The sequence below is a fragment of the Ochotona curzoniae genome, unplaced genomic scaffold, assembly GCF_017591425.1.
Source record: "Ochotona curzoniae isolate NIBS_2020 unplaced genomic scaffold, NIBS_Ocur_1.0 contig_2723, whole genome shotgun sequence".
NCBI lineage: Eukaryota > Metazoa > Chordata > Mammalia > Lagomorpha > Ochotonidae > Ochotona > Ochotona curzoniae.
Genome location: NW_024465573.1, coordinates 11,779,418 through 11,851,506, shown reverse-complemented (window position 1 = coordinate 11,851,506; position 72,089 = coordinate 11,779,418). Strand labels below are relative to the sequence as shown.

At 41.3% G+C, this 72,089-nt stretch overlaps 2 protein-coding genes and 1 pseudogene across 2 annotated transcripts; all 3 read left to right on the top strand.

Annotated features, from left to right (window-relative positions):
- The first annotated feature begins 29,758 nt into the window (after positions 1–29,758).
- Positions 29,759–44,634, top strand: MMP8 (matrix metallopeptidase 8). Its single transcript, XM_040976867.1, has 10 exons — positions 29,759–29,950; positions 33,658–33,902; positions 34,548–34,696; positions 34,771–34,896; positions 38,847–39,008; positions 41,164–41,281; positions 42,322–42,455; positions 42,968–43,121; positions 44,061–44,164; positions 44,313–44,634. Exons 1-10 carry the CDS (start codon positions 29,822–29,824, stop codon positions 44,414–44,416), a joined length of 1,425 nt encoding a protein of 474 aa, XP_040832801.1. The 5' UTR covers positions 29,759–29,821; the 3' UTR covers positions 44,417–44,634.
- Positions 44,635–46,380: 1,746 nt separating this feature from the next.
- Positions 46,381–46,792, top strand: LOC121153963 (annotated as a pseudogene).
- Positions 46,793–50,275: 3,483 nt separating this feature from the next.
- MMP27 (matrix metallopeptidase 27) lies at positions 50,276–63,429 on the top strand. The gene is made up of 10 exons (XM_040977225.1): positions 50,276–50,400; positions 51,239–51,477; positions 52,477–52,625; positions 52,719–52,847; positions 58,254–58,415; positions 59,016–59,136; positions 59,896–60,026; positions 61,159–61,318; positions 61,920–62,023; positions 63,146–63,429. Exons 1-10 carry the CDS (start codon positions 50,299–50,301, stop codon positions 63,388–63,390), a joined length of 1,542 nt encoding a protein of 513 aa, XP_040833159.1. The 5' UTR covers positions 50,276–50,298; the 3' UTR covers positions 63,391–63,429.
- The last annotated feature ends 8,660 nt before the right edge of the window (positions 63,430–72,089 follow it).

Below are 72,089 nucleotides of genomic sequence, written 5' to 3'. Positions count from 1 at the left end.
CCACTATGGGTCATGTGCTTGTCGCATCTCACGCTCACTCTTGCACAAACAAGGCAGTTATTTCCACCTTGCAGATGTTATGTTTCTCTCATACCTAATGAAAAAGGAGAGAGGTCAATAGTTTTCCTAAACAACATGTTCTGAACCAAATAGGGGAACAGGGCCCAGCGCGGTGGCCTAGCAGCTAAAGTCCTTGCCTTGCACGTGCGGGATCCCATATGGGTGCTGATTCTAGTCCCAGCAGCTCCTCTTCCCATCTAGCTCCCTGCTTGTGGCCTGGGAAAGCAGTCAATCACCCTGCACCCGTGTGGGAGACCTGGAGGAGGTTCCTGGCTCCTGGCTTCCGATTGGCTAAGCACCAGCCGTTGCAGTCACTTGGGGAGTGGATCATTGGATAGAAGATCTTCCTTTCTGTCTCTCCTCCTCTCTGTATATCTGCCTTTCCAATAGAAATAAATAAAGCTTTTTTAAAAAAAAAAATAGGGGAACAGATTTCTAGAATGTTAGAGCTCAGGAACCAGCATATCTGTTTTATAATTTTACAGATTGGGAAACAAAGCTAATTTGTAGTTCATTATCCTCTTGTTTTAGCTGAAATATTTCTTCAGTGGCACTTCTTATGTACTCTAGAGATCACATTTTTCCCATGATCCTCATTGTTTTGTAAATAACCTCTCATTGAATTTTGTATCTGCCAGGTTAAAAATGAAGCGAGTTTATTTACAGGTACCAATTGTGCAAGCATACTTCAAAAGTTCATAGAAAATGTAATTAAAGGATAAATTATTTTGTCACCAAAAAATTTTAATAATGCCTATAAATGGTCTTCAAAAACTTCATTAAAATGTGTATCATGAAAACATTATACATGAGTTTTGAGAACACAGCATCTTTCAATTCTAGTTTTCCATAAACACTTTCAAGTTCTTTCATTAAAGAAATTCTTCACCAGTAAGTTATCTGCCTTATGAAAAATGAAGTACATGATAGAAACTTGATCATTCTTTTATTGATACACTTAGACGTCAATCACTGTTGTAGATGCAAAGGAAACACATACACTCCAATGTCACTGAATTCTCTGGTGGGAGAAAGAAATCAGCAAAAGATCACAAATTTATATATAGTTAAAAACCGTGGAAATTAAAATTTACTAAAGAAATGGCAAAATGCTAAAAGATGATAATGTCGGCAGAGGAGCTACTTTGTAAAGTTTTATTGTTTGATAAGTTTTGTCTGGGATAATAATGGCAAAATTCAGTTCGCTGAATGGGTTAATAAAAAACACTCAATAAGCTGAAAAGGATAGGCATCTAATCACATTAGTAGATGGGAAGATACAAGATAAGATATTGGACAAGTAGAATCAGATCATTCAGGGTCTTTCAGGAATCTCAAGCAGAAAAATGACACAATTTTTAATGTTTTTTCAGTGATTATTCTAGTTCTGGAGAACTGAATAGGGGTATGGTGAATGTTGGAATAGATTCTGGTCAGAAGAGCTATCTAATCCTAAATTCTGACATTAGGCAGACCTGGCAGGTGGGTCTTGATGCCTCAAAGATCAGGAGGAGCAAAGAGATTTAAGCTGGCCCACTTAAGAAGCAAACTGTTAGTACTCTCTAAGCAGAGAAAGGTTTGCTCATATGTAACAGGTTCTTAAAGACTGAAGTCAGTTCCACATTATCTACTCCATCATTCACTGATGAAATCACTCAATTCACAGATATCCACTGAACATCTATGACCTATGGCTGCATGCATTACAGATCCAGCCCCACTCTCTGAGCACCTATAATCCCCAGAGTGAGATGGAAAATGAGCTGTCTCTCTGACTCAACATAGGATGCTGTGGCCATCATGGGAAAGCAGAGAGGACTATGGATGGCCCAGGCCGAGCTCCATCTCCAATATCATATTCCAGCAAGTCATAGAGGCTTGCAAGAGGAGGGCACATCTAAGCAGCAAACCAAAGAGCCCAAACTTAGAACACAAAGGGGAGGGAGAGAGGGGAGAGAGTGCAGTAGAGGATCATAACAATTGGAGATTCTGTCTTGTCTTCTAAGTCAGTTTCTCCAAAATCCTTTGTAGGGAAGGACCACTATGGTTTCTCAGATTTCCAGGAAATCATAGACTAATAATTTAGTAAAATATTGTACAAAGCAATTAGTAGAGAAGTAAAACAGCAAGGCCATTATGAACATTATTTTTTAATCACTAAATATAGTAGACAGAAATCATTGTCAAACTACACTCAGAGCTTCTAAGAACTCACTTTAATTTTGCAGTCATCTAGTTGTAGAACAATAACAACTAACATGGCAGTTAAAAAGTTCATGAGCCAGAGGCCCAGCGTGATAGCTTAGTGGCTAAAGTCCTCACCACACATTACCATGATCCATATGGGTGCCAGTTCTAATCCCAGCTCCCTGCTTGCCATCCAGCTCCCTGCTTGTGGCCTGGGAAAGCAGTCAAAGATGGCCCAAACACTTGCACCCACATGGGAGACCCGGAGGAGACTGCAGGCTCCTGGCTCTGGAAGGGCACAGTTCTAGCCGTTGTGGCCACTTGGGGAGTGATTCATGGATGGAAGATCTTCCTCTCTGTCTGTCTGTGAGTCAGAAACGTTTTGAACAACATTGATCCAGAGTGTACAGGTAAAATACACATGACAGAGAGGAAAACTGTAGACTATGCTGCCAGAAACTCATGAAAGCCAAGGCTAGAAATTAACCATGCATATGGCTGAATTGTAGCAGCAGAAAATCCTCACACTCCATATGTATCACCACCGTTAGTATTCTGATAGATGGTAGAATCCTGGCAACTACAACAAGGAGTAGCAGGAAACACTGAGAGACTAATGCAGAAAACATTCCCTTACCCCTCCTTCAAAGTACTTTACAACTGTAAATCTGATCACTTAAACACTCTTTAGTTCAGTTTGGCATTCCATCAAAGGTCTCTGGTTAAAATAATTATCAAGTAAAGAAACCGCAAAACTCTTGCTCACACCCTTTCTTCCTCATTTCTTGGCCACTTCTTTAGACTTCAGAACTCAGCTCAAAGATTGCTTTGTCTGAGCCTCCCACTATATTCACCCTGCTTTCCTATCATGCCCAAGTTCTCCCAGTGTACTTATCCCCCTCCATTGTAAACAACTTCTCAAACTTGTCTCACACCAAGTCACAACTTCCTGGAGTAATTTAGCACTTTCAGACAGGGGAGCAATGGTAGACACTGAGTGGGTGCTCTATGAATGACTGTTGTGCAAATAAATAAGTTAATCCTTAAGCCTGGGAAAAAAGAAATGTTTGACCTTAAAGTGGAGAATGAGTAGTTGTAGACCACAAATTAATAGACAAAGGATATTCTAAGTAACAGGAGCTTTGTGAGCTATGGCATGGAGGACCTGGAGGACAGTCTGATGTTCAGGAAATTCCAGGGAGATGTTTTGTACAGTCAGTAAAAGGATCTGCATTTCCATGAGTGTTTTGCAGAGAAAATTATGAAGTATATAATTTGCAAAGTAAAATAAAGGCAAGAAACTTTATTCAGTAGAGTTCAATGTCTTCACGAAACTTATGTCTGACCTTAAGTATTAAATATTCATTGACTTAGTCATTCATCTCCTAATCCTTTGATCACAAAATCAAATATTTTTAAAGGTTTCTTTATTTGAAAGGCATAACAAGAGAAACAGAAAGAGACAGTGTGTGGTATCAGCTGGGTGACTCCCAAAATGGTTGCAATAGCCAAGGCTGGACCTGGCCAGAAGTCATTAACTCCATCTGGGTCTCCCACAGGGTAGACAGAAGCTCTGATGTTTGAAATGCTTCTGTTGCTTTCCCAGGTACGTTAGCAGAGAGTTCTGGATGCAAAATGGGGTAATGGACTTAAGCTGCTGTTCTAATGTGGAATGCCATCATTATAAACAGAGGCTTAACTTGCTGCCCATTAATAGATCCCTCAAATCTGTTTTTGACGAAAAATATAAATTAACAATAGCGTTTTCAATCAGTCAATAAGCACACCAAAGTACACTCCACTACATATGAAGGTACTTCAAAAGTTTGAAAGTGAATTGAACAATACTTATTTTGAGGGGCCAACATCATGGTATATTAGGCAAAGTTTCCATCTGTTGAGCCAACGCCCCATTAGGGTGCCAGTTCAAGTCCCATCTGCTCTATTCCCCATCCAGCTCCCTACTTTTGGCCTGGAAAATAAGTAGAGGATGTTCCAAGGCCTTGGGCCCCTGCACCCAGGTGAGATACCTGGAAGAAACTCCTGGCTCCCTGGCTCTTGACTTCAAATCAGCCCAGTCCAGCTCTGGCCGTTTTGGCCAATTGAGGAGTGAACCAGCAGGTGAAAGACCTCTCTTTCTGTCTTCATCTTTCTCTCTCTCTAAAAAGCTGCCTTTGAAAATATAAAAAAAAAAAATTTAATATTTATTTCGATTTAAATTATTTTGAATGCCACAGTTTTTCCTACAATGCATTTTCCATGAACAATTTGAAGAATGCAAATCCATCCTATATTTCCTCAGAAACTCAGTAGATAAGCATTTCAGAGTGAAGTGTAAGGAGTGACTTTGCTTCCTGGAGACTTTAGTAAGGGAAGTTTTCTGGTTCTTTAGTGCTGCATGACAACAATAAAACCACTGCAGGATTTGGTGGCTTAGAGCAGTAATCCTTCATGGCCCTGGGGCTGACTGTTCACAGCTGGCCTTCCTGCCCAGACAATCTCCTGAGCTTGCAGTCACACGATTACTGGGACTAGAGTCATCCTAGGCCACCTCCCTCACATGTCCGGATTTGGACTTCCTCCTGGGCTCATCAAAGACACACTTCATCCATGGTGACTTAACATTTCAAAAACACTTGTTTTGGGGCTCCTTTGGCACAATTAAAAGGCCTCTCAGGATGCCTACACCCATGATGGAGTGACTGGGTTCAAGTCCTGGCTCTACTTTCGATAACTTCCTGCTAATCATCATCTTGGGAGACAGAAAGTGATTTGGGTTTCTGTCCCTCCCCACCCCACTCCACCTGGGAGACTAAGATTGCACTCCTGGCTTGAGGTTTTGATTTGGCTCAGGACTAGCTGTTGCCAGCATTTGGGGAATGATCCAGCAATGGGAGAGCTTTCCCTCTCCCTCTCCATGTCTCTTCTCCTCCTCACTCCGTTTCTCTCACCATCTCCCTATCCTTCTGCCTCCCTCTCTTTCTTTCTCTTACTCCTTCCCTTTCCTCCTCCCTCCTTTTCTCTTTCCTTTCCTCTTCTTCTGTCTCTTCCTCTTTTCTTCCCCTTTCCCATCCCTCCCCATTTCCCTTTCACTTTTGTCTTATTCTATTAGTTAAAGCAATCACAGAACCCATCACATTTAAGGGAAAGTTTGTGGAGATAATGTCTCAATGGAGGGGAAATAGAATGATAGAAATCTGAAGCCATTTTTAAAAAGTTTTTATTTGGAAAGTGTGGAGAACTGCTTTCTAGGGCCACAGGAAGGGAAGGTAGATTGGCCAGGACACCAGAAGGCATTCATGTGGGATCCTAATGCCTGCAAGTTGAGGATTAACCAGTTAAGCCATTGCATTGGGCCCTTAAATTATTTATAAAAATGGTTTCAAATCTAATATTCAGCTCAAACTTAGACTGAGTAGGCATGAATGACAATAAAGTGTAAAATAAACAAATAAATCAGAAAATAAGAAGGAAGAGACATGGAGGGAAGTATGTAAAGAAAACTGCCATCCTCTGGTTCACTCCCCAGATGCTCACAATGGCTAAGCACCTATGTGGATGGCAAGGAATCCAACCACTTCAGCCTTCACTGCTGCCTCTCCATGTCTTTGTCCACATTATCAGGAAGCTGGAATTAGGAACTGAAGCTACAAATGAACCTAAATACGCTGATGCAGAAAGCACAAATGTCCACATCAAGGAAATTTCTAAATTTCAGCTAAAGGTTTCAGGATTCATACAGACTTGCCCTATTCAGGACAGTAGCAAATATCCATCTTTGGAAAGTATCATTCCTGGACCATGGTCTTGGCAACAGTAGACCAGTTGACACTTACAAGCTAATTTGTAAAGGATTGTATTAGTAAAGCTAAGTAAGATTAACGGGTCAGTTCATAAATAGAACCAAACATCTGGTTGTGCATGGTATTTACTGTCAAGACACAACTGGTTTGTCTTGGAAACATGTCATTACACTAGTTATTATTAGAATCACTTTTAGCTCATGCCATGATGATGCTGCAGGAACACCTGGTCACATGGCCATTTCTTGTGCAAGATTTCCAAATTAATACAGGAGATGATTCAATTTGTAGTTTATATTGTGGCTTATAGCTATAAATGTAGTTTATAGTTATAAATGTATAATTCTACTATAAACAGCTTTTCTATGTTTGATGTCATCTCTCAGAAGTCATTTCCTCACAGTCACATTTCCACAGGTTGAAATCTACTTGGAATGATTAGGAGATTCTGTGCAGTACATTTTATTACTATGTGCCTGTCCTTTTTCTCATGGCTCCTGCCCATAATTCCTTATTGAAGAGGCGAACTTGACTGGCCACACATTCACAAGACCGTCTCTTCTACTCACCCACTTTGATCCTAGCTGAATGATTTGGAAATGGAAAACTGACCGATGGGAAAATCCAGACATAACTATGACTTGCTTTTAACTTAGAGGAATTCACTAAGGGGTTACAAATTAAAGTTGATTGACAATGGAAACTAAATCAGTAGGATGACATTTGTAAAAGGTATAAACCTCTACCTATGTTAAAGGTTTTTTTTTTTTTTTCATCCAGGACATCCTTGACCAAGAATTGACTGATTAAAGAAAAACATCAGAGATAATCCATTGGCAGCACAATAAATTAAAATTGAGTCAACCCTGTAACAAAATGTAAACGGAAATGAGCAGACATTTTTTCAAAAGAACAGATTCAAATGGCTAACAGACTTATGAAAAGATGCTCAGGCTCCCTAGCCATAAGAGAGATAACATAAGAAAACCACATTGAAGTACCACTTAATTCCAGTGAGACTGGACTACATTCAGAACTCAACTAATAACACCTGCTGGCGTGGATGTGGAGAGAAAGACACCCTTCTTCACTGCTGGTGGGAGTGTAGGCTAGTAGAACCACTGTGGAAATCAGCATGGAGAGTGCTTGGAAAATTGCAAATAAACCTGCCATATGACCCAGTTATCCCACTCCTAGCAATATACCCAAGAGAAGTGAAACCTGCATATGAGAAGGAGATCTGTAATCCTGTATTTGCAGCAGCACAATCTACAATAGCAAAGACTAAGAAAAAATCCAGATGTGTGTCCAAAGAAGAGTGGTTAAAGAAACTGTGGTACATTTACTCCATGGAATATTATTCAGCTATTAAGAAGAATGAAATTATTCTAATTACAACCAGGTGGCCCCAACTAGAGACCATTATGCTCAGTGGAATGAGTCAATCACAAAAGAACAAATACCATATGTTCTCTCTTATATAAGGAAATCAACATGGAGAGTGTAACTTCAACAATCCAATCCATACTGTTTTTCGTTTGCTTGCTTTTTTGGCTGTATCCCATGTATTTGGACGTTTTTTTATTTCAGTTTGGTTCATTTCAAATAATTTGTTTTCTCTTGTCAAATTCATCATGGACTCATGGATTATACAATGGCATCATTTTTCCCAAGAGGCTTTTGTGTTTCCTTTTTGTCACCCATGTGTTGGTTACTCAGCGGCACATTTTTTTTCATGGTGCTGTAATTTGTTGTTGATGTTGTTGTTGTTGTGGCTGTTCTAACTCATACCATTTGTTGACCTTGTTTCATGGCTTCTCACTTATGGAAATGTATAGTGATGGAGTACTGGGGTCTATCATATACAGACATGGGGGAATAATGGAATATCCATCCCTGGTTCCAGACGAAAGATGGATTCCCAATGAAATTATTGGACATGTGTAGACAATGGGATGCTGGAGTGTCTGACATTGTCTGTACCAACAATGTCGGGGTACAGTTAAATAAGAGTGATAGAATTATGATTCCTTATGAAGGACTACACTATTGTAACAAAATGGAAAAAAAATCTAATGGGGTAGGAGTTTGGGGGGGAATCCCCGCCTATACAAAATTATACCACATAATTCAAAATTCAAAATAAAAATATATTTAAAAAAAGACAAAAAAATTGAGGCTTGAGTAATTTAGAAAAAAAAGGATTCAGTGCTTAAATAGCTTGTGAGCTTTTCTTTATGAAAACATTTCTCATTGTCAAAATCAAAAGGCAATTCAACCAAAACAGACCATAATCGGTTTGTAATCTACCTGAATCATGGGGAAAGGACCTGAAAATAACAGATAGGCTTGTGCTGGAAACACAGACAAGCCAGTCATAGTCTTGGCATTACAGCATGACTAACACTTTAAAGATAGAGGTCCTGAGCACCACACATCACACACACAAACACAAATATGGAGTTGAAGTAGGTTGGTTCTCAGCTGTGCCATATTTCAAAGCTCCAATTTGAACTTCTTGGGAAATGTTGCGCTTGAGAAAGGGTGTTTGTTTGAGAGCTATATTCCTTATCTGGTATTGGTGTGCCATAAATCTGAAGGTGTTACTGATTATCTCATGAATTACAGGAAAGGAATATATTGGCACACAGACCAATGAAAATATTGTCAAAGCTGAGGTGTAACAATATTAACAGGACATACCAATTCCTAATTGCAGGGTTTTCATTCAAACTATTTGCTCACTATCATGAAAAGGCAACAAGCAAGGTAACAAAAGCAGTGATACATAATGATTTGAATCTACCCCGTAAAGTTTGCATATGCTTCCCACTTGCAGGCTTTGCAATACTGGGAAAATTGCTTAACTTTTTGTGTAGCATTTCTTACATCTATAAAGCAGCACTAATATTATTTTTTTATACATTCAATGAAGGATGAATGGATATGTATGCCAATTTTTTAAAGCAGTTACTGAAAGGATGATGTTCTCAGTAAATACTGCTATCTTATCATACAAAAAAGATTATTTGTCATATTCTCATATTTCCCTTATGCTCATAATTTCATTGCGTACATTATATTCACAATAATGTAAAAGCATTATCATTCATTCTAAAGAGAATAATATTAGCTAAATCCAGATAAATATTTTTTGTAATTATTGAACCTAAAATACTTGTCTTCATCCAGTACTTCAGGGTAAGACAGGAAAATGGAAAGCAATGAGTTTACCTTTTTTGCACACCCTCAAAAAGAAAAAATGTGATGAAGGAAAGAAAGGAAGCAGAACTATTTTGTGAAGGAAAAGTTTTTCACAGGATTAAACAGACATATCCAAAGAGGAAGACAAAGAGGAAAATTCCACTGAAAAGAAATTAATGAGGCAGTAAAAAAGAAAATAACTAACCAATGGAATAGTGCATGAGAATTAAGGAAAATGACAACATCTACATCAAAGTCTTCTAAAACACTGCCAATTTTATCTAAAGCCAAGCAATTTCTCCGCGTCCCCCCCCCGCCATATCACTCTGTGAGGACCCAGGGAAGGAAATGGGGCTTTATGTGTGCCGAGGTGGAGCAGCACAACCATGCTATTCCCACGTAAATGTGTAAAAGAAATCCCCTAAGAGCATGGGACAAAAGAAGGAGGGAGCAGATTCAGGGGATTTACATTGAAGCCAGGATGACTCACCAGAAGTCAGGGTTTTGAGTCAGCTTGGGCTGTGAACACAGTTTATGGCAGTAGGAACTCTGTTGACATCACAGTGGTGGAGCTCCTGGATTCAGGAAGCCAGCAACTCAGTCACCATTTCGCTGTGGGATTGTTGGGCTTGAAACCCAAGTGTCATTGGTGGCGTTCCTTCTGTCTTGAAGAAAATCAGAGCTGAGTGGTAATCAAAGCAGCAAAAACAGATTTTACTCAGGAACTACTGAAACAGAGCAAAAGAGATGTTGTAGATAAACCATGAATTTAATTGACAAAAATAGCAATCTCCCTCCCTAGCACCATCTCCGCAAGGATTACTGGCCAGCTTAAGCCAGCAGTGACAGTCTGTTTTAGCAGTAATGGTGGTGGTGACATCAAAGTTGGCAGTGGGGACAAAGTTCTCACCTCAGCAAGACATTGCATTGGAGTTGAGAAGCGGTAAGTTTCTTTGAGTTTCCGTTATGTGCACGAGTCTCTTCCCACATACATACTAGTATCTCCAGTTTATATTGCAATGAACTCTGAAAGGGCTTCATTCCAGGAATACGGTTTTAAATGGGAATAATAATTCTTTCCTTGAGAAAAGAATAACAATTAATAATGATGCTTACATAATTGAGTGGAAAGTTTGTAAACTGCTCCATGAATGAAAGCTAATAGATTACCATCTTTGGGGCTTTGAATGTCAGCAGACAGTGCAGGGCAGAGTAAATTGTTTTCCCATGAAATACCCAAATCATGTTCCAACTAGTGTCAAAGAAAGGGCTCATTTGCTTGGGAGGAGGCAAAAATGTTAAGTAGGAAAATAAACCTAAATTATGCTTATGTGTTCTCACAGTCTAGTGGAGGCTGCAATGGAGCACATTGTACCAGAAGGGATAAGGAGAAGGGCTTTACCATTTACAGTGTGCCTCACACATTCTCGTCTTTATGAGATGCACTTTACAGGTGAATAAATTCTGCAAGCTTACAATGCTGGTTAAAAGTGGAAATAAATCTCAACCAAAGTCAACACAGATACAAATGTTGTATATTTTCATTCTAATACCCCCTCCCCATACATTCCCCTCTGTGTTGTTACACATCAAGTGTGACTTCATTTTCCAGATAATCCCCTTCCTAATGGAGTTTTCAGTGGCAAAGTCTAGGATGATGCTGTCTGAAGCAAAGACTATGAGGACCATTGGATGTGAACAGACAATTGGAGGCACAGAAAGGTTTCTGCCTCATTTTCCCATGGGGAAGGTGACCATGCCAGTAGCTATGCTGCATGAAACTCCCTGTCAAGAGTGAGACCTTAGAGCAGTTGTTATGCAGCTGATAAATCCACTCTCTGTAACAGCAGCATTTGATGTGGGAACCAGTTCTTGCCCTGGCTGCCCCACTTCCAATCCAACACTGCTGATGGTGTGGTAAAGGATCACCTACTTCAGCCCCAGCTGTTGTGGCCGTCTGGGGGATGAACCAACAATATCCATCTCTCCCCACCCCGCCTCCTGTAACTTGGATTTCCAAATATATACATCTTAAGTGAGACCTCTGAGCATGTGTGTGCAGGGACTAGAAAATGACAAAAATTAAATTTGGGGAATCACAGGGAGCAGGGTTCAGAAATCATTTTCAAATGTTATTTTCTGTTCTATCTTAGTTACTTATACTTGTTTTTCTTTCATCTTTAAAGATTTGTTTATTTGGAAGGCAAAGTTACAAAGAGAGATAGAGAATGAGAGCTATGTTCCATTGCTGGTTCACTCCTGACATGGGTGCAAAGGCCAGGCTGAAACCAAGAGGCAGCCAGGTGCTTCATCCAGGCCCCTACATGGGCAAAGGCACACAAACGCTTGCGCCATCCATCTGTTGCTTACCTAGGCACAGTATCAGAGAGAGCCGCATTGGAAGTGGAGCAACTGGGATTTGAACAGGCACCCATAGGGAATACCAGACTCATGGGAAGTGGCTTAATTTGCTACTCACAACCAGCACCTATTTAAACTCTTTGAACATCAGTTCTAGTTATTAAAAAAAATAATAAGTCAGTTCATATTTACTATCTTCTAAGTACAAAGTATATAAAATTGCAGATAATATGCATGGTTCACAGTGGGTAGTTATTAACTGTTAGCTGCCATATGAAAATGATTAGCTAAGGAGAGGGTATTTAGTCTGGTGGTAAATACAATCACACCCCACATCACAATACCTGGATTTGAGTCTTTACTCTAGCTTCCCGCTGATGCAGACCCTGGAAGGTGGGATGATGGTTCAAATAATGGAGTTCCTACACAGCCCTGATCTCTGCAGGCATTTAGGGAATAAATTAATAAAGGGAAGTGCTCTCTCTCTCTCTTCTCAAAAATAAATCATTAAAAATGAAAAGAAATTAATACAGTGGTGCCATGCATAGCAATTTAATTCTCTGCCTGCAGAGCTGACATCCGAAATGGGCACAGGTTCATGTCCCAGCTGCTCTACTTCCCATCCAGCTCCTTGCTTATGGCCTGGGAGGCTCCTGACTTTAGACTGGCTCAGCTCTGGCCATTGAGGCCATTTGGGAGTGAACTGAAGATATCTCTCTCTCTTTCCCCCTTTCTCTATAACTCTGATTTTCAAATAAAAATAAGTTCATTTTTAAATTTAAAAGTAATTAGAATTTCAAAGAAAGATTGACTAAGAAATAACTTTTGTGAAGAGATGTGAGAGGCGCTTCCTTAACAAAGCACATCAATTTTCCAGTCCAAGACTATTGGCAAGGTCTTTTGAATATAATTATAATGCACATTCAGACATCAAACAAGCTGAACATTTGAAACAAAACCAAGTTTATTTAAATTTCTGTATATAAAGGCACAAAAGAATGTCTTACGGTTCATATTAGCACAAAAAGTAGTGTGTGTGGGGGAGGATGTAGAAGTTTCCACCCTGTGTCCAATGAGGAACAAGAGTGAAGACAGACTGGATTAGCAATTTCCCAGAGCCGGAGACAAAAAAAGGACAGTAATGAGGGTAGGGAGGTTATTTTTCCCTTAGAAAGACATGGATACTGGGCAGAAAAACATATCAAATCACAGCCGAGATTTGTACAGAGTGTTGCAGTTACACACAAGAGAGTTGTTCATTTCTTTGGAGAACCTAGGAATGGGAGAGAGAAGATAAAGTCTGGCATTGTGTTCCCTGGCCTCCATTTACCCTTCCTCCTCCTCAGATATTAATCAGATCCATTAATCCAATCACTTTAATCTTCTTTGCATGTATTTTCATTTCAATTAAAGGGCAGACAGGGATGAGAAAAGATCTTCCACCTCACCTCTAATTCACTGTCCAAATGTCTTCAAGGGCTGGGACTAGGTTAGATTGAAGCCAGGGACCCAGTTCTCCTTCTGGGTCATTCATATAGGAGCAGATACTCCAGTCCATAGGCCATCACCAGCTGTCACCCAAGGTGCACATTAGCAGAAAACTGAATCAGAAATGCAGTAGCTGGGTATTCAAATTCGAAATGCAGATAAAGCAGCAATTCAACCACTGCATCACATGCCCAAAAGAGTGGTGGCTCCAGGCAAGTGAGCAATCATCTCTGCCCTTCATTTAAAACATGAGAATTTTGCACAAGATTAATAATTTTACATCTGTGTGTCTATGGCCCTCCAGTTCTACACGTACCAAGCACTGTGGGGAGAGAGGGTGGGAAAGGAAGTTGGGAGTAGAGACCACCACCTTCCACTCTACTTCCTTAACAGTAAAGATCCCTTAAAGTGAACTCTGGGGAATTTCATATAACTTTTTTTTTTTCTTGAAAAAAGGATACAGCTACTTAAAACGTATTATTTGGCAAAGCAGTACACTAAGTGAATCTGCATTTCCTTCTGACTTAGACTTTATTGAGATGACATCATGTGTATTTTCTTGCTCAACCCCAGTGGTCACAACGGGGTTTTCCTGTGTTCATCAGCCTCCCTTCCTGCCTTGCTGCCTGGTAAGTAAGCCAGGTGATCTCTGGCAGGAAGCTTCAGGTGAGATGAGGGAATCTCCACCCCAGGGCAAACAGCACATAAAGGTCAGGGCGGTCCTGCCTCACCTTGGCTGTGAAAACATTCCACCTATCCTACTACAAAGCGTCTCCTTTTCCGAATCACTTTGCCTCTGTGATTATTACGAATCCTGTGTGAAAATAAAGATTTGGAGCCTTGGCGTGATCTTGCCTCCCACGTACCAGGATTCCATATGGATGCTGGTTCTAGTCCCGGCAGCACCACTTCCCACCCAGCTCTCTGCTTGTGGCCTGGGAAAGCAGTCAAGGATGACCCAGGACTTTGGGACCCTGCATCCGTGTGGGAGACCTAAAAGAGGCTCCAGGCTCCTCCTGGCTTCAGATCAACTCAGCTCCAGCCACTGAGGCTGCTTGGGAGTGAATTAGCAGAAAGAAGATCTTCCTGTCTCTCCTCCTCTCTGTATATCTGACTTTCCAAGAAAAATAAAATAAGTCTTTTAAATAAATAAATAAATGAAAGAAAATAGAGATTTGGTTTTTCATGAGAAATCCTCACTTCATCTTTTTGGTCTACACTGAAGTATTTGATCCACTCTGTTGAGATGGGGCAGGTCTGGATAATGTTAAATCAATAGGGGAAAATGCTGTTTTACCCATCATGGGATGGAAATCCATGTGCACCCATGTTGTGCATAGGGTGATGTTAGGGCCTCTGGTTGTAGAAGAGCACTTTGTAAGACCTGTAGAGTTCTAAAGATTCAGTCTGACTAACGAGAAAAGGAGATGGAAAAGAGAACAGAGGGGGGGATAGAACAAGAGATGGAGAGGCTCCAACCACCCTGCCTGTCATATTACTGCTCTCAGCAGAAGAGGTGGTTTGGCTAAGAAAGCCAGAGATCACCAGGCCAGAGCATTTTTTCCCCAATAATGGAAAGGTAGAAGCCATTAGAGGCACAGAATATAACTGTATGCAGTCCAGGGATAGATGATGAATGTGAAATCAAAATCCAGTTAACTTCACATAGATATCATTGCTCATAGAATGAGGGTATGTTTTTTAAAGAACTAAATTTTAAAATACATGGAAAGAAGAGTAAAAGGTTTGGATGAGTGGATCTGTCAAACACTTGAGAGGCGAAGTAAGGGTTAATGAAGGTCAGGAAACACAAGCCAGACTAATTCTTCCTTCCCCCTTTCCTAGAATCTTCCAAGGAAGTTAACATCTATCTTGTGTATAATTGCAACACTCTGTACAAATCTCAGCTGTTATTTGATATGCCCCTCTGCCTGGAATTCATTTGCCGGAAATTTCATTTTTGAAGTTGTATGTTAATGGCATATGAAGCTGGGGGCCTTGGAAGTTGATTGGGATTAGATGGGATCATAAGAGTGGGCTCCCCTTGGCTGCATTAGTGGCTAACTGAGAAGAGGGAGACCAGAGCTAGCAGCTAGCTCTGTTTTAGCATGGGATGCCGTGTGTAATCTCCAGGCTCTGCTTGAGTCCTGACCAGCAGGAAGCCCTCCACCAGATGTGGGCACTTGACCTTAAGCCTTCAGAATTATGAGCTTAATAAACATTTTTGATCTTTATAAACAATCTCATCTGGAGAATTTAGTGACAGCAAAAAATATAAGATAAAGACATTCCTATGGTCTAGATAAAGTTAGTATGAATAATAAATAAGTTATAAACCCATTGGTCCTCTCCCCAGCCCACACCAAAGGTATGGCATAAACATCAATTGAGCTAAGGAATGTACATGTGAGTGGAAAAATGAATGCAGTGTAGACCCATGGATCCAATGCATTCAACATTCATGGGAAAAATATTGCTAGAAGTAATGACATGGAACATATGGTTGTTTTGCTAAAGAGAAGAAAGACCCAAGGCTTTGGCAAGGGGAAAGACAGAGAGACAGAGACCTTGGTGTTCCCCTCAGTCTCTCAATCACATCAAATTTGTGATGCAGCCAGAACATCCTGGATGGTCCAGCTGAAAGATGATTCTAAACAAGGCCAACTGAGCCACTCAGCTGAGATTCAACCAGCCATGGAATCATAATCGACAGTTAAGTGTAATTTTGAGCCACTAACTCTTGAGATATTTTATTATACAACAATAGGTAACTGAAAAATTTGTCCTAATGAAGCTAATACATAGAGGAGATACAGCCAACAGCAAACAAATGATACTCTACAAGATGAAAGACTGAGCAAGATTCATGGCACTTCTGGACTCCACAAAAAAGTTCTTTCTCTCACTTTCAGAAAAATGAAACCAAGCCTTGAAAGAATTGGTAAAGATCTTCATTCTGACACTCAAAGAAGACATGAAAAAAAATAGCCGATTGGGCTTCTAAGACAACAAGCAATCATCTTCCTGCAAACTTTTTAGCAGCAACATCATTTTCAGGTGGTCAAGAAGGAAAAAAGAAAAAAGCTTGCAATCATAGTGGAAGGAAATCTTTCACAGAGTCTAGAAAAGGTTAGATTTTTCTTCCTAGCATCTGCTTTGAGATGCCTGCTAATAAATTGTGGATGTGAGTCTTTCTCTTCTTCCCACCTAGTTTTTGCCATGATGATGGCACAGGCCACGTCTTGTGTGGCTTAGAGTATTTTTGAGTCACTCACAATGCTATCAATTGAGTAATGTCTAAATAAGCAGTAACTGACAAAGCATATGATTAACTGATTCACGTTTTAATCGCATAGATAACTAGATGAGTGTTTTCCAACAGAAATAAGTTCGAGCCTCATGTTCAATTCTAAAATTTTTAACAAAACTGTTCCAGTAGTTACATTTTGCAAAGTAAAAAGAGAGAAAAATTATTTCAATAATATATTTTGTCTAATGTAGTCACAATTTTCAAAATATTATCATTTTAGCACACAGTATTATAAAATATAAATTAGATATTTTTCTGTTCTTTATTTCCATTTAACTTCAAAGTTTGGTGCATATTTTACACTTGTAACATATCACTATATAGATTAGCTCAGTGGCAACCTGTGACTTACGACTACTGTCTTGGACAGCACACACCCAGAGTCAGAATGAAACCATGCTTGCAATCAGGCCCTCTCGTGTTAACAAGTTTCATACATTACTTTTCATGGTAAAATGATTCAGCAAACAAATTTACTTCCTTCTGTTAATGACAAAGACAAAGAATAAGATGTTTTTAATAAGAAAAACTTAAATTTGAGCTAACCAGGGTGGGGGAATTATAACAATCAGTATGGGAGAGACTCAGGTATTTGATATGAGGTACAATCCTTGAAATACATATTTTAGTTGGGTCCTCCTCTCATTTTGCTGTCGATCACCTATATGACAATGCTAGAAAGCAGTAGTCTTAATAAGAAATGAGAACACAGTGTTAGGGCAGTAACTCCATTAGAAAAACCAGAGAACCAATGATTAGCAAGGGTTCTTGCCATCTTTCTTTGCTTTCGTAACCATCTTCCTGGCTCCCGCTATTCTGCCCTTGGCTCACCCTATTCCTGCCCCCTAGGTCGTCTTGATGCTATTTTTTGAATCAGTGTTTTCCTTTCCTCCTCTACATTTTGCAGGAATGTTGTGTAGTTTCTGATTTCAACCTGCAGGAATGCTTTTTTTCCGCAGATATTTTTAGGGCTGACTCAACCACACTTCAGTTATGTGGGATGAGGTCTGTTTTGTTGTTGAAGTCCTGTTTGGTAATAATAATAAATATGCAAAGGCAAATGTTAACTTGTATTATGTCACAATCTGTAATGAATTTTGAGACCACACACTGCGATGAAGAAAATGTCCCTGGATATGAATTAGGCAGCCTTCATTCTTCTGAGAGTGCAAGGATGCTAACCAAGGAGAGAGACCTGCTACAAACGTGGGGTAATAGAGACCTAGTGGGTTCTTCAAGCTGAGAAGGAAAGCCAAAGCCAGCAGAGCATGCCCTGTCTGCCTTCCTCTGCCACTGCTGCTCTGTGAAGGGATGTCTCACAACTTCCCAGCAACTCCACAAACAAGAGCAAGATGCAGATGTGATCCAGGTAATTAATGAATTCGTTGCACCAGAAGTGTGAAAACATTGTCATTTTTCAAAGATCAAATGATAAAAATCCAAGCGAGTTTGGAATTCATTCTTGTAACAAATATTTTGCTAGCAATATAGGTCCCCTTACAACAGAAACATTAGAAGGTAGAGAAAAAGCACAGAAGCAATGTTGGGTTGCTGAAGTATAATTCTGACTTCCCAGTAAAAGTAGACTTAATAATTAGCATGTGTTCTACTGAAATTACCTTGTTGCACTACTAATAAGCATCATGGAGGCTATGAAATCATTCTAGAAGTGGGCATCTTTATTCCATCTTAAAGGGATATTCCGAGGGCAGGTGTTGTGACACAGCATGTTAACTTAGAGTTTTGGATACGTGTATCTCTGGGAAGGCCAGGGATTGAGTTGAGCCTGTTCACAATCTGATTTTCTCCTAATGCACACCCTGGGAGACAGCACAAAATGGCTCGAGTTCCTGAGTCCCTGCCATCCTTGTGGGAGACCTGGAAGGAGCTGTGGGCTTCTGATTCGGGCCTGATTTAGCTCTGGCTATTGTGGACGACTGGAAAGTGAGCCACTGGCTTGAGAATCTCTGTCTCCCTGTGTCTCTCTGTATTTCTAAGAGAATAAAAATGCATAAAAGCCTTTTTAAAACAAACTTCCTTATTTTAAAAATTGGGAACTACTCACACCGTCAAAGCAAAGATATGAGAAAACAGAGTGTTGCATAAAAGTTCAAGTACTTCCTTTGTTCATGGAATATACATCACAAAAATGAGGGGCTGGTTATTGAGGCTGAATTGTTTTCATTTCTAACCAAACCTTAAGTCAAAACAAGTAAATGTGTTGAGTACTACAGCACCCAAGGAAGCATTGACTCAGGTAGTTTTGCAAGCATTTTGCAAAGTTCCTGCAATGTTTAAGGTTCACAAAGATCAAGGACTCTTCTATGTTATCCTAACCATCAGGCCTACTAAATTTCAGAGCAGAGGAAGGGTGCACTGAGGTCATGGGTGTGTCCTAGGATGGAACCAAGAGCCTGGAGGACAATGGGAGCTTCTTTGCCCTTCTTGCTGGGCTGAGGCAGGCACGTTGGCAGCACTGAGGTCTGACATCACTCACAAAGAGCATCAACAGTGAATGAGCTTTCCTTGATGGTCTGTCTTTGGGCAGGAAACCCAAAGAAATGTGTCAGAAACTGATGTCATGTGGGTCTCCACTGCCTTTTGAGTGTGCTTCTGCTCTCACCAAGCCCCTCTTCTTACCAAGGCAATTCATTTGTTTCCACATTGCTTCACTAATGTGTTTAAACTTAATCAACATCCAAGTCAGTAAATGATGGATAAATCGTTGTTTTACATTTGGTTGCATCAGGGTATGACTGGAATGGGGAAAATCCAGGCAGCAGCAAAAAGGGTGGTAATCGGATGTTCCTTTTGAGAGTTTAGAAATAAAAGATCTTCCAAAATCTTTCAAACACATCTTCACAAGCCACCCTCTTACACCAGCGTTGAGAGAACGTAGCTGGCTAGGAATGTGTAAAGAACACAGAGTAAATGTCCCTAGTCTGACCTATCCATAACCCCCTTCCGGCTGGGAACAACACCTCCCCTTCCTTTTCCATCCACATCGTTCTTGTCGGGTTGACAGATGAAGGGGACACTCACCCTGGCTACTGCTGATCGAGTGTGGTCCCAAAACACCAACATGTCACATAGGAGCGTCTCTGGAGATTTTTTTAAACTAAACTGAGGAAAGAAAGATGATGGATGGTATCAAGATTCAATATCTCTCATAGGAGATATTAGGAGACAGCTCTGATTTTTTTTCTTGTTTTAAGATTTATTTATTAAGATCGCAGTATAGGATGAAGACAGGTTTAAACTGATGGAGAATAATTAGCCAGGGTGAAGCAAAGAAAACAGATTTCAGGAAAGGAGAGGACAGGCCAGCAGCAGAGGGACACCTGGAGACCCACGAACACAGGGAAGCAGCAGAGACAATTGAGCAGTATTGCAGTGACCGGATACTCCAGTGGTAGTCAGCTGTCAGTAGTGATTGGAGCTCTACTGATGACCAAGTGGGAAGGAGAGTTCACCAGGAGATCAGGACATGAACCAAGGCAAAGAACAGCCCATCCTGCTGATTTATTTTATCTGAACACAAGCAGAGACAGAGTGGCAGATCCCAAGCAACAGTGCAGGAACAGGGTGAATTTTATGGTCCAAACCCCCACCAGTGCCACATTTGGAGCCACTGTGTGCACTGTGGCAAAGGCTGCAGGACCAAAGGGACAATAGTGAGCTGTGCATATGCTAATCCAGGAGCAATCAGCACAATCTACAATAGCAAAAATGTGGAAACAACCCAGATGCCAGTCAAAGGAGAAGTGGATAAAGAAACTGTGGTGCATCTACTCATGGATTTCTATTCAGCCATTAAAAAGAATGGAATTCTATCATTTGCAGCCAAATGGTACCAACTAGATACCATTATGCTCAGTGAAATTAATCAATCCCCAAAAGATAAATAGCATATGCTCTCTCTGATATAAGGCAATCTTCATGTAAAATACATGATCAATAGCCCTTTCAATACTGTTTTTGCTGCATCTCAGGGGGGTTGATATTTTGTTATTATCTTCATTCACTCAAAAAAAATTTTTGCTCTTCCTATTAATTTCCTCACTGACTCATGTGTTACACAATACCATTGTTTGCTTCAGGAAGGTCTTTGATTTTTCTTTTTCATTTCTTCAGTGACAATTTGGTCATTCAATATCATGTTATTTAACTTCATGTTGTTGTAAATTTCTTATTTTTTCTCCTGTTGTTGATTTTGCTTATGGCTTTTCATCTAAGGGAATGTACAGTAATTGTATAATAGAGACTATTATATACAGATATGATGTACAATGCAGTGTGCAACTCAACTTACAAATTAATGATGAACTCTCGGTAGTACTGTTACATACATCTTGACTATAGAATGCTGGACTCTCTACTATTGTCCATGCCTACAATGTCAGGATACACTTAAATAGCAGAATGATGGACTTGAGACTACTGTGAAGCAAAATAATATTGTGATTTTGTTGGGGAAATCATTGGCGGGGCAAGGACTGGGGAAGGTGGGAAGGGAAATCCCAGAGCCTGTGGAAGTGTATTATGGAATAATAAAATAAATGAGTAAAAATTTTTTAAATACTTATCTATTTTTATTTGAAAGAAACATTTACAGAGAACAGGGAGTAGGGGTTGGAGAGAGAGAGAATTTTTGTTTATAATATTGATTTGAAAAGTAGAGTTACAGAGAAAGAGAAGGAGAGATCTTCCATCTGTTGGTTCACTCTTCAATTAGCCTCAATGGAAGGAAATGTGCCAGGCTGAAGCAAGGAGCCAGGAACTTCTGGGTCTCTGTATTGGTTGCTGGGGGTAGAGGGGTAAAGGAGGGAAAGAGAAGGGGGGATAGAGAGACCTCACATGACTGCAATGGCCAGAGCTGGGTTGGTTAGAAATCAAGAGCCAGGAACTTCTTCTGAGTCTTGCACATGGGTTTGGGGACCAAGGACTTGGGCTATTGTGCACCACTGTCTCAGGCACATTAGCAAGGGGGGTGGACTGGAAGTGGAGCAGCCAGGACACATGCCAGCATGAACCAGCACCTGTATGAGATGTCATCACCACAGATGGTAGCTATCTGATACACAAGGACAGGCCAGCCCTGATTCCTCCACAGTTGGTGCATACAGTAGCTCTTAACATTTATGAGATTCTAGATGGACTATGTTAACGCACTTGCCCTGTGCCTCCTACCAGGGAGCAATTCTCAGTCCAAAGTAGCAAGGATTTCCCAAGGACATGTCCCTCCCCACTGTCAGGAATGACTGGCTATGAAGAAGCTTAATATGAGCTTGGAGTAAGCTGTCTCTGTAAGTACTTGCAAGTCACTTTAGCTATGATGAATAACTAAAGGAAATTGAGAAAAAAGCTACATGCAGAGAAATGTACCTGTACCTTACAACGGAAACTGTAGGCTTTAGGGGAAGAATCATTATTTTGTGGTAAAAGACACAACCCCTCTTTGCTAAGCTAACACATGGATCCTGACTCAGTTTTATGCACAAAGAATCAAAACAACAAAACACTGAAATTTCAGATACTTTGGAATAAAAATAACAGGCATTCTAACCCAAAACTATAGAAATACATAAGCATCCTCCACCAGTTAAGCTTCTGGTAAGAAAAGGCACACATATCCAGATACCAGGGAAGAGTTTAATGACAAGATTTTATAAATATAAAGACTACATCAGGGATACTAAAGCTAAGCCCAGCCCAAAGCCTGGAACACTCAATAGAGTCCATGCGCATGATGCAGCAAAGGCAAAGTATTGGTACTAGAGAGCCTGTACCCAGAGCCAAAGCCGCAGCTGGGACTGGAACAGAGGGCCTGTCCCAATACTGTCAACCCTTGGAGACAAGCTAACCCCGTGACACCCTCCTCTCTGTCAATTCATCTCCTATTGGACAAGCCCTACAGAAGGCCAGAGAGCAAGTGTACCCAACTAATGCAGTGCTTGGACTCCTGTGTTCCAAGGCTCAGAGTAATTGAGGGCAATCTCTGTCTCCTCATCTCTCAAAAATTATTTTTTTAATTTAAAAAAATGGTATTTGAAAGAAAGACAAAACCATTTGGTTAGAATCATTGTGGCCATTCTATAATTTCTCATTCTGCAGTCTCACTTAAACAAACTACCATTTTCCTGAGTCTTGGTTCCATCTCCGATGTAAAGTTCTTCAAATCACCTGCCTCTTCAACCCCAGCTGGGACCCTCTTCGCTAAATCAGCAAGGTGTCCTCTATTTTACTCACTTGAATTACAACGACTACTAGCCTGATAGCAGCTCAGCGCCCTTGTGTCCCGGTGCTCTTGGGTGCCATCTACTGGCCTTATGTGGGTATGATGGCCACAAGCCCAGCTTTGTGTCAATTTTTTTTTTTTATTAACATTGTATTATGTGAAACAGTTTTATAAGCACTGGGGAGTCCCCCCGCCCCTCCCACACCCCTCCTCCCATAGTGGATTGCTCCATCTTGCTGCATAACCACAGTTCAAGTTCAGTTGAAATTCCTTCATTGTGAGCATGTACCTAGCATAAAGTCCAGCGTCTTATTGTCCAGATAAGTTCAGTGGCCTCTTGGGGAGACCTTCTCTGGTCTGAAGGTAGAGCTAACAGAGTAAAGTTCCGGTCAGTTAAAACCCCCAACAAAACATCAGCGTCGATATACAATGTTATGGGATTAATTGGTATAGTGTTGAGTGAGCAATATGTTAAAAGCAAAAAAAAAAAAAGTTCAATTCTTCCACACCTCTGGGTTTAGACAGTATCAGTGACAGGTTCAAAAAGTAACAATCAACCAAGCATAAATTACAGGTTAAATCCAGGCAAACATTAGATGTCTGACATAGTGTTGAGTAGACAATATGTAAAAATTACATGTAAGTTCTTGATTACCTTCTACAACTATTTCAATGTCACCTCCTCAATTGAGGTGTGTAACGATTTTGGGGGGTGTTGCAGAGAAATCTCTCATACCTTGCTAATGAGTACTTGTTTATGTTCCATCTAATAGTATATGAGTGAGTCCTTGATGACCTATCTTTATTGTTCTTTGGTTATCTCATCCTATTAGTGTGTGTATATGAGTGTGTGTATAAGTGTGTGTGTGTAGGGGGGAGGGGGGTTTAGGAGGAACCTTGTTGGTCTTTATAGGGGGTGGAGGCCCAGAGCTGAAACTAGATAAGGACTGGAGAGGATTCCTCCCCCACTGTCCCGCCAGAAGTTTATTGATCTTCTGGTTCTGATGACCAATCGTGGTTCCTAGTTGTTGTTCTGATGTCGTTGGTTCCTATGTGGAAGGACTCGGGCTTCTTCCATCTCGTGTAGTTGGTCCAAAGAGAGGGGGTGTCTGTCATCTGGGTTCACGGCATTCGGAGGCATTCCAGATCCCCGTGTTCTCTTTGGCAGTTGCGTTGACCTTCTTGTGTCCGTTCTGATAGACCTTGGTGGGAGTCCGGGAGTCCTTATGGGTGGGGGATAGGTCTCCTCCAGTCCCTCTGTTCCGCTCTGGGGTTCTCCCCTATTCTGTGCATATGACCACTTGTTAATAGACTGTTTGGGTCGTTCCTAATTCCCCTGTGTGTCATTATAGCTTTTGCTGTTGTCTAATGCTGGTCTGGATCTATCAACTTTAAGATACTTATCTAGTTCCTGCAGGTTACACTACGTGGATTCCTAGCTTTTTCAAGGAAAATGAGAGATTTCTCTGTGTTCCCACCCAGTTACTGTGTATCGTAAGGAATTGGCATTATATTGGGAGTTACAATCATTCGGAACTTATGGGGTGAAACCATGATAGCAGCAGATTCGTCTGAGGGAGATTTACAGCCGTTGGAAATCTTTAGGATTGCTTGGTGTCCCCAAAACGCTATAGCTTCAGCATGAAGCCGTCTTGAGCAGCATAGAGAACCAATTTCTAAGGGCTCCCTGGCCTAGCGGTCAGCAGGCAAAGCCTGGCGCCAACTGGCGCACTGGCCGCCCCGAAGCAGCCTTCCGAGTGGGCGTGAAGACTGCTGGTTGCATTCCGGGAGACGAACTTGGCCGAGCCTGGGGGCCCTGGCAGCAGCCATGTTGCCAGGGGTCACCTGTGTCAAATTTCATATCCAGGACTTAAGGTCATCGATTGCTTTTCTGTCCGGCCTTTTCTAGGAGCATCTGAAATTTTTCATGGGGGACACCCATGAAAATTTTCTAGTTATAGAATTTTCTAGTTATAGAAAATTTTATACCAATGATAATCTTTGGCCTTTGCCACTAAGGCATAGAGAACTAGCTGGACAGCGACAGATAAAAACATTAACGTCGGTCACCTCTAGTGAATGAGAGTGAAGTATGAGGTAGGAGTAAGGTGTGTGAGTTTAGAAAGCTTCACATTTTTCCTGCTTATGATCGTTTTAATTTTTTTCTTCCAAATGAGCATTTATTTCTGTATTACTAGACTAATTTTAAAAATGATCTTTAAAGGAAAATAATTTGAATAGCACTTCATAGTTTATATATTCTTCATAGTTCATGTATCACCTCTTTGGGGGTCATGGGTTCCTGTGAGTTATGCTATATCCGGTTGTAACAGAACCCTAATCCTTATGTGCTGTTCTGCACTATGCGCCAGGCTAAGCATTTTTCTTGCACAAACATATTAATTTTAACAATCTTCACAGCACTCCTGTGAAGAGGGCCTTACCATTATCACTTAAGGTCAGTGCTCCTCATGGGGGCAAGGGCATTCTATGGCCTGGGTGTTCGTCTCAAAGGCTGCCTCCCCTAAGAAAGCTTTGCTGCTCTCTCCCGTAGAATTCATTGGTTTGTTATAAGCCTTGAAGTATGGCTATTTCATTCCTATCATTGTTTGTTCTCTATTTTCTAATATCCTCTCAACTCATTCTCAGAGTCAACTGTGATGCTCTAATATTGTGTGTGCCTGAGCTGCCCATCCCATTCTGACTCAACAACTGGAGCAGAGTCATGGGTAATTCTAACTTCTGTAGCAAAAGGATAGAGTCTGTGGCTTCTAAACAAGAGATTTATCAAAGTTTCTGAGTTCAAGTCCTTACTCCACTCCCAATCCGCGCTTACTGTTAATGTACACCCTGGGAGCCACGTGGCCCCTGTTACTCACGTGCAGGGCTTGGGTTGGGTTTCCAGCACCTGCCTTTAGCCTGGTCAGCCCTGGCATCTGGGGAGCGAAGTGGCAGATGGGAGACTGGGAGATGTTACATTTCATTTTCTCTCTGTCTCTCTCTCTCTTTCTCCCTCTTCTTCTTCTTTCTTCCCAAATAATTTAAAATCAGCATTTTAACTGGAGACGCATTTCTCTCTTACTTTTGCAGGCTGAAGTTCTGCAATGAAGATGTGAACATAGTCAGGTTCTGGTGAAGGCCCCTTCCAGACTGCAAACTGCCAAGTCTTTAATGCACTCTCCCCTAGCAGAAACAAGATGAGAAGTGTCTCTGGAATCTCCTTCTTAGGAGCAATAGTTCCATCCAGTTTTTGTCGGAAAGCAATGCAATGAAGACTGCAATCATTGCATTCATTGCAGGATGCATTCCTCCCATGAGCACCCTACAATTCCTAGGAAGGGTCAATGGAAAAGTGAGTCATCTCTGAATCTCAGTTTCCTCACCTCTGAAGTGGAGATAATGACTCCTATTTGGTTGTTAAGAAGCTGGAGGGAGGTAACAGATATTGAACTTCTAAAATGGAGTTTTACAGGGTGTACCAAATTAATACTCAACATTTGGCTCACTTGCTATTAAGGATTACAAGCTTAGCATAGTGTTTATCATGGGATATTTTGTGGGATTTATACTCTTTGCAAAGAGCTTAACACACACACACCCACTCAGACTGAGCACTGAGCATTAGAGGAAGCTCCATGGAAAGTTACTTCATCAGTTGATGTCTTCACACTGATGCACTCTTCCCTTGAGGAAAGAGGAACTTTTCAACATCGCTAACTTACTCGCAGAATGGACACATGAACTAGCATGGCTGTAGCTTCATCACACTCACCACATGACCTCGCCTAACCCCTGATGCCCTAGCACTGATAGCTGAATATGCCAGTTTGATAGATGTGGAAAGAGATTCTGCCAGAAATTGCATATGTCAGAAGTGGCAGGACTACAGTGAGTTTAATTTTAGCTCCAGTAATCTTTATACTTCGTCATTACTGTAGCAGTTTGATCTGGATGTTTAGATGGCCATCCTGATCAATAAATTTTAAAACTGCATGTACAAGGACATGTCTCTATGACTGGTGTGAGCCAGATGAGCCATGTGTGTGCCCCTGTGCTTATGGCATGTGATTTGGTCCACTGAGTCACATTCCCCATTGGCAAACTCCTACTCTTCCTTCAAGAACCACACCAACAAGTTGGATTCATCCTTTATGATATAACTAAAGAGAAAAACAGACTGCATCTGTATAACCAGTTTCATCTAGCTTGATATTCTGCTGTGGAAATGAGGCTGTTACCTAAGGAAGGAGGAGGATGTCCAGATATAAGAAGATGGGAAGAACTCCACTGCTGTGTATGATCTTCATTCAAAACGGCATTTCCTCTATCTTACTCTGAAACTTCTGTTATAAGGAACAAAACCTTCATTTTAAAAATCCATTTGCGGGCCCGGTGCAGTGGCGCAGTGGTTAAGGTCCTCGCCTTGCACGCCCGGGATCCCATATGGGCGCCGGTTCTAATCCCGGCAGCCCCGCTTCCCTTCCAGTTCCCTGCCTGTGGCCCGGGAAAGCAGTCGAGGACGGCCCAAAGCTTTGGGACCCTGCACCCGCATGGGAGACCCGAAAGAGGCTCCTGGCTTCGGATTGGCATAGCATCGGCCGTTGCGCTCACTTGGGGAGTGAATCATCGGACGGAAGATCTTCCTCTCTGTGTCTCTTCTCTGTACATCCGACTTTCCAATAAAAAAATAATAATAAAAATAAATCTTTTTAAAAAATCCATTTGCTTACTTGTTTTCTCTTAAAACAAATCTGTTCGGAAGGCAGGTATCCCATAAGCTCATCCTGAGATGTAATTGGCTGAGGACTGATTTCTTCGATGAGAACCTGAGAGGACTCTGGGTCCCAGAAACCAGAATGAGGTGAGGCAGTGTGTGTGGAGGCAGGTGCCTCACAGGTGCGGGGTAAGGATCCCAGATACAACAGCTGGAGCCTTTGAGACAAAAGCAGCCTCCTCCATCATGTGTAACGGCTGGACCTGTTTTCAGGGTCAGCCCCAGTGATTCCGTTGTTTTACACAGCATTGTAGCATGGTGTTTAAGATTCTTCTCCAATAAATAAAAAATTTAAATACATAAGAATAAACAAATGCCAAGGGATGGAGTTCACCATACTTTTGGATTCTTGTCTCTCTTGTTATACTCAGAGTATGTATTTATGGATGTTGTGAGTGAATCATTATATAATTTAAACTTAACAAAGAAATATTACAATATTGTCAACAGAAAAAAACATTTTTCCCCTAAAAAACTAATGCAAAAGAACCTAGGCTAAGTTGTATGTCAGGGGGAATTAATGTGACCATGATCTTATAGCAACTTAAACAAATCGAGTGAGGAAAATAACTTCTTTCTCATAAGGAATTGATTGCTAGATCTTTGTATTCCACATCTTACTGCTCCTTCAAGATCTAGCTTAAGTTTCCCAGTGCTCACTAAAGCTTCTGTGGCTCCACCTCCCCTCATACTTGTTCTTTCCTTTGCTTTCTCACATGGCATCTTCTGACCCTCTAGTAGCATATCTCTGATACACCTAGCACATAGCAGGTGACATGATGTGTTTACTGAGTGATCTGGGCATCTATGTCTGAGCATTAATCTGCCATCCAAATATGCTCTAAGTCAGAACACATTTGGGCTGTTTGCAAAGCACCTAAATCAAGAGAGAACTGAGGTTTTACCATAGCCTGTCAAACATGGATATGCTTTTCATGTTAATATGTTATATGATATACATGTAGAAACATGCATTTTCACACAATACATACATATGTACCTATGTAGAATACATATATAGTGTATGCAAATGAATATAAACAGAGACAGTGTATAGTAATGATTTTCATGCACATAGAGTCCGAATAGATGAAGCCAAGAGGCAGCATTTGATTAGCATGCCAGTGGGAGTTCCCAAATTGGAGTGCTTGGTTACTCCTGGTTTCAATGTCCTGCTAATGCATATCCTTGAAGGCTGCAGGTGATGGACCAAGTAATTGATTTCCTGCCACCTATGTCAAAGACCCAGATGGAGCTCTGGTTTCCTGGCTTCAGCTTGGGTCCCAGCTGTCAGGATCATCCAGGAGTGAACTAGCATATAACTTATGTCTGTTAGTCTTCTTTTTTCTTGTTTCCAAATAAATTAAAAACAACTTGAAAAGCATTCCAGAAGCCTCTGACTATACAAACTCCTAGGTAGCTACATTGTCTGGAAATCCTCATGGCATCTGATTCCTTTGGGAATATGTAAACCCACTCATTCCCCCTCTTTGCTGCCTGCTTCATGAACATAAACCAGGAATCCCAGCTATTACAGGACATCCTGGAACTCAAATGGGAGGCTCCTAGCAGAGCCTGATATACTTACCAGCTGCTGATTCAGTCTCTAAAGTTACTACTAAGCTAGGACTTGCCTGAGTCCTCCAACTCTCTCTAAATTTAACTTCATCTAAAAATGAAGACTAAAATAGAATCTCTTTACTAAGACTAAATGAGGAAGACCCGAGTAATACATATTTATGGCATAAACATCTGGCACATTATAAATATTCAAATGCTTATCGTAGTATTATTCTCTGTCTTTTTCATTAAAAATCCAGCTTATACAGTGAATTAATGCCAAGGACCACATTCTGCAGAAGCTTCTCTGCCTTCCCCACATAGATCGTGCTAGTGGCAGTGCACGCAGGCACAGCCACTTCACTTACACTGAAGTATCAGTACAGAGAGTCTCTCGTGTAGTTTCTTGGTCCCACAACACCTACCACCAACTCACAAGATTCCTCCGCACAAAGTAATACAGTCCCAGTGTCTTACATAATCAGGAAATGCAAGCCTACAACTTCAGACTTAGTCTCCTGTTCCTTTTCTTTGACCATGCAATTATGAAAAAAAAAAACCCTGACTGAGAACCCCAAAAGCAGAAGTAAAAAGCTATACCTTTTTATTGCATGAATGCCCCATTTTGGAACACTAAATCACCTTATAATAATTGCAACATTTTCACAGTGTAATTAACCTGTGTTGCTTCATGTTCCTGATGCAGCAACTGTTTAAGACATAGCTTTAAAAGGGCTAAAAGATCACTGCATGATCACAATTTGATGAACCTCAGGGTCCCCATTCAAGGGCAGGGCCTTCCCCCAGGGAAGCAGAAAAGAGAACCAGGAGAAGTAATGTCTGGAAAGAAGGCCATGGTCTCCCTGCATGCACTTCTGGTCCTGTTCTTACTCCACATGCTGCTTTCTGGAGCCTTTTCAGTACCTTTGGAACACCCAGAAGACAAAAATGCAGAAATTGTTCAGGTAAATGAACTATCATTTAGATAGGTGGTTGATTTTTCAATTATTAGAAAATTGTGAGAGTTGATTCTCTAGGACTCTGATTCATGGAAACAGCCTGAAAGAAATTATCTGGGTGCTGTGTCTGAGATATGAGAATTCGGGCTGGGTTGCTTGAGTGCCAGTGGTGCCAGGTGAAGCCCTCAGGCCACACAGCAGTGTGCTCTGTGGACTTGTGGGTACGGGGTTACAAGGAGTCTGGGTGATGGCACAGGTGGGGATAAGCAGGGACCTGAGAGTTAATGTCCAGGTGATGGATGACTTCTCTGGGACTTCCACAGACAAGGCTACTCTACTTGAAGGGCTACAACATAGAACCCACCAGCATCAGAAAAGGGAATGGGTACTGTGAGGCTGGGCCATGAAGTCAACAAATATGTGAGTGAGTCAGGTCTGGGGGTAGAATCTGCAAGGGAGTATGTGGGTTCACCCATGTGGAGTAGCAATCTCTATTGGCATGCACAAGAGGTGTGGCTGGGAATTTGTCTGGTTAAGGAGCTAAGGGGATGCCCCTGCTGGGCTGGTATTCCTACTGGTGAACGCAAGAACCAGATCAGTGCATTGTCCTGGGATGAACATGGCTGCAATCTCCCTCAGCAGTGGTGTGAACTGGTCAGACTGGGCTAGACCCCAGCACCCACTGGTACTCGTGAGAGTCAGTGTGGGTGTAGAACGAGCTGTGCTAGGTCTCAGCTCTAGCTGAACCATGAGAGACCTGTGTCTGGTAGTGGAAAAGGTGTGGCTGGCTGTAACACCTAATGATAAGAATCAGAAAGGATATGGGCTGATTGGGCAAGGACACAGTTCCTGCCAGGACAACAGGTCAATCTGGGCCAAGAACCCACTGGTGTGCGCAAGATCTGCCACTGGGAGAAGACCAGATAGAGGAGTTTGGTGATCTGCTTTGTCAGGTTGCAGTCCATTCAGGTAAGTGCAAGAACCAAGACAAGGAGCAGCCCAAACCAGACCAAGTTACAGTACCTGTTGGCATACATGTGGGTCAGTTCAGGGGGTGGGCCAGCCTGGGCCAATTCTTAGCACTCACTGTTAGATCTTATAACAAGGATGGGGTACAGGTGGGGCCAGGTTGAGCTGCAACACCAGCCAATTCACATTAGGGCCAGGACTTGGGTCTGGCTGGGCAAGGCTAGGCTGCAGCACCAACTAGCACAAGCTGAACTGCAGGAAGGTTGGACCAAACTAGGCTGAAGCACCCCACCCATTGGTGAATGCCAAGGAGAGATGAGCCATGCCAGTCTGGGGGTACTGGGTGTTGAGTTCCTGAACCCCAGGGACAGAGGGCCCTTGGGCCTGCAAGGGGGGTGGTAGATCCATGAGTCCCGGGGGTTGGGGGTCTGCAGGGGCTGGGTTTTCTGGCTCAGATCACTGGGCCTGCATATGTTGTAGGCACTGGTTTCATGAGCCCCAGGGGTGGGGGAGTGTCTAGAGGGGGTTGGGTCTCCTGGCCCAGATATTGGGCCCACCTGTGTGGTAGGTGCCTCGTCTATGAGCCCCAGGGTAGAGGGTCCAGTGGGTCCCAAGTCACATCACCCAGCTCCCTTGGGTCCACCTGCACGCTGGGTGCTGGATCCATAAGCCCCAGGGGTGGGGATACAGCTTGGCCAGGTTGCCTGGCTCAGGTCTATGAGCACTTCTAGCAGAACACTGATGCTCCTCAGTGCAGAGGATGGAGTTCTAGACAGCAGACCATGGTGCACATGGAGAACATGGTAGCCCATGTTGGGGCCTGCAAAGGACATCTGGTACCATAGCAGAGAATGAAGAACAGAGCATATGGACAACTACCCAGCCAAACAATGACAGCAAATATCTAGGCAAATGGAGACTATAGGGTTGACTGTGTTAGCCAATGGACATTGGAAGGGATTCCTCATCCACAGACTGGCAAGATTGATAGCATTTCAGAACTCTCACATTCACCTGGGCAGAACCAGAGTATGTGCAACACTGTGCCCCTGGGTTGATAGCAGGTGGTCTTTTCCCATTTTGGGTACTGGGATAGTTGGGATGCTGGGTATGGCCTCTCCCCTTATTGGCCCTCCCGTCCCAAAAATGGGAAGAAGAAATCAAAAGTTTGGAAACAAAGATTACACCTACTTCTGCCTAACCCTAGATCCTTCTCACCCGGATTGACTATATAAACATCGTCTAAAATAAGAAAAGAAAGAAGAAGGAGGAAGAGGAGGAGAAATTATCTGGGTGATTTGCTTAGGGTTGAACATCTTGCAGCAATTTGGAAGTGTCCAAGTGGGCAAGGACTAGGTCTGGTAAAAGTTGGGTATGAAAATAAACTCGAAAATCCTGCTGCAAGTCTTTCTCCAGCCAAGGAGCTGTCTTATGCAGAAAGTTTTTATTTTTTCAACCAAATGGTTTCCTGTCTTCATCTTATTTTCTTTTCCATATATCTGCAGCCCAGCTGCTGTGTGTCTAATCTGCTTATCATTTCCTTGAACCTCCCAGCATCAGACTGTAGGCTGCTTATAAGCCCTTGAGAGCATTGTTAAAGCAGAACCAACAACTTTTCTTCATTGTATCCCAGTATGAAAGTCAATCCAAGCTTTTAAGAAATGCTAAGGAGTACTGTTATAAATACCTCCTGCACAGTTTTCTTAGCACTGAAGCTCTTCAAAAACATTGTTCTTATTCCTGTTTTCTTTCTTTGTTCTGAGTATTAGTTTCAATGTCACAGCATTCACGGTGATAATGCTTAGGGTCCATGGGTGCTTCCTCTGTCCAAAACTCCTGGCTAAGTATTTGCAAACATTGTCTCATTTTGATCTACACAGCAATCCTGTGGAGAGGGTGTTATTAGTCCCATTTCAGAGATAGTAATGAGTCTTAAATCAGGCTAGTAACGTGTGTAAGGATTTACGTGTAATCCATGGCAACACTGAGATTTGAACCCACATTTTTCTGATTCAAAGTGCATGCGCTAGCTCTGTCACCTGTGAAGTGCCTAGTGTTATGTAAGACACTCAGATAAGGAAATCTTATCAGATTGGCTTGATATCACCTTCGAATCTGTGCTTCCTAATGAGTGTTGACCCCTTTTAAAGTGTGAGAAATAAATAAATAAATAGGATTCTGCTAGCAATGATGCTGCTGCTACCTCAAAACATATTTTATACTCTTCTTTGGAAATTATCAATTCTTGTTTGAGAGACAACACTGTGAGTTGGGACCAGAATTGTCACCTGGGAATTCCTTACATCCCTGTGTCTCTATTTCTTTATGAAGATCATTAAACTTGCTCTACAGTTATAAAAATAGGATTTTTAAAAATGCAAGATCTGTATTGATGAGCTAATAGCTGAGGAGAAGTCAATTAATTTTATGTATTATAAAAATAAGCCATCTTCTGACTACATAGCAGCATTTTGTCCTTTTTCTTTAGGATAGCTCATTTTTCCTTGTGAACATTAATTGGAGCACTAAACATGAAGTTTTGTTTTTGTTTTTGTGTGTTTGATCAATTGTTTTTTACGAGTCTCTAGGTCAACCCATGAATGTATGTTTCTGTTCCTGTGGCTGCCTGGCTCTTTAGTCCTTGCTGGACATCTACAGCTACTTAGGAAAGATTAGAAAATGCCTGTAGGACACAAGCTGTTTTATAGAAGACACTAATCACTCATACGTTTGTCTTTGTTCAGAATTACCTAGAAAAGTTCTACCAATTACCAAGCCACCAATATCGGTCTGCGAGAAGGAACAACATAAGTATGGTTGTTGAAAAGCTTAAAGAAATGCAACGATTTTTTGGGTTGAATGTGACGGGGAAGCCAAATGCAGAAACTCTGGAAATGATGGAGAAGCCTCGCTGTGGAGTGCCCGACACCGGCAGCTTTGTGTTAACCCCGGGAAACCCCCGGTGGGAAAGCACCGACCTGACTTACAGGTGATCTTCCAAGCTTCACATTTCATCCACTGGTGCAGAAGTTACCAAGCCCTCCTGAGATACAGCACACTGCTCTAGAACTTGGAACAAAACAGGCACAGATTGATAAGCGCTCCTATGTAAGAGTATGACTGAGTTCAGTGGTGCTGAGCAGAGCTGTGAATAGCAAATGAATATGAAAATGAAAGAGAACAACTCCCATGGGCTCTTTTCACTTCAAAGCCTTCTCCAATAACCCAAAGAGGACGATTTGGGTGCTAGGTGCCTTCCTAAGCCATTATTTAGAGCCCAGAATTCAATCATTGCTAAAGAGTAGTCCCATCCTTCATATATCTTAATGATAACATTAATATCCATATTTGTTGAACACTATTTGCCATGTATCAAATTGCATGCTTTATATGTGTTCAAGCTCCAGAAAAACACTATCTTATACTCTGACTTTATTAACAATCTGAGGTTTAGAGACCTGGAAAAACTAGTCCAGACCAATGTCTGTCATTGTCTCTGAGACGAGTTTCCCTCTTCGTACTCTCTCTGGTGACATTATGTCACATACGCAACTCACTCCAAGGACAGCACCCTATTCTGCTGACAGTTGTTCTAAGCATTAATCAGCTCTTTGTGCCCCTTCTCATTTTGAAGGATTATAAACTATACCCCACAGTTGTCAAGAGCTGATGTGGAAGCAGCTATTGAGAAAGCCTTTCAAGTCTGGAGTGCCGTAAGCCCTCTGACCTTCACCAGAATCCTTCAGGGAGACGCAGACATCAATATTGCTTTTGCCCAAGGAGGTAGGCTCCAAGAAGTCATGTGCAGTTCTGCTTTCTTCACAAGCCTGAGACTCACGTAAATTGTTTTGTTTCAGCTCATGGTGACAATTCTCCCTTTGATGGACCCAATGGAGTCCTCGCCCATGCCTTCCAGCCGGGCCGAGGCATTGGAGGAGATGCTCATTTTGATGCTGAAGAAACATGGACTAAAACCTCCAGAAGTAAGTTATCCGAGGTCATAGTTACACACAATCTCTGAACTAGCCTTTTCCACTCTAGCTAACATATACTCAGGATATTGTAAAATTTTAAATTCACACAAACTGATCTATTGCAATGTTTCCGACCTCAAGATATAGTCAACTTAGATTTTTAAAAATCTCGTTTCTAATCTTATTTCCTAGAGCAGTGTCTTTTAACACTTTAGTTTTAATCTAATAGAACACTTGACATTGGATTATTTATTTATTTACTTACTAACTTACTTGAAAGGCAGAATTAGAGAGAGAAACGTAGAAGCAGCTTCCATCCACTGGCTTACTCTCCTAAATGGCTGTAAAGGCCAGGGCTGGGCCAGGCTGAGAGCCAGGAGCCTAGAGCTTCATTTGAGTCTCATACACAGGTTTGGGGCCTGGGTACTTGGGCCATTTTATGCTGTTTTTCCAGACATGTTGGCTAAGAAAGTGCAGGTGGAAGAACCAGGACTTGAGCTGTCTCCCCTATGGGACACTATAAGAGACTTAATGCACTATGCCACAACACAAACCACCTCTAAATGATTTATAAAGAACAGAACTCGTCACAGTGCTGGAATCTCGGAAAACCGAAATGAAGGTGTTGGCATCTGACAACATGCTACATCCTCACACGGTAGAGGAGCAAAGTAGGGCAGAGAGGGAAAGCTTACAGCCAGGCACATTCTGTAGCACTCCTTATCCACCCACGAGAGCAGGGCTCTGCTTCCCAGTGATTGGGAAAGGAAGCTTCTAGCACACGAATTTCTGTGGGATGCACTTGAAGTGTCCAAGGCAGGGATCAAAAAACCATAGGTCAGGTCCTGCTCCTTCCTGCTCCCTGTTTATACAGACAGGTTATACTTTGAAACTAGGCCAACTCATTTGCTCGTGTGTCATTCACGGCTACTTCCACCCTGCAATGACAGAGCTGAGAGTGGACTATTTAGCACGTAAGGTTTGCTGCCCACTCCTTTAGAGCATATATTTTTAATATTCTGAAATTGAATGATGTTTTCCAGAGGCCTATTTTTTTTTTTGGAAATTTAGAATTATACTCATCTAGGAATAAAAGCAGCTCCCTTCCCTCTAGTCAAGTTCCTGGAGTTTTTGCCAACGGCTTGTCCCCTTGTATCAAAACCATCTGTTTGGGAGAACACTTAACCTTACTAAGGTCTGAGAGGATGCAGAACTTGACAAGGCTATAGGGTCACAGTGTGACAGCACATTCTAGAAAATAAAAGGAAAGTTGTTTTCTAACTTTGCTTGAATCTGTTCTTTTACCAGTCTCTCTGGCTACGTGTTGTGTCTATTCCGTAGTAACGACCTTGTGTACACAGACATAAAAAACAATTTCCCATAATACTGTGTTTCCATGTATTCTTCACGAATTCAGGTCATCATTAAATTACCACTTACGTAAATATATGCAATGATTCCTACCAGGACACATTGCCTCCACCCTCTGCCTCTCATTTTTTCCCAGTACTTCAGCAAGATTTGTCCTCAGAAAGCCCATCATGAGTCATACTATTGCCTGCTTAAAAGTTCCAGTGTTCACATAATCTACCCAAACCTGGTCCAAATAGCTTCATCTGGTATTGCTTTTCCACCCCAATTTTTGATGAATTAGGCATTTGGTCCAGCATTAATATACTTGTGTCCCATATCATACTCCCTGGATTTGAATCCCAGCTCTGAGCCTGTTCCTGCTTCCTGTTAGTTATGCACGCCCCAGGAGGCAGAAGATGATGGCTCAGGTAGTTGGGTTCATGCCACCCACGTGAAGAACACAAATTCCTGGCTCCCGGTTTTCCCCTGGCCTAGCCCTGGCTGCTGCAGGTATTCAGGGAGTAAATGATCAAATTAGAGTGTTCTCCCATGTGCATATTCTTTCTCCCTACCTCCCACATTCCACCTTTCCTTCTCCTGCCTTTCAAATTGCAAAACAAAGTCTTGGCTTGTCCTTCATCTTTTACATTCATAGTCGTATCGTACATTCACTGCTGCTAGCGAGTATCCTGCACCCTTCATTCTCTCTAAGTCATCCTACATTGTTCTCCTTTCCTGAAATGAGTTTCCCATTGCCTCAAACCCCATCTTTCCAAGTCTTCCTCATCTTTCTTTGCGGCATCGAAGGCTGCATTGTGCCCTTACCTAGCAAGGAGAACCTTCTCCTCAGAATCCTGACAATGTTTGTACCTCCTTCTCCAACTGCTGTCTCTCACTATTCTGGGACTTGTGGTTACCTGCATCTCCCTCTCTCCCCCTTCTAAACTGTGCACTGCCCAAGAGCAGAAAGTCATAGTAACAGTTCCTGTGTTTCCTTGCACAGTTCTCCAAGCACTCAATGAGGGATTTTTAATTACTCAGGTGGAAGAACATTACTACAAAACAGCAAGCCCCAGGGACTAGCAGTGTGCTATAGTAGGTTAAACCACTGCCTGTGATACCAGAATCTCATACGAGCACTGCTTCAAGTCTCTGCTGTTCCACCTTGATCCAACTTCCTGCTAACGCACCTGGGGAAGCAGAGAAGCACTGTTCAAGTCCTTGACCCCTGCTCCCATGTAGAAAACCAGATGGAGTTCTAAACAACTGGCTTCTGCCTGGTCCAGCCCCAGCCATTGTTGCCATTTGAGGCGTCAATCAGTAGATGGAGGACCCCAACTCTTGGGAAATCTGTTAAATAAAAAATACATTTTCTTAAAAAAAAAAACACATCTTGGAACATGAGTAGAATCTTGCTAGGCTAATTATCAATAAGCAATTCAACACTGTGGTAATGCATGCCCTACCATTTCACCTGGGGTCTCAGCCGCAGATCCATCACATATTAGTTACAAGACCTGTATGGTATTTAAAATCTGTTGACTTTAGTTCCTTTACTGTAAAAATATTGCTCATCAAATTTCACAAAAAATCATTGCTAAGATTAAACATCATACTATGTAGCATGAGTTAGGTATTCTACAACTATGAATTTTTTAAAAAGTATCACATGAGAGAAGGCACAGAAGGGTATACAGAGACTACAGGTGAAGCTCTCAAACCTCTGCTTGGCCCTGTGAGGAAGGTCTTGAAGGATAGGCAAAAAGTCTTAGGCTTTGATATCAAGAAGGATCTTTATCATTTTTATGTTCTCAATTGTGAAAGGCACCATGATCTCAGAGGTTAAAAGAAGAACAGGAGAAATAAGACAGAAAATTTATCTGTCTAGCTACTAGGATTCTTTACAACAGAGAAGAGCTGGTACCAAACTATGGGTGGTCAAAAGCCAATCTTGCTCAGCCTGCGTCTCAGGCTGCTCCCTTGCCTGCCAAGTTTCATTTTCAGCCACCTGTTCCCTGAGATGCCACTGATGAGCATGAGGATCTGGCACTCCAGCAAGAGAACAGGAGACACAGGTGCCTAGAGCCATGGAACCACGGAACCATGGCTCTACTATAATTTCTCCTTTCTTGGCTGTTATGTTAATTGCATATATTTATGATGTATCATTGATAATTTGACACCTACAAGTAGGCAGTGTGTGTGTTAATAAATCAGGCTAACTAGCATTTCCATATCCATAAGCACTTTTTAAAATTTTAAACACTTATTAATGGTACTCATTAATGGGATGCAGAGATGTTTCAACAAATGTGCTGCCATCATTTATCCAAGCCTTATAAAATATGAGGGTTGGGATAATGGCAGATTTTTAGCTTCTAAGATTTTATGATAAGCTCACACTTACCTCATCTCAACGTATGTCTCCTGTCTTGGTTCTCCTAATATCCATTTCTTGAAGAATTTGAAGGAAAGGTGAGAAAGATAGGCAAAGGGAGCAATGTGTCCCCAGGCAGTTGGGGTTTGGAGGCTGTCTCCCTTGAGACCAGTCTTCTACCACCCTTGGATCCACTTAAATCTAATAATCACACATGCTTGCATTTCAGATTACAACTTATTTCTTGTTGCTGCTCATGAATTTGGCCATTCCTTGGGACTCGCTCACTCCTCTGATCCTGGTGCCTTGATGTACCCAAATTACATTTTCAGAGAACCTAGCACATATTCACTCTCCCAGGATGACATCAATGGCATTCAGGCCATCTATGGTAAGCACATCTGAAGAACGCTGAATTACTAAGTATAGGCCCTCAGTGAACTCGACATCTGAGCATCTCTCACAAACCGAATTGCACAAGCACAAACTGAATTATGGAATGTTCCAGTTAAATACAATGTTAGCAAAAAAGCTTAAAGGGGAGGTATTCAATTGCTCCCTTAATTAAAAGATGAGAAAAAAAATGTACCACAATGATTTTCAGCCATTAACTCAGAATGGGAGACATTTTCTTTTCTTATGCTTGCAATTTTACATGTTATAAAATGATATGATCATCCCCAATCTTGAACTTGTGTCTCAAGGAAATTCTCACATAGATCAATAGACATGTACAAGGCACACTGAGTATGTTTTTTTGCAGCCTGATTTGTAGCATTGAAAACCAGAGAGAAGCAGAGGGGGTGATGTTCTATGAGAGGAGACTCCACAGTAACAATGTGGCAAGTGCATGAAATGCTTGGAAGCATGACTCAGATGCACATTTAGCAGCAGTGTGAAGATTTTTTTCAAACCATATGCTTCACACACACACACAAAAATAGAATGATATGTTATCATGCAATAGAAGTTGAAATGTATGCTATATGAATATACATAAGTTAAAATGTGTATAGATAAAGCAAGGCATTGATAAGAAACATGCAAATAAAAAGATACAGAGGGAAGATATTAAAGTAGTGTTAGTGGAAGAATGAGGGAATGAGAAAAGAATTTTTTAAGTGCATTACTGAGGTTTTTGAGGAAGAAATATAGGAATCTTTTTGCCTTGTGATAAGAAGCTCTGGGGGCCAGGAAATGACCTCAGTCCCCGCTCTGTCACAACCAAAAGAGCAGAGAAACAAGAAAAGGAGTTTTCTGCTCTTGTTAACGCATGAGTAGTAAAGTGGAAGGAACAAGTAAAATGAGGGCTCACAAGCTAATTGTCTACCTGCAGAGCCAAAATCCCAGATCAGTGCTGATTCTAGCCCTGGCTGTTCCACTTCCCATCCAGCTGCCTGCTTGTGGCCTGGGAAAGCAGCAGAGGATGCACCAAAGCCTTGTGCACCTGTTTGGGAGACCCAGCTCCGGGCTTCAGATCCACTCAGCTCTGCCTGTTGGAACCATTTGGGGAATAAACTAGTGGTTGGAAAATCCTTCTTCTCTGTGTCTCCTTCTCTTTGTAAATCTATCTTGCAGATAAAATTAAATTATTATTTTTAATCAAGAGTAAAATGGGATGGACAGGAGTGCAATTAAGGAATGCACTTCCTTCTCTCCGATGGGACAGTGCTATAATATCAATAGGTAACCAAATATGCCAATAAGTAACCGAATATGATGTTTTAATAATTTTGGGGAAAATGATAAGAGATAAGGAGGAGGGGAATATGTATCATGAAGAGTATGACACATACTCATTTTATAAAACTTAAAAAAATGATAATTTTAAGAATCAATGTTGGCAAGGCATCAAAATCAGATTTCTTTTCATGACAAAACAATTTTCAGGAATGAATTCCTCTCTGCCTTTATTCCTCATCTCTTTCCTTCACCCTGAAAATGTCTCCTTCCTTTTGTTCACCCATGTTTCAAAATCTCTTTATTACTCGTGTAGCACTTCATTCTACCGTGAGAAAATACCAATGTATTAATTGTATCTATATTAGATACAACATAGCTGAGATTTGAACTGAGATTTGTGCTACAAAACTAATACAAGATTCCGTTGCATGTAATTATCTTGGCATTAATCTTCTTTCTAAGTTTAAGTTTACCATGCTATTAGTATTGATTACAAATCTTCATTTTTTTAAATAAATGTGTTCCAAAGATGTGTTAAAAAAAAAAAAAAGACTAACACAAGATTCCATCCTGCAAGTGAATGGGAGTAGAGAAAGAATAAGTGGAAGGAGATGAGGCGGGATTAGAATTTAAGGGAGGAGAGGGTGTGAACTTTTCTTTCTTTTTTTTTTTTTTTTTTTGCCTCAAACTTCATCTGGAACTGGCCCTGAAAATCATTATTACTTTTATTAAATAAGCAAATAAAAATCTTCAGAGAGCCGCATGAGAGTTACTTCATTGTTTGGTAGCATTTCCTGTCCTGTCTGAAAGGACACTGGTCATCACACTGGACTTGAGCCCTTACAACACCTTTGTGCTTTCAGGACCTTCAAGCCGCCCTGTCCAGCCCACGGGAGCGACCACACCCAGAGCTTGTGATCCCAGGCTGACTTTTGATGCTGCCACCACTCTCCGGGGAGAAATCATTTTCTTTAAAGACAAGTATAAGATAGCACGGTTCCTTCTCTTTCCCTCATGGGTACACCTTGACACTGGGTTCCAATGAAGTCATGAGTACCCAGCTTTTCCTTTGGATTCTACATGTATGCATACCACTGAGTTCTTAGTGTATTCTGGATAAACAACCAAGAAAAGGAAAAGCAAAATGTTGACAAGCATTCAGAGCTCAGTGAAAAGCGACACAGACATGGTCTGTAGGTGCTGAGTAAGTTCACAGCTGAGTTTACCTGGTACCAACAGTCAAATAAATGGAAATGATCATTTATGGGCTGTGAAGCAGATCTGATGCACTGGCAATTTCCCTTTCCCATTTATTATTATTCCCATTGATCTGTGTGTGTGTGTGATTGTGTGATTGTTGGCTGTGGGTACATAAATAATAACTTGTTGTAAATAATAACTCCAAATTATTATTTAAAACAGTGGGGCCTGGCGTAATAGCGTAGAGGTTAGGGTCCTCACCTTGAATGTGCAGGGACCCATATGAGTCCTGGTTCTGATCCCAGCGACCCCACTTCCCATCCAGCTCCCTGCCTGTGGCCTGGGAAAGCAGTTGAGGACGGCCCAAAGCTTTGGGACCCTACTCCCGAATGGGAAACCTAGAGGAGATTCCTGGTTCTTGGCTTCAGATTGGCTCAGCTCCAGCCATTGTGGCCAAATGGGGAGTGAGCCATCGGACGGAGGATTGTCCTCTCTGTCTTTCGTCCTCTCTCTTTATCTGACTTTATAAAAATTCATCAACATGTGAGTAGAGCACAATGCCGAATGTAATGAAATAAGCTCATTCCTGGGACTTTCACCCAAAATTATAATGTACTCACCAGGTGGACCATTTCATAACGCAGTTATTGTGTTGGTTATTGTGTTTGGATACTATGTGTGCTGTAGTTTGGTGGTGCTCGCTATTGTGTTTGGACTGCAATGTAGTCTGATATCCTCCCAGCAATGGTCATCACTAGCCCAAGAATCACCGAAACTGCTGACTTAGACCATTCTGTGAACATAGCCTTCTATTCCATTAGGTACATTTGGAGACGACATCCTCAGCTACAAAGAGTTGAGCTGAGTTCCATTTCCCTGTTCTGGCCATCCCTGCCAAGTGGCATAGAGGCTGCTTATGAGGATTTTGATAGGGACCTAATTTTCCTCTTTAAAGGTAACTTCTTACAATTTTCATCTTATTTATTTCTACCTGAAGGGTGGGTGCAGGGCTTTTTTGTGATCCCTGTTGGTTCAGAGGAGGTGCCCAGGCTTTTGCCAGGAGCCTGGGCTGAGCCACTCTTAACCAAGAACTACTTGATAGACATGAGGAGGCTGTACCTTCATGAAGCCTCAGTTTTCTCATCAACAAAACGGGAAGATGGCATTTAGTGATCTTTCATAGTCCTGTGTTTTCATCCTAGTTATAATTTTCTAAGATTGCTCAAAGCTCTAATTTAGCTTGTGTATAGAATTTATGTAAGATATTGAATTGTGCAGCCCTGACCCGAATGTCTGGCCAAGCAGTTTGGATGTTATGATAGATACTGAGGAATCGTTAGTGCTATCATAGCCTGCATCCACTTTGCCACCTTCATTTTTTAGACTATGAGGATTTGTTCCATTTTCATATCTCTAGTAGATTTATGAAATGAAAGATCTTTAACACAGAGCCTGAATCATTGACAGGCAGACAATACTGGGCCCTGAGTGACTATGATATTCTGCATGGCTACCCCAAAGATATATCAAACTATGGCTTCCCCAGTACTGTGCAAGCTATTGATGCAGCTGTTTTCTACAGAAGAAAGATATACTTCTTTGTGAACACACAATTCTGGAGGTAAGGTAAACTAGCTTTTCAACTAGAGGCTGACATCTGTATTTCCCACTCTTACTGCACACTGCTAACAATCACACATGCAAAGGCTTTAAATATCTATGTGTTCTTCACTGGGCTTTAGTGAGGGCATATACTGATGTTGCCATGGCTTGCATTCCACTTCCATAACATTTAAATGCATGTATGATACCCTTGAGAACTCTACATCAGGAAACAGAGCAAAATTTCATTAAGCAGCAGGCTGGAATGTGAACAAAGACTTGGACTAACGCTCATTTCTGAGTAAAATTCTGACAGTCAACGAAAGAAATTCAAAGATCTCATAGATTGTGGTGTGTAAATCAAACTTATCACACACACACACACACAGAATTATGTGCATCACATAACTCAAAGTCCTAGAAAGCATAATAAGCTCATTATGAAAATAGAATTAATGTACCTGGGCCCGGCTCCCCTACAGGCAGTGATTTGTGTCCCAGCTGCTCCACTTTCCATCCAGCTCCCTGCTTATTGGTATGGGAAAGCAGTGGAAGACAGCCCGAAGCTTTGGGACCCTGCACCCATGTGGGAGACCTGGAAGAAGCTCCTGGCTCCTCCTTCACATCAGCTCAGCTCCAGCTGCTGCAGCCATTTGGGGAGTGAACCAGGAAATGGAGGATCTTTCACTATGTCCTTGTTTTTGTAAATCTGATTTGCTTTTTTAATAAAAATAAATTAAAAAAACAAAGATGAATGTACCCGTGAAGTTTTATAAGTAAGTGCATACCCTTGGGTAAAGAAGTTAGATGTTCTTAATTCTGGTAAGTAGGACATCACAATGATTGAACGAGGGAAACATGTGTAAAGGCACTACATTAAATATGTACAATTACAAGAAAACTGTTAACATTTGGTTTTATATGATTATTAAGTCATGGGACATTTCGTTCCTATCAGGTATGACAATGAAAGGCAATCCATGGAGCCAGGATATCCCAAAAGTATATCAAGATTATCTCCAGAAATAGGAAATAAAGTTGATGCAGTTTTCCAGTGGTACTGTAAGTAGAAAAAAAAATGGCTAATTTGTTTACAGGTTTAAAATAGTGTTTTTGCATTTGAATATTACATTGGTAAAGGGGCAGTTTCTTTAATTGAAGACAGCTGAATTGTCTCTAGGTTAACTCAACAAATTCTCTTTTATTACAGATTTCTTCATTTTCTTTAGTGGACCCACCTATTATGCCTTCGATCTTAGCACTCACAGAGTTACTAGGATTTCAAGAAGCAATGAATGGCTGAACTGTAGATAAGTCGAAGAGAAATCAAATGTAGCTGGATGCATTTTCTGGATACAGAAGAGAAGTCACAACTTACACACCCATCACACTATCCCTTGCTTGTAATTGTCTCGATAGTATGTAATGTTGTTTTCCAAAACTGTACTTATTGGGCCTTTCCTCAGTGAAAATGAATTTGGAATATTTCACTGTTTGCAGAAGCTATTTTAGTTCCTATGAATTTCATCTTCCTTTGAGAAATCATCACACAAAGAAAGAAAGCCATTTTTGTCACCTAGACATTCACTATTCTTAAGTCTACTTGAATACCCCTTATGTATATCTACTACTTTCAGTTTAGCATTGGATTTTGTTGAGAAGTGTAATAGACAATTATAGTACCCTTTACCTTTATGGATAATGTGGTGCTGGCTTCCAGGCTTCAAAAGAAATGTATGTGATATGTGTTATATATTCCCTTGTGTCTCCCAAGAAAGTAGTATTGCAGTTCTAACTCCAGGTACCTGTGGGTATAAGCACAGTTGAAACCAACATCTCAGCAGGTGTAACTAAGTTAAGAGGGACCATTCTGGATTAGGGTGAGCCCTAACTCCAATAAAACTGGAGTCCAGGAAGAGGTAAGACATAGATGCTCAGGAGGAAAGACCATGCAAGACAGAGGCTACAGTGTCATACAAGCTCAGGGATTCCAAAACTGGCTGGCAACCACCAGAAGCCAGAGAGTGGCAAAGAAGGAGCATCCACTAGAATCTTCAGCAAAAACCACAGCCCAGTGACCATGTCTGTGCTCGTCAGACTGCTCAACCCCAGAACTAGGAAAGAATAAAGCTTTGTTGTTTTGACTTTTCCATTTTATGGTACATTTTTACAGCAGCATTACAATGATAACAGAGAATCAACTCAGAATATATGAATACCACTGAAGATTACTGGCAACCAGATGAGAAAAGTAGCAAAATGCGGAGAGATTCTCCTTCTAGAAGTCAAACAAGTGGGTCAGTTAGGTTTATTCCTCTCTAATTCTTTCTCCTTGGAAATACAGGATGGCACACTATATAGACACCGGGGAATTACTGTGCAAACAGAACAGACTTGGGCACACAGTTTTAACCTTATAAATTCAATTTAAACTGAGCTTAGCTGGATAAATATGCTAATAGCTCTTTTCTATTAAGGATTTTGGGATGTGTGGCATCATAGTGTATAATCCTGATGGCAAAATCATTATAAAGTAATATTTGCAGATATTAGAATATAATATAGCTTGTTACACAATAAACATGCAAATTGTAAAATATTTCTCACTTGTATGCCTTACTTTCTTTTTCTTCTGAAGTTTTAAATTGAACAGATTATGCATTTGGTGCTTTATTCTAGAAGAGACCAAAATAGTGATTTTTTTTATTATTTTATGATACAGTTCCACAGGCTCCAGGATTTCCTCCACTGATTTTTCAGATTTCTTTTAATGATCAGTTTGTGCTTTATTTGTAATTTCTTAAAATGCCACTACGGAGGGCAGGCAGTTAGCTTGGCAGTGGGGTCTCTCATTGCATGTCAGAACGTCTAGGACCCATCCCATTCAGATTCCTCATTCCAGTGTCCTAAGGCAGTCCCTGATGGCCAGCAAATGATGGCCAAAACAAGTGGCTTCCTGCTGTCCCCTAGGGAAACCTGGATTGAGTTCCAGGTCCTTGCTTAAGGCTAGCTCAGCTTTTCAGGCTTTAGAGGAGTGAACCAGCTGACAGAAGCTCAATCACCATCTGTCTGCCTCTGTAAAAAATTTAAAAGTCACCACATAGTTTTTCTAATGTATAAAATGATTTGACAAATAATAGATAATATATGCAGCCATTTATTCCTTTGTAAAATTATTGTGTTAATGAATTGCCAATGAGCCCCTAGCTGGAGGCTGCACTGGCTGGAGTGTGGGGGAGAACACAAAAATTAGATTGTAAGAAAAGAAAATGGAAGTCATGTTTTGAAGATCTGAGTTACAAATACTTCATCAGTTTGTAAGACAGGAGTTTGGTACAAGAGAGCAGCTTAAAATATCACTGAATCATGTACAGTTACTGGGGTAAATTGATCAAAACCCTGTCATGAGACAGGGAGAAGGAAAAAAATCCAGTCGTGGTATTTTCCCTTGAAACGAATGAGATGTGACAATCAGGAATAACAAAACATAGCAAATGGGTGACGTCAGTGAAAAAACAACATGGTACAGCATATCACCATTCCAGCCCAGCCTCAGAGATGTGGCCTATCAGTATGTGAAAAACAGGTCTCAGATTTATGTGGAAGGGAAAGTAGACTAAGGTGAATACAACAACCATCATTGCTGATAACATCATCTTTCTGCGTGACCAGCCAAAAGAGAAGATGTAGAATGGACAATTCTTCTTTGACCGTTGTTTGGTATAGCTTCATTCCCAAATCATGTATAGGCTTTATACTTTCTAAAGGCAAGAATTAAAATACTCCTTTATATAAAAATAATTTTCCAAATATTGCTTCACAGTTTAAAATATAAGTGCTCAGAGTTCTTAAAAATTCCTCAAGAATGCAGTTTATTACTCTCAACTTACAAGAAAACAGAAATTGGTTCTTATTAGTAATCGATTCATTGACTCAGCAAGCATGGTTCAGGCTCTGTGCTAGAGAAAACAAAAGAAATGTACCAAAAATCCATGGAATCAATGCAACAGATGCAAATAGTACTCTAAGAACTAGATATTTAAGATATCGATTTTTACAGTTATGTTAGAGATTCATCTCAGAACACCTGCTACTTGAGCTGGTTATTTGTGATATATTCTAGTCCCAAAGTTCATCTACACATTTTGGGATAACTGAGTTCATATGGTAACTTTAGCCCACAGTCACAGAAAATGAAGTGCAGTGTGAAGTGTAATTTTAAAAATTGGAAGTTTTTTTTATGTTTTTTTCTTGACATCTGGTATTTTCCGGCTGTCCCGTTAATGTTGTATATAAGTACAACAGGTGTAATAGCCTATGGTTTGAATGTAAATAAGGATCATAGATTAAGTTTGTTTAGAAACAAAACCTAAATCAAGATCTTAGTACAATTATTTTGGAGAAAAGGAACCTGGTCCCTGGAAGCAACCACAGCAAAATAGGAAAGGAGGACAAGCCCATAGAAAGATGTGATATCCAGGCTTCTGCTGCAGGCGATGAGGGCTCAATGCCACCAGGTATCCCCTGAGAAGCTGGCAGAATGTCTTTAAACAGTTACCATCTCCAGCGCCAAGCGGTTGGAGCATTTTCCCTCCAGCTCCTTCACGTTTCTGGACTGCATCCTCATGCTGACCTGGCAGATTGTATGACACCTAAATACCCTGGACAGAAAGTAGAAAAAAACACAGCTTATGATTAGGACAGAGCTTTGCCAGAACAGGCTGAAATACAAAATCTGTTCATTCTGCTGCAACAAAATCCAAAAGTATTCCCAGGGTGCTGGAGATAGCTCCTATGGCTTTGCTACAGGGAGGTGTAGATGTGGGCTAGGTACTTGACAGCATTAAGTTATCAAACAAATCCTAAACTACCGAAGCTGGACTTTTTTCACGTGAGGTGAAAATAAATGTTTCATGAAGCATCTGTTATTTTGGGTGTTCCTCTTACGTTCAACAAAATCTCATTCTAAAACATTACATGGAATGTCTGGGACTCTCCCCACTTCCCTATAGTGAAGGTCACTAATGTAGCAAAAATCCAAAAAATACCATATACAAAAGAAGCTTCAAGAAAAATGCATAAGGATACTTAAAAATTAAGAAGAGCTCATGAATACTGAAAATATAATAGATGAAATAAAAATAGAGGCTCTGGAAGTAAAAGGAATGGAAAACAGTAAAAAAAAATCAATGAGAAAGGAAAGATGTTGGCATGACACATTGAGGACACGAATATCATAAACTAGACCGTGTGGGTTCACATCCTGGCTTTGCTTCTGATTCCAGCTGCCTGGTAACACGCATCCTGGGAGGCATCAAGTGATAAGTCAGGTAGTTGGATCCCTGCCATCCACGTGGGAGACACAGATTAAGTTCCTGATTCCCAGCCTTGTCCAGACTTGGCCCTGTGTGCTGTGAACGTTTGATTACTGAGCTCTCAGAGGAAAGATCTGTCTGTCCCTCTGTCTCTCTGCCTTTGCAACAAATAAATTATAAGCAAATAAATTTTAGAAGTTCTTCACAGTCTGGGGTGATGGATTAGTGACTAAGTAATTGCCTTGCACATGCTAGGATCCCATATGGGCACCAGTTCATGTCCCATCTGCTCCACTTCCCTTCCAGCTCCGTGCTTGTTGCCTGGGAAAGCAGTTGAGGGTGACTCAAAGCCTTGGGACCATGCTCCCACATGGGAGAACCAGAAGAAGCTCCTGGCTTCAGATTGGTTCAGTTCCAGCTGCTGTGGCCACCTGGGGAGTGAACCAGTGGATGGCAGGTCTTTCTATATCTCCTTTTCTCTGTAAGTCTGCCTTTCTAATGAATGAGTGAATCTTGAAGAAAGGAAGGAAGGAAAGGAGGGAGGGAGGGAGGGAAGAGAGAGGAAGGAACGGAGGGAGGGACAGAGGGACAGAGGGAGGAAGGAAAGAAGGAAGGAAGGAAGGAAGGAAGGAAGGAAGGAAGGAAGGAAGGAAGGAAGGAAGGAAGGAAGGAAGGGAGGAAGGAAGGAAGGGCAGAGAGAGAAAGAAGAAAAGAAAAGGAGTAAAGAAAAATTAGTAAAGAAAAATCAATTCATCTATTAAGAGAAACAAAGTATATCAGCAATATAATTGTAGTGTACTACACACAGTTCTCTGTGAATGTTTCAGTCATACTTCCATTATTACTTGTTTAATGACTTTACCTATAATCAAATTAGGAGAATATGAAGGAAACAAAGTACATGTTGAATTCTTCCTTAGTAAGATAGAAAACAAAAAATCATAGTATGAGTGTGCTACTCACAGATACAGAGTTAAATACAAGGATAAAAACCTGTGAAAATAATTTCAAGAAGCTATCTCTGGGGAACAGAATTTGGAGGAGTGAAAGGCTGAGATGAGACATGCTGTGTTTCAGCATAAACAACATAGCACCATTTGACTTTCTCTTTAAGTGACTTTTTTTAAACTTTGTTCTAAAATATTTTTGTGTGAAAAACAGTGAGTCATAAGCATGTGTGCAATTCACACCAGTTTATCAATACCATGGTGATGCACTGCCTTCATGAAGCCTCAAGCTCCCTGGAAGCTGTGTGACCTGCGTGAGGTCTCTGGGTTTCACGCATCAACTGCGCTCTGTCTGCCCTTCAGCCCTCTTCAGACTTTGTAATCCTCTCAATGCATTCAGCCAGCAGTCCCCATTTTGTCCTGCATCTGTCTCTGTGTACATCTGAACTCTCCAACCAGACTGCACTCACAGTAACTGGCAAATGCAGCAGTGGTTGCTACTGGATAAAGCTTTGTGGTTACTGTAGCTAATGAACAGAATCTGATTCGATTCCTGCTTCAAATGTCTTTTTGTGGAACCATGCTACCAAGGTGTTCTGAATTTCCTTCTAAAGAATATCATTTTGTAAATTTTCAAGAATTTATAGGTGGAGAATGTTCCTACATTGCAAGGAGAAAAGGTACTGGAATGCTTGCTTCCTAGTGTACTCAATTCCATGAAGCACAATAAGGATGCTGGCTAAACAGTTACAGGCTGTGATTGCAAAATCAAATCAATCTAAGAAGAAAATATCTGAATCATGACCCACTTCATGGCAAGTGTCCTTTTCTGTTATTAATTAGATGATGATACAAGCCAATTCATGCCACGTCTCACTGTTACTTTCTAACTCCAGTGCAAAGAAAAGGAGGCTTTAGCTGAAGAACAAGAGCAATGAAGAGCCTTCTGCCTCTACTTTTGATTTTCCTAGCATTTTCTTCTGCATTTCCTGCAGGACAAAAGATGAGAAATGAAGAACATATGCACCTGGCTCAGGTACTGTCTCAATGAATGTTACTAATGCCCACCAATAAAGCATTCTTTCAAGACCTAAAAAAAAAAGAAAAGAAAGCAAATTTCTGCAAAGGAACCCCATGCTTTCTTTATGAGAAGGGCCTGTAGGACACTGGGGAAGTGTGTGAGGAGTGGAGGATAGGCACAGGGTAGGAGCCAGGCTGAATTCGCTATGATTTGAGCACTGGTCACAAGTGGCAAGTGACAAGGGAACATTAATTATCAAGGAAACGGACAGCCCTGCAGGGCACGGGGAATTCTCTAAAAGAATTTCACAACAGCCAGATAAACCAATCTGTAATTTGGAGCCCCTCACTTATGTATATCTACCTAGATAAATAACTAGCTAGTTATCATCTGCCTGTTTATGATCTATCTATCTGAAATATCTGTTGCTTTAGGAATTTAGTCTAATTGTTTTGCAAAATGAATAATCACCCATCTGTTCTAGACTTTGCTTCAAGAAAACACCCTATAAATATTTGAAACACCACATATATATATATTTATTTGAGTTACATTGTTGCTTAACTGGTAGAGGAAACTTCATTCACATCTGTGGAATTTGTTGTTTTATGGTCTGTGTGGTCTGGCTAATTCTGATCACCTTAATAAGTCTTTCAAGAGCAGGGTGGCTTATTTCTTTTCTTTCTGTGTCCTTCTTTCTTCGGTACTCCCTCCTGCCTCTCTTTTCCTTATTATTTATCTTCCTTCCTTTACTACCAAAAAAAGCGTTTTAAGTCATTTTATTCTATCTTGATAGATATTTGCTCTCTTATAGTTTATGTCCTTTCTGTTTGCTTTTTGTCTTTTTCATTAGGCATATCTCAGCCAGTTCTATTCCCTTGAAACAGAAGGGAACCATCTTGTTCAAGGCCAGAACAGGAGTCTCTTAGAAGGTAAAATTCGGGAAATGCAAGCATTTTTTGGATTGACAGTGACTGGAGAATTGGACTCAAACACACTTGAGATCATGAAGACCCCCAGGTGTGGGGTACCTGATGTGGGTCAGTATGGCTACACCCTCCCTGGGTGGAGAAAACACAACATCACATACAGGTAATGCTTCTATCTGCTTGGTTCCATTTACTCCAAAGGCACATAAATATAATCTCCAAGACACAATCATAAAATCAATTATTTTAGTGAGCAGTACCTGTGCATTTGATACTCCACAGCTATCATATATTCCAACCTCTCAACAACAAACCTGTGGTGTTGGCATCTCTTTTCCTGGCACCTTGAACACAGAAACACTGAAAGGAATGTTCATTTACTAAAGCCAAGGTCACATGGCTCTTACTCAGAGACTGGCCCCAGCAGACATGCTGTTATGTCTGGTCCCTGATGCATCCACATACATTCAGGCTGAAAGCCCACCACCTGACTGCTGGTGATTAAACACACAGAGAAAATGAGAAGACCCCAGGCACAACCACTTCATGTCAGAGATGTATGTGACAGAGCTGCTAACTCTCCAATGGTGCATGGGTTTGCTCTTAAATATCTCAAGGAAAGGAAGACTGGCTCATTTTCTGAAAGAGGATTGGAGATAGAAGCAGTAACCTTGACCTCCACTATGGAGCCTTTCCGATAGATCTTCTTTCACCTCACTACATCTTGATATAAAATATATTGGGAATATAAATAAAAGAAAAACATTCTCCTGGGTAAGACTTTAAATGTAAGATACATGAACAAGCTACTTAAGAAAATAAAATCTCAATTACTTAAAAATATACATTTATAATATATTGCCAAAGAAACACATGAAATAATACTGTCCACGTTAGGATGAGATCTTAAGGAAGTAACTGAAGCTCTTGTGGCCTTTGCTGTTAAAATGTTTTATTTTCTGACTCAAAGGAAAGGTGAAAGAATTCAATTGCATAGAACATGCAAAGGTTCAATCATTTACATAAAGTTCTATGAAAATTAATGTCACCATAAAAGAAATTTCTGCAGCACATGATGGAGAAACTAGAACTGATTTTTGTAGGCTGTGTGCAGCACATGTACATATGAGTGACAATTGATGTGTTTGTGTTGACTTTCAAGAATAATGAACTACACTCCAGATTTGGCAAAAGGTGATGTGGATGAGGCTATCCAGAAGGCACTGGAAGTATGGAGCAATGTCACTCCTCTGGTATTCACTAAGATTTCCAAGGGGATTGCAGATATCATGATTGCCTTTAGGACTCGAGGTAAGGTTTACAACGGAAGCAAGTATGACTATTTTCATCTCAAAAGACATGAAGCTAACTGGTTTCCCTCCCATCCCATCAACTGTTTCTCAGTCCATGGTCGATGTCCTCGTTATTTCGATGGCCCCTGGGGAGTTCTTGGCCATGCCTTCCCTCCTGGAGTGGGGCTAGGTGGTGACACACACTTTGACGAGGATGAAAACTGGACCAAGGATGCCAAAGGTGAGTCCAGTTTTTTTAATGAACAAAATTTCATTACTCTCAACAATCCATGAAAAGAATAGCTTGCAACTAACTGCCTTTTATCTTTATACTTCCCAATTTCCACCACAATTTTCCACTTCCCCAGATGAGACTGATGGAAGTGATCACTATCTATCCAGACAAATCTACTTGTGCAATTCAGGGTCTTGACCACATAACACACCTTCTGCAAGATGCTAATCTTATTATGCTCAGAGCATTCTTCAACTATCCATGCACTTGAATGTCCGAGTGCCTGGAGCTATGCAAGGTGTTATATGGACCATATAGCTGTGCTGGATGAGTTATAGCCCTTCACAGTCTTTTTTAAAAGGTTGTTACCTATTTTAATTGGAATATCAGACTTAGAGAGAGAAGGAGAGACAAAGATCTTCCATCTGCTGGTTCACTCCCCAAGTGGCTGCAACGGCTGGAGCTGAGCCTATCTAAAACCAGGAGCCAGGAGCTTCTTCTGGTTCTACAATGCAGGTTCAGGGTCCCAAGGTTTTGGGCCATCCTCTACTGCTTTTCCAGGCCACAAGCAGGGACCTGGAAGGGATGTGGAGCAGCCAGGACATGAACTGGCTCATATATGGGATCCCAGCATGTGTAAGGTGAGGAGTTAGCCATTAGGCTATTGCTCAGGGCCAGCACTCACCAGCTAATCCTGAGTGTGACAAGAAGGAACTTCAAAAGACTTGCTGAAAAATATGCATTATGAAAAACCATGCTTGATTTCAAAAATTTGCATCAGATAAATTCATCTTTTAAATAAAAGTTCCATGAACTTTTTAAGTCCCTTCACATGAGGCCCAGACCTACAAACCACTCATCCAAGGCAAAATATGTCTTGTATCAACTATGTGACTCATCTGTGGTTTGAGGCCTGAAAGAAGACTTTAAAGGAGGTGATCATAATTTTGAGTTTACAATCACAGGACAGTGTGAGTTCATAGTGCAGAGAGGATATTGTTAGAAGCATCAACCACCTCCTCTAACTTATCTGCAAAGGAATAAGACCCTAATCATTACATTTGACCTATTCCTTCAAGTAAGTTGATTTTACTTCTCCTAATGGACCTACCCACACTAGAAATGTTTTGCTATTTTTCAAGCAAAAACCAATACTTTACTAAAGTAATCATGTATACATCAGATTGTTCCCATTCTTTTTTTTTTTTTTTTTAGTTACCAACAAAAGTCATCATGGATCTACTGTCTAGATGCCAGGGTCCTAGAAGAACACAATGTAGTTTTTCTGACGGGGCGTGTATAAAGCTACAGCTCACTGCTCTCCAAGGCACTCCAGATAACCTCTTTGAGTCAGATTTAGTTTTGCAAAACTGTAAAATCTGTGCTATTAAATAGTTTGTGACCACTTACTGCTGGATTGGAACATGCGTTGCAACTGTTCTTCAAGTGTTGGGAAGAAGAGTGAAGCAGCAAATACTAGCTGAGCTGCAGGCGACAGGAGAAACCTAGGATGGTTGCTGGCACTGGTGTGAGAGTTAGCATTACAACCAAACAAGGAGATGAAGGAGATGAGATCATTAGAACAACCACGGAGTTTAGGGTCTCACTGCATTTTCCTAAGCCATGTCTCAATATTTCTCCGGGTTTGGTCTAAAAACAACATGGATTTTTCCCATCACAGGTAGTTTTAGGAAACATTCACACTTACCAAAATCAGGGTAATTCCCCTCTCTCAGACAGGCTTTGCTTTCTTATTTAGAGACAGAAATCAGCCTCTTGCACTTGAACTCCAGTTCTTGGTAATAATTATGACAAGCCACACTGCTTCAAGTCCTCTGCAAACGGAAATCGGTGGGACCCTAGTGAACAGGGCTTCACTAAGCCAGGCTAAGAAAAAATAGTCTCCAATCAAGTGCTGTGAGGGAAAGCAGAAACAGTGCCAAAAAGGGCTGGGTTTTGATCACTTTATTACATTCTCTCAGGGTAGAAATTGTGAGTCTTCGGTGATACTCAACTGTATAATTCTTAGTATACTTTAAAGGAATTAATGTTCTCTAATAAGAACATAAAGCTTCAAGCAACTTTAATTTCCAATTAAATCACAATTTTTTATTTTGGTTAAGGGGAGAGAGAATGCTTTTTCCACTGACGCAATAGGCAAATGTCTGCAATGCCAGCTACTTTGCTAGGGTCAAAGCCTGGAGCCTGGAACGCAATATACTTGTCTCTGAGTGCCTCTCAGGGAGATAGGAGTCTGGAGCAGTAGACTCTTAGGATAAAACTCAAGCATTGTGATATGGCACACAGATACCGTAACTGCCTTCTTAACCACTAGGCCAAATACTACCCCCAGGTCATATATTTATGATCTATTACAGAGAGAAAAATGGACAGCGGTCTTCCATCTGCTGGTTCGCTCACCAAATGGCTCTAACAACTGGAGCTGGGCCGGCCCAAAGAAGCTGGAAGCTTCTTCCAGGTTTCCCACAGTTACAGGGAGTTAAGCACTTGGACCATTGTATGCTGCTTCCATAGGCAAATTAGCAGGGAGGTAGATCAGAAGTGGAGCAGCCAGGACTTCAACCAGCATTCATATGAGATGCTGGCATTAGGTAGCAGTTTTATCTATGACACCACAGTGCCACACCCCAAACTCATAATTTTTAAATAAGAAATTAGGCAATGATATATATGGCTACCACTTCTATTACAAGGTTCTGATGCTATTCCGTGGAGGAAACACAAAAGTCACAGCATAATTTGTTCAAGAACATTTGAGCAGTTCTTGACTGCTAATTAATCTTAACCAATTCCTTAGGAAAGTACAAGTCATTGGCAATGCAATGTCAGAGCAGCTCAAACACATGCAGAGGTTTTCCTCAAGACTCTCCCAGTACCAGTGCCAAGATTATTGTGACTCCAAATGCCACACTGACATGTGCACCAGGCAACTTAAATAACATTGCACATGCTCAGTGTTGGGACATGGAAGGAGGTTCCGGAAAAGGAAACCAGATTCTGATTCCTTTCAGAGTTATCAATTATCAGTAAGCAGCCCAAGGCAGATAATAATAATAATTAATAATAGTAACCTTCTTAAGGAAATATAGAACAAAATTTTTTGCCTAAATTACTAAATAAAAGTGAAAGCACTTCACAAAGCACCAGTTCACAGTGAACACTCAAAGTATTTGATGAGTCTATCGGTGGTAGTTAGTATTGGCAATGATGATGATGACATAGGAAAATGCCAACATTGAAAACTGAGGACGTAAAGTTTGAATCTATGCCAATATCTGTGCAATAAGTACAGAAGCATCTATCTATTTACATCTCCAGTGGGCAAAGCTTTTTTTTTTTAATCTTTCTACAATGTAACATGACCTATCATAGAGCCAGCATGTGATAAATGGTCTACAAATGTTTGATAAATAAAATTTGTCAACCATCATTCATTTAACATCCACAGCAACACAGATTCTGCCATTGAAATGGAACATGCAATAGCATGCAAGACACATACTTTGCCTTCTGGCGGCTTACTGTTTAAGGGGAACATAGATAACCAAATGGCAATTAAAACCAGTCTAATCAGTACAGAAATAAAGAAAAACCATCGTGATGTAATAGGAACACATGGAAGAAATTTCAATCCAGATGAGAAGTCAAAAGGGGAAGAAATGTGAAACCTGAGACCTGAAGCTAAACAGAAACTCAGAAGGCGAAGTGGGAGAAAAAGGGTAATAGTCCTGGCACAAAATCCCAACTCAACTCAACTGTAAAAATTGTGATGGAAGGGAAGATCAAAATGAAGAGACTAGGATTGAGATGGTAGAGTCTTAAATGCCTGGGTAAAATTCGGACTTTGTTTAGAAGAGCTGTTTTTGAGTTACATTTTCAGAGTCGGTTGACCTTGGACAAAATCACATGCAGGGATAAAAACAGTCGGGCAAAGCATAGACATAAACGTCAGAGCAGAAAGAGATCAAAGATCAGCACACAATTCTCTGCTGCTTTATGTTGACTATGTGTAAACCTCTTCATCAAGAACGGTTCAGTATTTCCTTGCAGTTCAAATACTGAGTCGTAAATCCAAGGATAGTCTTTTACTTTGAGCACCTTAAAGACTAGTGGGAGAGAAATAAAATCAGAAAGGCAATTTCAGCATGCCTGGCAACACTTCTGGAAAGGGTATAAACTGGTTACTATGGTCATATAAGGGGGGAAATCATCACTCTTTCATTCAAACAGACCTTTGAACATCCAGCCATCATTTTTGAGCATCATCTGCTGCCAAGCAACTGAGCAGTCAGCAAGAAGAAATGATGATTATAACCCTGTACTCAAAGATTAGATAACTTGGTGATAGGACTAGGCAATGCAAACTCTTGTGTGCTATGATAAAAGTGAGCACTGGATCTTTGGAAACCAAGATGTTCATTTTACTCCATGTGGATTGGAGCTGGGGGCATAATGGAATCCCTATGAACCAAATGAGTCTAGAATGAAGTCCTGAAGAACAAGCAGGTAGCTAAGTATAGAGGGAGGAAGTGGAAAGCAATATTCTGGGGAGAATGAATGGAATCATGCAGACATAGAGATTAGGAATCCGTCACAGATGATAAATTCAAGAGCCTAACATGACAAGTCCATGGAAGTTGAAAATAAAATATGAGGGACAAGGTAATCAAGACCCATGTGAGAAAATCTGTACTTTACCCTACAACCACTGTGAAATCTCAGACAATAAGTAGAAACAACATGATCACATAGAAGACAGTCCATCAATGTACAAAGCCTAGTGGCTTCAGTTTTCTAAAATACTATTCTTTTCCCTGGCCTGGTGCAGTAGCCTAGTGTCTAAAATTCTTTCCTTTCATGCGCCAAGATCCCATTTGGGCACCATTTCTAACTTTGGCTGCCCCACTTCCCATCGAGCCTTCTGCCTGTGGCCTGAGAAAGCAGGAGAGGATGGCCTAAAGCCTTGGGACCCTGCACCTACGTGGAAGATCTGCAAGAGGCTCCTGGCTCCTGGCTTTGGATCGCTCAGCTCTAGCTGTTGCTGCCGCTTGGGAAGTGAATCAGCAGACAGAAGATCTTCCTCTCTGCCTCCTCTTCTCTGTGTATCTGACATTCCAATAAAAATAAATGAATCTTTAAAAAATATTAGCCCTTTCTGAAATACTGGTTTGAAGCCATTCATTTACTTTGTGTTATATTTTATCATTACGTATTAAGACCAGTTACAAATACTGAAGTATTTTCTGGATAAATTATAGTGTTTATATTCTACTGTAAATTCTACTATGTATGAAGCATTATCTTCCTTCTCCTTGGTTTCTCTGTAATGTCAGAGGAAATGGTCATTTTTTGATCAGTTCCTGCATTCAAATTTTCATTGTTTTTGTTAAGGTTTCAACTTGTTTCTTGTGGCTGCTCATGAATTTGGCCATTCATTAGGGCTCTCTCACTCCAATGACCGAAGAGCCTTGATGTTCCCAAATTACGTCTCCCTGGATCCTAGCCAATACCCACTTTCTCAAGATGATATCAATGGAATTCAATCCATTTATGGTAAGTAAAATTATAATTCTAAGTGCACGTGAACTACAGGAGACATTTGGTCCAGTGGTTTAAGGCCATGGTTAGGACTCCTTCATTGCACTTGGGAGTAGTTTGACTCCTGCCTCTGACTCTGAATTCTGCCTTCCTACTGATACACACTTTTGTAGGCAGCAGCGGCAGCAGTGATGGTTCAAGTAATTGGTTTCCTGATATCTTTATGGTTCCCCAATTCTGCCTTCAGCCCTCCAACTATTGTAGGCACTTGGGAAGTGAGCCAATGGAGGAGGGGGGAGTCCTTGTTCTCTCTCTCTTTTTGCCTCCTCACTATCTTCCCCTACCCTCTATCCTTCTTTATCCTCTGCTACCTCTCCTTCTGTGTGTGTGTGTGTGTGTGAGAGCGAGAGAGAGAGAGAGAGGGAGAACGTTTATGTGTCTGCCTCTCAATCAATAAACAAATGTGAACTAAATAGGAAACTTTTCAGAAAGGAAGTTGAGAAAATCATTTCTTGAAATATTACCATGAAGCAAATATTCACTTAAGTAAGATTCTTGTGCAGGCTATTTCCTCACACCTTGTTAATTCACTGTGGTATTTCTTTTCTTGTCAAGGAGGTCTACCTAAGGCACCTGCGAAGCCCAAGAGACCCACTGTACCCCTTGCCTGTGACCTTGACTTGACTTTTGATGCTATCACCAGTTTCCGCAGAGAAGTAATGTTCTTTAAAGGCAGGTAAACTCATTCCCTCAGGTTCCTATAATGCTTATTTTTATGGGTTTTGGGAACAAAGTCTTAGGGCTAGTGACAATGTGTGCCTTTTTGTTATATAATTATACATCCGGTCTGAATGTTTTATCATGTGTTTATCCCTGTTACTTGCTTGATGTATTCATAAACTATTTAAGTTGATTTTTACCTGCCATTATATAATAATATGAAGTAGAGTACTTCTCAATGATTTGTTGAACCAAATAACACACCAGTGTCATTGGTGTGCTGGAATTAATTTACACCTGATTTAGGAGCCTATTGTTAAGTTATTAAAAATTTTGAAAACCAGTTCAAAGTAGCAGCTTTAAATTGGTTGTAATTGGCCTATTTACATCTTAGATGCCATTAATAATATTTCCTTATTCTAACAAAAACCATTGCCTAATAATTTCACTTCAGATGCTGTGACACTGACTTAGAAAGTTGGTGTCTCTCTTCCAGTAAACGGGAGCCTTAAGCACTCAGAACTCTTTGTAACATCCACATGGATAGCTTGCTTCTCTGAGGGCCCTCTATAGTTGGCACAGAGGCATTCCTTGGTCTCAGTAACCCAAAGAATAGAACTGAACTCACACCAACCTAAATTTCTTGGGGAAAAAATGTGCTAGTTCTACAAACTTGAAGGTTCCGACCCATTCGATGAAAGGTAAGTCTAAGATTGAACATCACATTGATGTAAATAGATGAACTGTGTGTGTAAAGTGCTTTTTGTTTAAATAGGAACATGTGGAGGATCTATTATGATATCCCTGATGTTGAATTTGAATTAATTGCTTCATTCTGGCCATCTCTGCCAGCTGATCTTCAAGCTGCATATGAGAACCCCAAAGACGCAATGCTGGTTTTTAAAGGTAACCTCAACCATTGTGGTTTCTTCTGTCCCTCTGGATACTTCACTGGCCAGTGGTTATTTTGGTGTAGGAATGATAATCTTCATGTAAAAGCCAGAGACTAAAAAAAACTTGTATCGCAGAAATTTTAAAAACAGCTTTTCTTCCAAATAAAGATATTCTGTCTCTCTTTGTTGTTCCCTTTTCTCCAGGGCTGTCAGATACAGCAAATAAAAAATATAGAACTCTGTCTTTGCCTCTCAAATAATAAAATGAAATACAAAATTCTATCAATTTCAGATAAGCAGCAAATAGTTTTATCATTGTATCCCCCTTGTAATATTTTACATATATTTTCATCAAGATTATTCATTTTTGTTTGAAATTAAAATTTAACAGATATATTAGGCCTTGAAGTCCTAGTTTTTATATGGATATAATCAGATCACAATGCTTTTAGAGCATGTAGAGGCTAAAATTAAGCAGAACATGTCCAAACATATTTTATGGTTTTACTAGAGTTAACCAATAAAAGGTAATCAATGCAGTGAAACCAGTTGACAGGAATATGCACATTATGGGCCTGGCACGATAGCATAGTAGTTAAAGTCCTCACCTTGCACGTGCTGGGATCCCATATGGATGCCGGTTCTAATCCCGGCAGCCCCGCTTCCCATCCAGCTACCTGATTGTGGCCTGGGAAAGCAATACAGGATGGCCCAAAGCCTTGGGACCCTGCACCCATGTGGGAAACCTGGAAGAGCTCCTGGCTCCTGGCTTCAGATTGGCACAGCACCAGCCATTGCAGCCAAATGGGGAGTGAATCATTGGACGGAAGATCTTCCTCTCTGTCTCTCCTCCTCTCTGTATATCTTCCTTTCCAATAAAAATAAATGAATCTTTAAAATTAAAAAAAGAATATGCACACTATAGACCAAAACACATGTTACTTGTGTCATACTAATACTATAAATAGCAAAAGAAAGTGGTTAGAAAAAATGGAGACATAAAATCACTAAATCTGTAAGTACTGAAACTGAGTGGAACCAGGCATCTAATTAATTGGGGGGAGTATCTAATTGATTTTAACCTTAAGACATTACTTCCTCCTGTAGGAAACAGATGAGAAGGCAGTAATTTTCTCTCCCGCTAGGTGAAAACTTCTGGATGATCAGAGGGTACGCTGTCCTGCCAGATTATCCCAAATCCATCCATACGCTTGGCTTCCCCAGACATGTAAAGAAGGTCGATGCAGCCGTCTGCGACCAAAACACAAGGAAAACATACTTCTTTGTGGACATTTGGTGCTGGAGGTAAGTCTGCAATCAGCCCTTATGAGTTTCAATGGAGACAAAAGCAAAGCCGATCTAGAGTCTTCTTTAGGCGAAATATGTTGAAGGCAACCTTGGGCCGATGACATTTATGAAATCATGATGTGTCAGCTAGAATAATGATCTTTCTCCAACTTAGAAATACGAGGTAGCTCAAAAAGGCTTATGGAAAAATGTGCACGAATCTCACTTTCCCTCACATTCCTGAAGTACCTTTGTGTGAATAAGCTCACGAAGCTGGTGATGCCAACCAAATTGCCAATGACAAACATCCTGCCAAAGTCTAGAAAAGCTCCAAGCTGAACTTTTGGTTGGATTTAACAGTTCTTCAGACTAGCACCAGGCTAGCAAAATATGGAACCTTTTTCCTGATCTGTTGCAAATATGCTGTAAATAATAATTTAAAATATGCTATAAATGATTTAACCATGTATAACCTTCACCACATTCCTGTTAGTGAGCCTATTAGCTTTCCCTACCAAATACGTTTATTCCCCACATCCCTATTTGGTTATAAACTGGACAGTGGAAGAATTAAGCTCTCCAAAGATCCGCTTGAAACCTTTCATATCCCTGTGTATAGGTATGATGAGAAGACCCAAACCATGGACAGAGGGTACCCACAGAGGGTGGTAAAACACTTTCCAGGAATTGGTCTCCGCATTGACGCTGCTTTCCAGCATAAAGGTAAACGCTGATACATAAACTATTAGGGTAGTTTGGAGATTATATTGACTATGTAGTAAGATCGCAAAGAAATGGTTTGAATTTAACATAATTTTACTGTATTTAAATGTAGTAAATGAAAATGCTTAAGAAGCATGTACATGAAATAATAAATACAGCCTCTGCAGGAATTACCATAAACTGAATCCATTGTTGTGGATTATACTCTGTGACATTATTCCAAATCTGTGTTTTAAAAGGGCAAAAGCATTTTGCCTAGCACTCAGATGCCACTGGAGGACGCCTTTATGCCATACTAGAATATGCTCAATTGAGCCGTGAGTCTCTTCTCCACTCCAGCTTCATGCTAAGGTCCACCCTGGGAGGGCAGTAGTGATGATTCAAGAGATTGGAGCCCTGCCACCCATGTGGGAGATCTGGACTGGGTTCCTTGCTCCTGGCTTCAGGTTGTCACAGCACCAGCTGTTGAAAATGCTGCAGGAGTGAACCAGCTGACTGAAGTGTCCTCCCCACACCCTGATCCCCCCCCCAGCTTTCAAATAATACCAAAAAAAAGGAAGGAAGCAAGGAAAGAAGGAGGGAGGGAGGGAAGGAGATAGAGAGAGAGAAAGAGAAAGAAAGAAAGAAAGAAAGAAAGAAAGAAAGAAAGAAAGAAAGAAAGAAAGAAAGAAAGAAAGAAAGAAAGAAAGAAAGAAAGAAAGAAAGAAAGAGTGAGTCAGTTTTGAGAAATAGGAGAGCTCTAAGAAATTGTATATACATAGTAGAGCCCAAGACCAAACCCACAGAGGTCTTCTCACTGTCCTTGAGACTCTTAAATGAAACAGTTTCAATCACTGGCCAAGACAATAATCTCACTAGAAAGGTGCTAAGTCCCTAAAGACTCGTGTTTTTCGCCTTGACTTCTTCCTTGGGGGAAATAATCAGACTTTCTCTATAATATTAGAAAAACGTAGCAGTCTAACTCTACAAGTTTGTTCTCAATGATGCTATTTTATCTTATTTTACTAAATTCTTAAAATATGGAGTCATATGTACATAAACTATCTAAATACGAAACCATAACTGTATAACCATAGCTATATAAGCTCTTCAAGATAACTTATCATAATTCTCTATCCCTAGGATTCTTCTACTTCTTCCGTGGATCAAAGCAATTTGAATATGATATTAAGGCAAAGAACATTACCCGAATAATGAGAACCAACACTTGGTTTCACTGTACAGAACCACTGCACTCATCAGTTGATTTCAGTGTCAACAAGGAAAACTCCAACGTAGGAGGAAAGAGTGTGTTACACGATGAGAATTTAAGCTTGCTTACTCTTAGTGTTGTTTATCTGCTGAACAAAGCAAATAGTTACCCATGAATTCATGGGCCTAAATCAACCTTGAGAAACTTTTCAACTGCAAGCAAAATACAGCCTGTTTTTACCATCAAGACACGAGTCCTTCCTAGTTCTAAATGCCTAATGGGTAAAGAGTCAATAGTCATTTCAGCTGCCTGATGATCTTAACATGAAATTATTAGACACAAACAAAATCACTCGCTATATTTTAGGCCTAATTCAGCTTTGTGAGCTCGAAAAAGTAAGTTGTGTCATAAGTACTTACTAAAGACATTTATTAAACCAATTTTTAGCATTCTGTTTTGTCTGATTCTTTAAGAGGCTCAGTGAACCGCATCCCTCAGCTCTCTGCATGTTCTGAATTCATCAAATATGTTATTCCACCTCCCTAAGAGAAGGGTGAGGTTTGGATAAATGAACTGTGTGTTCCTCTAGAAACAATTCTTAGATAACAAAGGAAGTAACAAGAGTAGAATATAAATGCCCCTCCAGCCTGTCAAACATAGACCAATGCATTCAACAATTCCTTAGTATAAAATCAACTTTCCTGTACATTGATCTCTTGCACATAAGGATACATAAGGATTTCTTCTGTGTTGCGTATTTATTGGCATCACCTTAGCCTATGTATAGAAAACCCTGGTCCTTTTTTATTCTACCCTCTATATGTTCTGGTTTTAGAGTCTTGTGATTAGGATTTATCTTTATACCCAGAGATCTAAATATTTAGCAAAGCTTTTAGAAACTTTTCTGACTCAGTCATGGAGATTGTCCATTGAATGGGATTCTGATGAGGTGATACACTGAGAAGCTGTCTACTGATACAAACATAGAGAATCTCACTAACTACAAATACCATGGACACTTGCTTGTCTTGATGGCTTTATTGCTGCCCTGTGATTAGGCCTTAAAGGAAAGAAGTACCTTTAAACATGACTATGAACAAAGCTGGGTTGACAGCAATTGTTTTAAAGATATGAACATCTGGGCTAAAAGAGATGAATTCACACCTACAGAATTTTACTGCATTTTACTTCCTTCCAGCCTGAGGATGTAGAGACTCATGGGAACTCCTTGGAGATGACCACCTGAATGCATCATTTGCCCCAGACAAGAATTGGATGTTTTATTTACTTGAAATACATGATATATCTCCAAGTTGAAATTCAGCACACTCTTTGCTTTTAGGTTTATGCTATCTTAAAGAAAAAGTAACAGCTTAAAAAAACTTTAACATGCTTCAACTAATCACAAAACCTTAAATTTTAACTCTATACTCATTTATAATTCAGAAATCTACCCAAAATAATAGGGAAATCAAAATCTGTCTTTTTCTGATACAGAGAAATTGCAAATGAGATGGCTCTTGTTGCGTTTGACATTACTAGTTGGGTGTGGGTCAGCCGCATTCCTGCAACAGAGAGGAAATGGCTGCCGGAAGCCAGGGGCCATCTACCTAAGGAATGTTCTATTCATTCACCAACTGTTTCCTGAGCGCCCACTGTGTGCAGAAGCTGGTCTGGGAACTTTGGATGTAGCAGTGAACAAAACAGAGAAGTCCCAGGCTGTGAGGATCTTACAGTTTCAGTAAAAGCACAGAAACCACAAATAAGGCATTGTAAATATGTCAAGGGGGTTAAAAACGATTGTACTGCCCTTACTTAGTTCCAACTTTGGATCTCCACCTTCTCCTGCAATGACCATCAGGGTTGCTCCTGAGCGCCTCCCCCCCAAAAGCCCCCCCCCCAGAAAAACAAACAAACAAAAAATTAGAATAGATAGAGAACAAGGAAAGCTTAGAACCAGACAGGAAACGGTCAGCGTGGACTCACATATACCTTACTAGGTAGGACACGAAAATAAGTTACTCCTCACTGGGTTATTGAAGATTTCTCTACACACCCCTCCTAAAACTGTTCTGTGCCTCAACTGTTGACATGTGCCTTGTTAGAGTTATAAGCCAGTTTGGATGATCTTTCATAAAAATCTTTCATGCACACCAGTTTGTTTACCGATAAAAACGTAACCAACCCCAGGCTGATGGCCACACCCAGCAGGCTCCCTTGCAATGTCTTTCCTGGTTCTTCTGCAGGTGTTTCACAGTGTTCTGATTTCATGATGGCTGTGGTTTGCTTTCTCAATGTAAGTAAGGGGAAAAGGAAAAACACAGCACCTTCCCTCTTGAGCAAGCCTACAACACACCAAGGGACAGCCCATAGGTTGTGCTAGACCCATCAGCACCTTGCTTGTAGCTTTCCAGCCACAGCGGAGTTACACAGACAAAAATAGTGGGGAATGGAGCAGGGCAATGCCAACCATGGTGATATTTGAATGTAGTCTCTGAACCACGCCAATGTAACAGAGACAGGGGAGCTGTAATACAAAACCTCAGACCCGCTCAAGACCAAATGAAAAATCCAAAGGGGGGAACCCAGCGGTCCATGTTTTTTTTTTAACAAGTCCTCCAGGTAAGCTTGTGGCACACTGTGGTATTTGAGAACTACTGTTTGAAAAAGTTAATTCTCTACTCAAAGAAAGCCTGAGGACCAGCATCCCCTGGGCACGCTGGTTAATGGTTTAGGGTGCAAGAGACCAATGTCTGGGAATTTTTTAAAGTTTCCCATGTGCTTTTCATTATGCATTCAGAGCTGAGAATTGCTCTAAGGAAGGAAAGTGTAAATGCATTGTGTGTTCTCTGAAACATACAGTCCTTTCGCAGTGGATGCTAAAGGATATAAATGATTGTCTTCTGCACATTTCCTGGAGTTGGCTAGATCAGCAGTTATCACACTGTCCTCCCAAATGAGCGGGGTTCGAGGTGCAGCAGCAGGAGATCCCAGGCCAGCTGTGTTAAGTGCAAGGCCAGCCAGCAATTAAAAGCTGCTCCTCCCACCTCCCTGCTACATTGACGTGGCTGGTGTGGAGATCGCACTCCAAAAATCACTATGATCGGTGTTGTCCCTGCTCCACTTCCACTGCCCAGCTGTTTTTGTCCTTCTAAGCCCACTGTGGTTGGAAAGGCAGCAAACTAGTGACAGAGACAGCAAGGCCAAACAAAATGAGTGAAAGTCCCTAACCCTTTCACTGTTTTGGCTCTTATTACATCGAACTTCAGGAATTAAGACAAAGGCAGCTGGCTGCCACTCAGGCCCGCTCCTCTGCCCAACCATGGTGCCTATTTAGATATGTTGTGTTTATCCAATAGGAACTTGCTTCCCTTTCACTCAGGCTCCTGAGTAACCGCCTGGTTGCTAGAGACAACTCCTTTGTCTGGTGATCAGGGTTTGGAAGCACAAAATGAGGGAATAAGAACAGCTGTAGGCTCTTTCCCAGAACAGACCCCACATCCAGCTGCATTCTGAGGCTTCAGGAATCAGCTGGGAGCACAGGGGACCTCATTGAATTCATCTGATTAGCAAGCAAGAAGGAGAATTTCCTCCCCTGAGTAGTCTGAGGACACAGTCTGCTTTTTCTCGCGCACATGCTGCCTGAAGTGTCCAGTGGGGCAGGGGCAGGGGAGGTGCTGGTCTGTGCAACAATGATGGCTTTATTCTTCCTGTCCAACAAGGGCTGCCATTTGTCACTTCCTGAGCTACGGCTTCTTGTACTCAGGTGAAGGAAGGAGAGAGCAAAGGGAACACTCCGGGTTGTTGCAAGGAACCAGGCAATGGCAGGGCTGGCCGAGCGGGGGCTGGAGTGACCAGTTACTAAAGTCGCGGATTGTAAAACAAAACAAAAACAAACAAAAACCTTGCTAGAGTTTGACCGCAATCAATGGGTTTCCCCACATCTCCAAGGGATTCTTTCAAGAAGAATTTGTGAGCATCCCAACCAGAGACCACTAAAGAACAGGATATTCCATGGCCATCTCCTCCTCAGTGAAAAAGTTGTGTTAGAACCATTACCTCTTAGCAAATTGATTGTTCAGTGAGTGAACCCAACTGGTCAAGTCTATTTTCACCATATTTTGGATTCAAATCTTTGAATCCAATCCCCCATGTACTGCCTCATACAAACTTTTCCAAGGTGAGCAAGGTATTTGATCTGTCCTATAGGATCTGGCCAGTGAGAATGGCAAAGATACAAGCATACTGAGCCCACACTGGTGCCTCCCTGATGCAAGCTGCAGGTGTGTCTCTAAGGAGCCTGGTGGAATGTGGCTCTGAGTCAAAGTGGTCTGGAATAGGGCCCGAGATACTGCATTTCCAGTGAGGTTCCTGGCAATGCCTGCCTTGAGGTTCTCCAAACAACCCTTTGAATAAGAATGACCTGGTCCACCAGAAGAGGTGCTTCAGATTACAACTGGTTAAGCACCACCAGGAAACACAGGGGAATTTGTTTAAACACTTTTTTTTCTGCCTAACTCGCAAACCTAAACGTCACGAGGGAAAATAGAAACATATCACCAAATGAAAATATAAATTTCTACATAGCAAACATAGTGGAAACAAGACATGAAAAATATTTGCTGATGAAAAGCATCTTCTCCAATGCTGTAAGTTCTTTTCATGTCAGTAAGAAAATGACCATCGAGTCAGTAAGAACAATTGTCAAATGCCAGGTACAGATAGTCCATAGCCTGAGGAAGGGGACTTATACAGGAATTTAGACTCAACGTCAATGATTGAGAACAGAGAATAGAAAGCAGCGAGATCCTCTTTTTCATCTCTCACATTGTGAAAGTTGCTTTTTTCTAATGTGGATGAGAAGTGCAGTTTTTAACCATTGCAATGTAACTGAGAGGTATTTAAAATATACACATCTCTCAATCCCAACAATACCATTCTCAGAAATTATCCTAAGGACAGATTGGCACAGTACAAGGGAGTTTCAAAGGGTCCATGGGAAGTGAATTTTAAAATTGTAAACATTTTCTGTGGACTTTTTGAAGGCTCCTCACAGATACGCTGATAAGTGATTTTAAAAAGAAAGAAATGAGCAGCAGAAGCCAATCCTGGAAGACAGGTGCAGAGAATGTGAGCTGTAAGACATTTCAGATGAAACAGGGACAATGGTCTCTAACAGGGACGAGAGCCTCTGGTCCCCGACAGGAAGCATTCACTTACAACAGATAATTATGTAAAACAAAGATTAAGTTATTAATTTTAATAGTCCTAGTGAAAAACCTAACAAAACAGTTTTTGCAAACTTGTCAACGCATCAAATATACTTTTGGCTATCATCTTAAAACACCTACAAGCTGCCTAATGATCAATAACCCAAGTGCTTCCCCGGCCACGCAGAATAGGTAAGTGTGGGGATTGGACCAGGTGTATTACTTAAGGAGCAAGGGAAAGGAAAACTGGAAAGGTCACCCAGATAAAGAATTAGAACTCAACTGTCTGGGCACGGGCACAGTGTTGTAACAAGCTCACCATCTGCTTGTGTATATTCCATATGTCCCGGCCGCTCCACTTCCCACACAGCTCCCTGTTTGTGAGCTGGGAAAGCAGTAGATAATGGCCCGAGATTTTGGGACCCTGCAACCAGGTGGAAAACCTGGAGTAAGCTTCAGACATTGTAGCCAATAGGGAAATAAGCCAGGAGCTAGTAGATCTCTCTGTCTCACCTTCTCTACATAAAATCTGCTTTTCAATAAAATAAATCTTTTAAAAATATTTAAATATTGACAAGACATGGCCTGGGCCAAACACAAGGCACCTATGTGCTGCCCGAGCCTGGTAGCAACCCATGCAAGTCTGCTTGCTGATGTATTCTGTCCTGCTAGAAAGACTGTACGCTGAGCTGACATTTGCCTTTGTCCTTTCTCCCTGCAAATCTGAGAGCTGAGCCCTTTCTGCAGGACAAGACACCGCTGACTAGGTTCCACAGAACAGCAAGTCTTGTGTCTGCCAAGAACTGGCTCCTTTTGTTAACGTGGGTCCTCAAAAAGACCAGAGCTAAATCCCATCCTTGTCATCTAAGAACTCTAGGACATCGAGAAATGTATCTTTTTATATTCAAAATGAGGACAATAAGATAGTCGGCTTGTAGAGTTGTTATGAAGATTAAATGCAGAAATGTGTAAAAATGTCTAGTATGTGTCAGATAAAGGAAGCCTTATCTCAGAAAACTATGGCAACGCAAATTATTCTAGGCTAATTGTTCAACTCGCTTGAAGTTTTAGAAGAATAGCAAATCAGCATGTGAATCAGAGTGATTTCATTTAAGTGTATTAAAGCCTCCCCTCTTTCCAACCTACTGAATGTGTTTCCTCACATAGCCACTAGATGGCGACTGCTTCCTAGAGCATTTGGACTCACCCGTGGTGGGATCTCCAAGATCCCAGCCCCAAGAGGCTGCCTTCACGCTATCACACTACAACGCCTGCCGAGTCATTAAAAGCAGCAGGTGCTGCGCAAAACTAATTTGTTTATTTAACCAAGAAATCTAGGATTCTCTTCCTGAATTGAAGGCGGTATGGGTAAAGGATGTGTAGTCAGAAGAGCAAATTTTTGACTTCCCAGATGCTCTTCCCGGACACACTGGTAGTCTATTCCTTTTCCTATTTATTAGTTCACTTTCCATCTCCGTAATGTAAGTCCCAGGAGAGCAAGGGCTCTTTTAGTTCCCTGCAGCATCCCCAACCCAAAGAACGGCGCCCACAACATAGTCCCTGCTCAGTGAATGCTTGCTGGATGAAGATTAAATGAACACACAGCAGTCACAGAAGCTGTTCACCGGCGGCTGGAGCAACACCTTTGCTGCTTAAGGAAACAAGCCAAGATGCAAATGACCCAGGGAGAGCCTGTGTCCTGCCAGCACTGAAAGCCTCAGTGGCTTCCCATCTCCCCCCTCGGAAGCCACGTCTTGCCTTCCACTCTCCTGCAGGCTCTAGGGACACTTGCACACAAAAAATGGGGGGTGGCACATCAGGAATGAATTCTTTCTTTATATATATATTCTTCTATTTTTTAAAAGATTTATTTATTTATTTATTACAAAGTCAGATATACACAGAGGAGGAGAGACAGAGAGGAAGATCTTCCGTCTGCTGATTCACACCCCAAGTGACAGAAACAGCTGGTGCTGCATCAATCCGAAGCCAGGATCCAGGAACTTCATTCCAGGTATCCCACACGGGTGCAGGGTCCCAAAGTTTTGGGCTGTCCTCAACTGCTTTCCCAGGCCACAAGCAGGGAGCTGGATGGGAAGTGGAGCTGCCGGGATTAGAACCGGCGCCCATATGGGATCCGGTGCGTTCAAGGCGAAGACCTTAACCACTAGACCATGCCGCCGGGCCCATGAATTCTTTCTTTGTCAGTAAAAGAATTTTTAATGGAACCCTTCTGAAGAGAAACGTGTTCTCCAAACCCAACATCCCCTTGCCATGATCCTTTGGCCCCATCTTGAGGTTTCTCGGGGCTGCAGACTCGAGAATTTTCATTCTTGTCTTCATGAACTCTTCATGGTGATGGCAGGCCAGGCTCAGGCTTCGGGTTCTTCTTCCAGCGTGTAGGGAATCATCACCCTCAAAGTCTTTTTAAGGGATTGGTACGAATTTTAAAGATTTATTTACTTTAAAAGCAGACTGACAGAGAGAGAGAGAGAGAGAGAGAGACAATGCTTCATCTGCTGGTGTACTCCCCAGTCGCTGTATCAGCCAGGTCAGTGCCAGGCTGAAGCCGGAAGCTAGGAATTCCATCCTAGCGCATCATGTAACTAGCAAGGGCCCAGGCTCTTGAACCATCTTCTGCTGCCCTTCCTGGGCACCTTGGCAGGGGGCTGGATTGGAAGCAGGTAGCCACAAGCTGTCCATCTTCTCCCTCCTCCCCTGGGTCGGGGATAAGGAGGTCTTACCTCAAAGCATTCCCCTACATTCCTCTTCCAATCTTATTACTACCACCCAGGTGAGATGCTCATTTTCCCAGGCTGCTGCAATGGACTCTCTCTATTCGAACACTCCCCTCTGCACTGTGATGCTTTCTCAGCCAACACCCCCCTAGCAGACGGGAAGGTTTTGGACACATGTGACTGGCTGCAGTGATGTCCATTATTGGTCCCCATAGCCTACCAAGGCAAGCCTCAGTCTCTCACACTGTCAGTGACCAGCATGTTCCTTCCATGCTCCATCCACTCCTGGCCAGGCTGAGCCCTTCTGGGAGCCCTTGTTAGCATATGTCTGGGACTGCATAGACAAAGACCCCCAAAAGACAGTTTTGTACCTTAACTCTGAATGTTAGAATATTGGTTAACAAGAACCAGGGCAGTGGCATACCAGGCTAAGCTTCCGCCTTCTGCACCAGCATCCCATATGGTGCCAGTTCAAGTCCCAGCTGCTCCATTTATGATCCAGCTCCCTGCTGATGGCCTGGGGAGACCTGCAGTTAGCACCTGGCTTCGGGTTAGCTCAGCTCCAACCATTGTGGACATTTAGGCAATGAACCAGCAGATGAAAAATCTCTGTGTCTCTCCTTCTCTTCTGTAACTCTGCCTTTCAAATGAAAATACATCTTTTAAAAATACATTGTTAGTTAACTGAAAGTTCTAAAGCCAAGCAATCCGGGTTCAAATTGTTTCCACCACTTTCTGGCTGTGTGACTTGGGAAAGTACCGTAACTTTTCTGGGCTTAAGTTTCTTCAGGAGGAAGAAGGTAGTATTCATAACTTTCCTTCGTAAGATTTTTTGGAAGATTCCATGAGCAGATAAGGTCTGACATAGTTTAGGCATGTAGTAAGTGTTTAATTCATTTTGATTATTGTCGAATTGTGCGATCTGT

Bases quoted from the DNA above. Each gene is read 5' to 3' on its own strand.
- MMP27 (XM_040977225.1), top strand. From the start codon at position 50,299: ATGAAGAGCCTTCTGCCTCTACTTTTGATTTTCCTAGCATTTTCTTCT. The intron at 52,848-58,253 runs GTGAGTCCAGTT...GTTTTTGTTAAG, and splicing joins CTGGACCAAGGATGCCAAAG to GTTTCAACTTGTTTCTTGTG. The intron at 58,416-59,015 runs GTAAGTAAAATT...TTTCTTGTCAAG, and splicing joins TGGAATTCAATCCATTTATG to GAGGTCTACCTAAGGCACCT.
- MMP8 (XM_040976867.1), top strand. From the start codon at position 29,822: ATGTCTGGAAAGAAGGCCATGGTCTCCCTGCATGCACTTCTGGTCCTG. The intron at 33,903-34,547 runs GTGATCTTCCAA...CTCATTTTGAAG, and splicing joins AGCACCGACCTGACTTACAG to GATTATAAACTATACCCCAC. The intron at 43,122-44,060 runs GTAAGGTAAACT...CGTTCCTATCAG, and splicing joins GTGAACACACAATTCTGGAG to GTATGACAATGAAAGGCAAT.